The 72,089-nt window shown below is 41.1% G+C and overlaps 3 protein-coding genes and 2 pseudogenes across 3 annotated transcripts; 3 read left to right on the top strand and 2 right to left on the bottom strand.

Annotated features, from left to right (window-relative positions):
• The first annotated feature begins 19,537 nt into the window (after positions 1–19,537).
• Positions 19,538–20,527, top strand: LOC124225863 (olfactory receptor 52I2-like). The gene has a single exon (XM_046638607.1). It carries the CDS (start codon positions 19,553–19,555, stop codon positions 20,525–20,527), a length of 975 nt encoding a protein of 324 aa, XP_046494563.1. The 5' UTR covers positions 19,538–19,552.
• A 5,446-nt stretch (positions 20,528–25,973) lies between these two features.
• Positions 25,974–29,016, bottom strand: LOC124225541 (E3 ubiquitin-protein ligase TRIM68-like; annotated as a pseudogene).
• Positions 29,017–36,916: 7,900 nt separating this feature from the next.
• LOC124225540 (olfactory receptor 52I2-like) lies at positions 36,917–37,981 on the top strand. Its single transcript, XM_046638219.1, has one exon. The coding sequence runs from the start codon at positions 37,010–37,012 to the stop codon at positions 37,979–37,981; it is 972 nt and encodes a 323-aa protein (XP_046494175.1). The 5' UTR covers positions 36,917–37,009.
• A 5,017-nt stretch (positions 37,982–42,998) lies between these two features.
• On the bottom strand, positions 42,999–65,823 carry LOC124225539 (E3 ubiquitin-protein ligase TRIM68-like; annotated as a pseudogene).
• Positions 65,824–67,917: 2,094 nt separating this feature from the next.
• LOC124252465 (olfactory receptor 51D1) lies at positions 67,918–68,892 on the top strand. The gene has a single exon (XM_046686001.1). The coding sequence runs from the start codon at positions 67,918–67,920 to the stop codon at positions 68,890–68,892; it is 975 nt and encodes a 324-aa protein (XP_046541957.1).
• Positions 68,893–72,089: the final 3,197 nt, after the last annotated feature.

The following is a 72,089-nucleotide window of genomic DNA, read 5'->3' as shown; positions in this document are numbered from 1 at the left end:
AGTTTAAATTCCAAAATTGGAACACTGACAGTGATTGTGAGAGAAGCCATACCTATCCCCATTCCTTGGCTCCTGAAACATGGGTTCTAGTTATTGTGGACACAGTTCCATACATTGGCTGTTGGTTTAGAACATATACTTCATTCTGGAGGACAGCTCCTAAACTCAGCAAGGCCTCCCCAAACTGGCATCTTGGCTGGATCATTGATAGGCCATTCAAGCATTCAATTAGACCAACTCCTTCTGAGGAAGTACATGTAAGTTTAGTAAATTTTGTGGCTGTTAAATTACCATTGCACCTCCCTTGCAGCCACTTAGTCTAAAGGTGATGTTATGTGGTATGCCATATTGCTAGATTAAGAACAATGAAATACCTCGATGGCAGGCAGTATTGGAGAAGGTAATGTGAGCAAAGAAGGCAAATCCATATAGACAGAAAGTAATATAACCAGCAATGATGAATCATTGCCCACTCAAGGCTGGAAGGTGTGTGAAGTAGTTGCTCTACCACCAAGTGTCTGGGTGGTCACTTTGATGGATGGTGCCATTTGAAAGTGTGATATCAGCCTCTGCAGATGATGGGTTGGACATTCAATAGTGGCAATAACTGTATCAGCCTTGATTAGTAGTAGCCTATGTTGTCAGGCCCATGAATATCTCCATCTTTGCAAACATGGCCAACCTGTTCATGGACACATTGAGCTAACATTAGGTGGCCAAGGAGAGAGCAGCTGGCTGACATTCACTGGATGATTCATCCTGCCCAACTTATTTTGAGAGCCTACATAAGACTGGATGCTCTCTAGTGGACATTAGGTGAGAAAAGAAGAAAGACCTGCATGCTTTGTGCCCACTCCCATAGCTCCATTAACATACCTATTCCCTGACATACTTGTCTTTGATCCTCCAATATTATTCCTTTCAGGCCTCTGACAAACTATCCAACTTAGGCCACTGCTTAGGAGTTAGTGTAAATTTCAACCTTAGGCTACTTCTCCCTCCATAAAATATTGGTAACTGAATGTGCTGCCATATTTACTTCCACCACTTAGGAGTGGCACTTAGGGACACCGTGACTGAAGCTGTAGTACAGCTTGAATCACACCTGCAACCTATCTTTTATCCTTTAGCTACAGTTCTTATCTTAATTCTCCCTTGGGCTTCTTCTTCCACTAGTCCACACTCTGAGATTCTCTTCTCTGCTGTAGGACAATTTAATTTCCCTCTTAAGAAAGGTGATATATTATCAGGGAGACAAATTACTCAGACCTGAGCCATGATAACTGGTATGCACTTTCCATATAGCAAATTTATTCCTTGTATTTATCTAAGAGAATGAAAAGCCATGCTCACCAAAAGATTTGCTCAAGAATGGCCATATAACTTTATCCATAGTAGCCCCAAGCTAGAAGTAGCCCAAATTTTTATCTTTAGGTGAAAGGACACGCAAATTGTAATGATGCTATTCAGAAATAAAAGGTAATAAATTATTGATACAAGAAACAACATGTTTGAATCTCATAGACATTATATTGAGGAAAAGCCGGATACAAAACTTACATACTGTTTGATTCCATTTAGATTTCAAGAACAGGCAAAAATTATTTATGAGGATAGAAATCAGAACAGTGGTTGCCTTTGTGGAGGGTTGACCATAAGGCAGCATGAAAAAGTTTGCTTTGGTGATGGAAACATTTCATATCTTGATTGTGATGGTAGTACTTGACTATAACATTTATTAAAACTCATAAAACCATATAATTAACATCTGTGCATTTAATTACATGTAAATTATATCTCATTAAAAATATGTAATGACTAGAATATAAATGCCAAAAAGCATAAAAATAAATGTAGGAGAAGAGCAATGGGATATAAATGGGATTGTGAGTGAACAAGAATAATCATGAGTTGACAATTTTTGAAGCTGGGAGATGAGTGTATGGGGTCCCTCCACTATTTTATATTTTTATATGCACTGAATTTTTTTATAATAAAAAAGGTAAACAAAATAGTTACAAAATTTGCAAAAACTTAGGAATGTGAAAAAGGTGAGAGGATTATTTTAGATTAAAAGAAATGAAAGTCACATAACTAAATGCCATATGTGAACCTTGAATAATTCTTAGTTCTCAAAAGCAAAACAACTATAATAGAAGTCCTTAGAGCACTTGGAGAAATTTGAATATGAAGTTAATACTATGGTTGTGTAGGAGAATGTCCTTATGCTCAGGAGAGGCATGTTGGCATATTTAGAGATAAATTGTCATCATAGGTGTATCATGTGTATATGTAAATATGGTTTACATATATAAGTATATATACATACATGAATACAGTAATATTTATATATATATCTATGTGTGAATTAAAATAAATATGCCAAAATGTTAGTAATTATTTAATCTAGGAGGTAGATTTACAGTTATTTATTGTACTATTTTAATATTTATGAATATTTGAAATTTTTCATAGAGTTGAAAAATTGTCCTACTATTCAGGAAACTTTGTTTTCATACTTGTTTGAGAATGAATAACACTATTTTTAGAGACAGATGTGATTGACGTCAACTTGTGAGGCAATCCAGTAATATGCCACTGTTATCCTATCCCTGAAGCCATGAACTTTATATATGGTTCCAAGCATACAATTCATCACTAGATTTTGGGGCTCTATATTTAGCACTTGATTTGGAAAGACTCATATTAAAAGGTCAGGGGATATACTGTAAGAACTATCAACCCTCTGTATTAGTTATCTATTGCTGTGTAGCAAATTATACCATTTAAATGTAAGTTTTATTCTGAATTGAAATAAGATCTTAAGAGATATCTGCACCTCCCTGTTCACTGCAGCAATTTTACAATAGTCAAGTTGTGAAAACAACTCAAATGTCCATCAACAGACCAATGGATAAAGAAAATGTGGTATATGCATACAACGGAATATTATTCAGCCTTAATAAAGAAGGAAATACTACCGTTTATGACAACTTGGATGAACCTAGAGGACATTATGCTAAGTGAAATAAGATAGTCACAGAAGGACAAATACTGCATAATTCCACTTATATGATGTATCTAAAATAGTCACTCATAAAAACAGAGAATAGAATGGTGATTGCCAAGCACTGGGGGAAGGGAAAATGGAGAATTGGTGCTGAATAGAGATAAAGTTTCAGTTATGCAAGATGAAAAAGTTCTAAAGATCTACTGTACAATACAGAACTTATAGTTAACAAGACGGGATTGTGCACTTTAAAATATGAGGATAGTTCTCATGTTGTGTTCTTACTACACACGCACACATATCCCCCTCCCCCAACACACACAAAAGAATACAAGGAAATTTTTGGAGGTGATGTGCATGTTTAATATCTTAATTGTGATGATGGTATCACAGGTCTATGCATGTGTCCAAACTCACCAAAGTGTATACGTTAAATATGTGCAAAGTTTTGCATATCAATTATACCTCAATAAAAAAAAATTTAGGTTTAGTGGCTTAAAACAAAGATTTATTACGTTACAATCTCTGTAGTCAGAAATCTGGGCATGGCTGAGCTGGATGCCTCCGACTCAGGGTCCTTCACAAGGCTGCAGTCAAGGTGTCATTCAGGACTACAGTCATCTCAAGGCTCAACTGAAGGATAATCTGCTTCCATGCTCGCTCACTTGGCTGGTGGAAGCCTCAGGTCCTCTCTGGCTATTCACTGGAGACATCAGTTTCTTGCCACATGGGCATCTCCATTGGGCTTCTCACAACATGGAAGTTTGGCTTGATTCCCCAAGAGTGAGGGATCTGAGAGGGAGAAAGTGAGACAGGGTGAGGAAGATGGAAATCACAGTCTTTTTGTAACCTTATCTTAGAAGTAACATCTGAATACTTTTGTCACATTCCATTTGTTAGAAATAAGTCATTACATCCTTCCCACCCTCAAGGGGAATTAATTACAAAAAGGCATGAATACCAGAAGGTAGGTATCATTGGGGGCCATTTTAGAGGCTGCCTACTACACCCTCCTGCTTAAATCCTAAATTCTAAGATCAGATTTAGAACCAACTCAGAATAAAGATGCACAACCAATATTATTTAACTTTTAACTAACTTTTCCTACTCCTAAATAAAGGACCTTTTAATATAGTAAAAGAAGAAGAAAAGGGAAACATATGACCCAGCACGATAAGTCTCTCCTACTCAAATTGTGCCCAGGGTAGGTTAGAGAGTCTTCTGGATCCTCATTTCCATCCTGCAAGCTGTAATCACAGTTGAGTCTATTTTCTAGGGCTATTCTTGCTATCATCAGTCTTAGGTCCTAGAAACAGACTCTAAGAGCTTTTCATGCAGAAAGTTTACCATGGAATATGCTCAGGAACAACGTCCAAACAGGTGTGAAGGAAGAACAGGTGTGAAAAATTGTTCAGATGGAGAAGGTAAATTACAATGAAGTTTCATCAGACTTCTCAGCTGATTCCATGAGAACTCTGGAGCTGAGATGGCCCTATACACTTGTCCTGATTTGGGAAAGGGAACAAGAATTTATACCCAGGATCAACCAGGCATTGGATGCAGTCATTGCATTAGGAGGTTGCATAATTAGGGTGATACAGCATTCTTTGGCTGAAGGCAATTCCTGGAAATTCCTGGAGGATGTGAGCCCTTAGCAGCCAACACTCCCAGCCGCTGAGTGAATGAGGGCTTCAATCCTGAAGGGGGAATCTGTGTGGTGCTACAAAGTCTGCTACACTACTGTGGAACATTCACAACTGATTAATCTTCTGAGGTGGCTTGGTGGTGGGTAAAGGAAATAAGCTCTTCAGTTTGTCTGATTGGAGAATGGACTCTTCCATTGTTGCTGCCATGGTTATTATCATGCTTATTCTTGGTTAACAAATCATGAAACACACATAATAAAAGTGAACATAATTTTAAAAGACAATATTAAGACCAAAGAAATAAACAAAAATCCCTGAGATACAATGTAAATAGACATTATAACAAATACATTCATCTTCTCCATTTTGATTGTTACTAGTCATTCAGATATGAAATAAATACATAAATAAAACTATTAGAACTGAAATATGAGAAGCAGATAAATTTGGAAAATAAAATTAAATGCTCAATTAAATTTTGTTTGCACTTATTGGGTAACTTTCTAGCAATGGAAACAGTAAGAATGTATGCAGGGAGTTGGAAGTAATAAATTCTCATGGCAGAAAGCCAAAGACCTTAAGCAATTGATGTGTCTCTATCTGAAACCTGGCCTCAAGAGATTTATTAAACTGATTCAACTCTAAGAAGTATTCTGCTGTTTGGGAAATTCTGCCTCATTTTCTGTAATAAAGAGATAATTTTGTGAAGAAGCAACTGGAACCTAGTAGACTGTTTTCATTAGGTGGTATTGTGGCTGGGTCCTCATGACACACAAAAAAATTCTCCCCTTGGAAGATATGATAGGATCTGAATGAAAAGTAGCCCAAGCAAAAAGGGCTGGTGTGATTGAAATGTGATTGCGTGTCAATACTTGCTTACCTGCATAGATGTATGCACACACAAACACACCTACACACATAAGCCTGACACTTGCTATTATGCCTAAGTGGAATGTCCAAATAAAGCTTTGGTCTAGTGAATTGTGGACACAGTTCCCTAGTTTCCACCAACATAACTTCTGACATGTCAATGCCTGCAGGCAGCCGAAGATTTCTGCTGCTGCCTGAAATCCATGTACTTGTTGACTAAATCATCTTTTCCTTTTATGCTCTACTTTCTTGAGATGTCCAATCCATGTCCTAGGCCAGTTTAAGTGTCAGATTTCCATTTCTAAGAAGACTGTAGAACTGATCCAGACAGGTTGGAGTCATTAGTTATTGAATAGAGACCTATGTGTCACCTTGTCAGCTAGAACACCAGACTCTAAATTCCCCTTCCTCTCTGCACTCTGGGGCTTAATGTCATACCCCTGATGCCCACAGCAGGGATTTAAAAAAGGAGTAGTCTAGCATCTTTTTGAATACCGTGTCTACTCAGGCAAGGGAAGCAAAAGAAAAAGTTAACAAATGGAACTCCATCAGACTAAAAACCTTCTGCAAAGCAAAGGAAACCATGAACAAAATGGAAAGACAACCCACCAACTTGGAGAAAATATTTGCAAATCACTTAATAGACAAGCAGTTGATCTCCAAAATATATAAAGAACTCATACAATGCAACAAAAAAACCCAGGAAACCCAATCAAAAATGGGCAGAGGAAATGAGCACACATCTTTCCAAGGAAGATATACAGATGGCCAATGGACACATGAAAAGATGCTCAACATCACTAATTATTAGGGAAATGCAAATCAAAACTACAATGAGATATCACCTTACACTGGTCAGAGTGGCTACAGTTACCAAGACAAGAAACAACAAATATTGGGGCTGGCCCCATGGCTGAGTGGTTAAATTTGTGCACTCCCACACTCCGCTTCGGTGGCCCAGGGCCTCATGGGTTTGGACCCTGGGCGTGGACATGGCACCTTTCATCAGGCCATGCTGAGGCAGCATCTCAAGTAGCAGAGCCAGGAGGACCTACAACTAGAATATACATCTATGTACTGGGGGCTTTGGGGAGAAAAAGAAGAAAAATAATGAATTTAAAAAAAACACAACAAATGTTGGAGAGTGTGTGGAGAAAAGGGAACGCTGCTACACTGCTGGTGGGAATGCAAACTGATGCAGCCACTATGGAGAACAGTATGGAGAGTTCTCAAAAAATTAAAAATAGAAATACCATATGGTCCAGCTATCTCACTACTGGGTATTTATCCAAAGAACTTGAAATCAATGATCCAAAGAGATTTATGCACCCCTATGTTCATTGTAGCACAATTCACAGTAGCCAGGATGTGGAAACAACACAAGTGCCCTTCTACAAATGAATGGATAAAGAAGATGTGGTATATATACACAATGGAATACTACTCAGCCATAAAAAATACAAAATTGTCCCATTTCTAACAACACAGATGGACCTGGAGGGTGTGATATTAAGCAAAATAAGCCATATAGAGAAAGACACATGCTGCATGATTTCACTCATATGTGGAAGATAACAAATACATGGATAAAGAGAACAGATTAGTTGTTATCAGAGGGGAAGGGGGTGGGGGGTAAAGGGGACAAAGGGGTATGGTGATGGGTAAAAATTAGACTGCTAGGGGTGAGCACAATGAAGTGTATTCAGGAACTGATAAACAATAATGTACGCCTGAAATTACACAATGTTATAAACCATTATAATCCCAATAAAATTACTTAAGAAAAAAGGAGTGGTCTATACTAGTGCTTCTCAAATGTTAATATGCATGCAAATAACCTGGGAAGTCTTGTTAAAATGCACACTCTGATGACAGAGACAATATTTTGCCTTTCGACAAGCTCCCAGATGATACTTATACTACTCATCTGAGGATGATACTTTGAGTAGCAAGAGCTTAATAGGTCCTGATAATTTCCTATGTACAGCTGAAATTTTATCTCCAACAACTACATGGAATGCTCCACTTGTAATAAGTTATTATTTTGATTAATGATCAAAATGATAAATATTTGTTAAGCACGTACTTTGTGCCAGGCAATTTGATAAACTGTTCACACGTAGTATTATTTCATTCATTTCTTAAAATAATACAGTAAATGATATATTATGAATGATCTCCAATTTACAAATGAGAATACTGAGACATAAAGAAATTAGATGATCCGGTTAAAAGTAATAAATACTCTTGTTTAAATGACACGTAGGCTTTACTTTCCAAAAACTCACAGAGAAGTTATGTCAACTGACTATCAAGTGGGGAGGAATTGGTCAAATAGTCTGGAAATCAATTCTTTAGGAGCTTGGCTATCATTAGAAGTGGAAGCCCTTTCAAGGACACCAAACAGATAGACATGTAGATAGACAGATAGATAGATATTTGACAATTTAAGTGGACTTAGTGGGTATTGGTTTTATAGAATACTTTTATTGATGTTTTAAATCCTAGTCTTTGTATCTGGACAAAATATCAGCAATATTTTGTTTTATGTTTTCTGTGGTTTCATTAAGATCTTCATAAAAATGAAGAAAATTATATGATACTCCACTTTTTCAAATCAAAGTACCTAAGAGCTAAGGGGAATATTTTGTTTTGGGTTGTTGCCATGACTCAGTTCATCACCTGGCATGCTGTAGAAAGCCTGATCATTGGTAAGATCTGACAGAATCAGCTCCATACAGTAAGGGGTCAAAACTTCTGTTGTCAAAATTCCTCCTGTTGTTGGTCCATGGGACATTTTTACACCTGACCTTTGAATCAGTAAGTATAACTCTACTGGGTTCATATAGCTTTCAAGGGAATGCTATGATAATATATGTTCATTTGTGTGATATACTCAAGTCAATTCAGTGGTCAATTCAATTCAATTTTCAACTGAACATTAGTGACTTCTGGTTGATTTAGAAATACTTGCCTGCTTCAGCCTGGACTTGTGAGACTCAGTCAGTGCTTTCATATTCCAGTCTCCACCAAGCTCAACCTCAAATTCTATTCTGTAAATTGTACAGTAAGTTCTGCTTGGTTATTTACCTCCCTAATTCAGTTCTTATGTATTCTTCCATCTGTCATTAAAATAACTCATTTTTCCTTCTTTGTTTGTAATGTCTGAGTCATGCTGTTATTGGTAATGTGATGATTCTCATTTTCATTATCTAAACTCTTAGAAAACCTGGTCACAATGAAATAAAAATGATAAGTGAAGAGAGAGAGAAAAGAGACAGTAAAAATTAGTTCATTGATTATCATACAGGTAATAGGCAGGAACAAAAGGATATTTAAAGCTGACAGGCAAAATAGCAAAAGCCTAATAAGGAAAATGGGGAATGAAGGTTTATTATAAAATTTATTAATATGAAGATATCAAATAGAATAAAACACAAACCACCTTAACACTAAAGGAAATAAAAAAAGTGGAGGAAAGAAAACAGAAAACATGCATAGAGAAACATAGTAAATATAACATAAAGTAACATGATAGATTTGAAATAAAATAAATCAGTCATATAAATAAATATAAATTACTCTGACTCATCAATTAAAAGAATTTTCAGATTAGCTCAGAATGCAACATCCAACCCTAAAACAAAGTGATTCAGATAGGCTAAAATAAAGAGATATAAAAGGCTTATTGTAAAAATATAATGTAGGAGCTGTGCTCCTAATATCAGACCAGATAGATTTAAGGCTAAAATACCTTTAAGTAGGACAAAGAAAGTTCCTTTATAATGCTAAAGGCCTTAATTCATAATGAAGGTACACTAAGAATATCTATACACCAAATAACACAGCAACCCCCTCCATAGAGCAGAAACTATAGGAGATATATAAACAAATAGAAACGGATTAATAGTAAAGACATTAACATAGCATTTTCAGTCCAAGAAAAATCAAGTAGACAAGTTAGTAAAGCTGTACAAAACTTAAACAACATGACTAATAACTTACACTCTGACAACAGAGAATATGCATTCTCAACTGTACCCAGAATATGCATAAAAAGTGACCACATATTACATAATAAAGAAAATCTCAATAAGTTACATAAAGCAGAAATAATAAAAATGCCTTAGAGTACAATACGAGGGGACTGGAAATTAGTAATATGACTTCATAAAGACTTTTCTACCTGGAAATTTTAAAACTATTTATTAAACAACTCTGAGTGAAAAAGAACAAATAAAAATTGCAAAATTTCAATAAAAAGGATATACCGAAAATACTTCACATCAGAACATATGTAATAAAATAAAAGCAGTGGTCAGAGAAAAATGACAGTTTAAATACTTGTTTAAATAAAAAATATAAATAAATGAAATTCCTAAATTTAAGAGGTTAGAACAAAAAATTAAGCTAGAATAAGGCAAAAAAAGTTAAGAATAGAGATTAGTAAATAAGTAAATAATATGTATAATTTAAAAACACAACTAATAAATAAATATTCTGGTTATTTGATATAGTAAACACAGAATAATAAACTAGCTAATCTAATCATGGATAAAAGGGATACCACAAATACATAAAATAAGAAATGATGAGAAGAAATAACCACTGAAACTGATTACATAAAATAAAAATGATTAGAGATTACTTTACACAATTCTATGCAAATAACTTGGAAGACCTGGATGAAATCAATGCCATACAATGCAATACATTTTACCAAAATTGACCTCAGTAGAGGTAGAGAGCACAAATAAATTTGCACTAAAGAAATAAAGCTGCCTAAGAATTAGTACCATAAGAACTACTATGTTCAGATGATTTTATAGGAGACTCAGAAAAAAAGGGAAAATTGTAGAGAAAGAAGAAAAACATCAATTTTCTTCCCCTACAAAGTGAGCATTATGTTGACGGCTGAACCTGAAAAGATTGTGCAGAAAAGAATAACTGAAGACTAACTTCCTTATAAGTATTGATATGATGCACCCAATGCAGGAGCACCTAAATATAAAAAGCAAATATTAATGGACCTAAAGGGAGAAATAGACAGCAATACAATAATAGTAGGGGGATTTAATACACCAATTACATATATGTATAGATCATCCAGAGAGAAGATCAATAAAGAAACAATGGCCTTAAATGACACATTAGACCAGATGGACTTAACAGATATTTACAGCACATTCCATCCAAAAGCAACAAAATAACATTCTTCTCAAGTGCACATTGAACATTTTCAGGATACAATATCAATACACAGAAGTCTGTTGTATTTCTATACACTAATAATGAAGGATCAGAAAGAGAAATTAAGAAAATAATCCTATTTAAAATTGCATCAAAAAGAAGAAAATAACTAGGAATAAACTTAACCAAAGGGGTAAAAGACCAAATATTGAAAACTATAAGACATTAATGAAGTAAAATGAAGAAGACATAAATAAATGGAAAGATATTCCATGATCATGGATTGGGAGAATTTATATTGTTAAAACATCCATACTACCCAATGCAATATACAGATTCAATGCAATCCCTATAAAAATTCCAATGGCATTTTTCACAGAAATAGAGCAAACAATCCTAAAATTTGTATGAAACCATAAAAAACCCTGAATAGCCAAAACAATCTTGATAAAGAAAAACAAAGCTGGAGGCATCATGCTGCATAATATCAAACTATACTACAAAGCTACACTAATCAAAACACTATGGTATTGACATAAAAACAGACACTCGATAATTGGAACAGAATAGAGAGACTGGAAATAAACCCTCGCATATATGGCCAATTAATTTATGACAAAGGAGCTAAGAATATACAATGGGGAAAAGACAGTCTCTACCATAAATGGTGTTGGGAAAATTAGACAGCCACAAGCAAAAGAATGAAACTGGACCACAATCTTACACTATACACAACAATTAACTCAAATTGATTAAAGGCTTAAATGTATGACTTGAAACTATAAAAATCCCAGAAGAAAACATAGGCAGTAAACTCCTTGATATGGGTCTTGGTGATGATTCTTTGAATCTGACACCAAAAGCAGAAGCAACAAAAGCAAAAATAAACAAGTGGTACTACATCAAACTAAAAAGCTTCTGCACAGCAAAGGAAATCATTGACAAAATGAAAAGGCAACCTACTGAATGGGATAAAATATTTGCAAATCATGTATCTGATATGGGGCTAATATCCAAAATGCATAAAGAACTCAAACAACTTAATAGCCAAAAATAAATAATATGATTAAAAAAGGACAGAAGATCTGAATAGATATTTTTCCAAAGAAGACGCACAGATGAACAACAAGTACATGGAAAGATGCTCTACATCATTAATCATCAAGGAAATGCAAATTGAAATCACAATGAAATATCACATTACCCCTGTTAGAAAGGCTATTATCAAAAAGACTAGCAATAACAAGTGTTGGCAAGGATGTGGAGAAGAGGGAACGCTTGTGCACTGTTGGTGGGGATATAGATTGGTGCAGCCACCATGGAAAGCAGTATAGAGGTTCCTCAAAAGATTTAAGTAGAGCTACCATATGACCTAGCAATTTCACTTCTGGGTATTTAGTCAAAGAAAATGAAAACACTAACTCAAAAAGATATATGCATGCTCATATTTATTGCAGCATTATTTACAATACCCGAGATATGGAAACAACCTAAGTGTCCACAGATGGATGAATGGATAAAGAAATTGTGGTGTATATATACAATGGAATATTATTCAGCCAAAAAAGCAAATGAAATCTTGCTATTTGTGACAACATGGATGGACCTTGAGGGCATTATGCTAAGTGAAATAAGTCAGAAAAATACCGTATGATCTCTCTTATTTGTGGAATCTAAAAACTACATATATATATATATAAATAAAACCAAGCTCATAGATACAGAGAGCAGATTGGTGGTTGCCAGAGGTGGGGGTTGGGGGCTGGGAGAAATGAGTGAACTGTTTTTTTTTTAGTTTAAATAAATTGAATAAAATAATCACAGAGAAAATGACACTATATGTAGCATTAGTCAGATCTCTTTACATGGAAGAAAACATTTAAATAAGTTTTGTTAGTATAATTATTTTGAAGTTGTGGTGGAAAATCCAGATAAAACCATGAGAATAAAATTTATCTGGATATTATTTTTTTAAAAAAGACTAACTTCCTTATAAGTATTGATATAAATACTAGTTAAAGTATCTGCAAATAGAACCCAACCACACTAATTTTTCTGCTTTCTCTATTCCTTTTCAGGCGATGACAGCTTTGTTCAATAATTAGTTTCATGTAATCCAAGGTCTGGTGGTCTAGTGGTTAAGATTCAGCGCTCTCACCACTGAGTTCATTTCCCAGTCAGGGAACCAGACCACCTGTCTGTTGGTTGTCATACTGTGGTGGCTGTGATGCTGAAAGCTATGCCAACAGTATTTCACATACCAGCAGGGGCATCCATGGTGGAAGGTTTCAGTGGAGCTCCCAGACTAAGAGAGACTGAAAGAAGGGCCTGGATACACACTTTCAAAAAATTGGCCATGAAAACCCTATGACTAGCAGCAGGGCATTGTCTGACACAGCACTGGAAGGTGAGAGGATGGTGCCGGAAGACCAGGCAGGGTTCTGATATACTATACACAGAGTTGCTAGGAATCAGAATCAACTTGAGGCACTAACAATGACAGAAACCCCAGGTATTCTTCCATGTTATGTGGGCTGTGACCTTCTAAGTGTGGGAGAATCATAAATGTTGAAAACTCTTGCTTCCACATAGAATACCTTTTTTTCTGTATCATTATTCTGTTATCTTGGGTCTTTGCCCATTTGTGAGTACTTCTTGTTCCTCTTGGAACTCTTCTGCTGCTGGCCTGTGTGTGATGAGTTTAGGGCCACTCACTTTGTGAGGATCTGCTATTGCTCTTAATACCTCAGCAAGAGCTAGGTTAAGTATCAGGGGAAAGTGGTCCATCTGTCCCCATTGGCACTGTCATAGTTTAGCTGCCTCATTTCATGCTAGGGCTAAGTAGCATCCATATTGTCTTATGCATTTGATTGCCCACTTTTCCTATCAATATTCCACATTGTTGTTTAGGTTTATGTTCTGGCTTGTTCTCTGAATTACCCCATAGGCAAGAGACCCACAGGTTTTATAGTTTGAAATTTTAAGTACAGCAGTTTGGGGACTAGTCGTCCTGTAGGCTTGAAGACTGAACCTTCTAAAAGATGCTAAAGCTAGTAACTTGAACCTGAACCATCCCTGGTCATTAGGAATGTGCTGGCTGAGGAAGGCATGAAGAACTCCCACAATCCTCCAAAAGACAACAGAAGGCCTCTTACCATTCATGTCGCTAATAACTGTGTCTCTGCTGAGGACTTGGGGAGCTTGGAGCAAGTAGTATCATATCTTGATTTTCCATATTTCCATATATCCCTATAGTCTTTGCCATTAAAAAAAGAAGAAACTTTATATCTTGTGCCTATTGGCTTCTTTCTCTCAGCTTTATTCCAGTCCTATGATGATGCCCAAGTAGAAGTCAAGATTTTTAAAATGTGGCCCATTCACCCCATCACCTTCATTCATTTTCATTCTCTTTTAAGTACCCTGTACTCTACCTTCTCTGGAGAATATTTTGTCATTTCATATCTTTGTGCTGAGGTCCATTCCCTTCCCCCAATTTGAAAAGCTTATCTTCCCTGGTCTCCCTTACATTCTATTTCTCTTCTCTGTTCAAATAGGACCTTATAACATGGCTTTATGAGAAATACTTAACCAGCGAAGCCCACCATGAGTCCCCAGGCAGAGCTGAGGAACTGAATAGTGAAGTGGACTTTGAGAAATCAAGTATATATCAGTGTGAATAGTCTACAACAAAGTGAAATGAATTATGATTGCTAGAATTTGAATCCTGACTCTCTGGCTTACTAGCTTTGTGACCTTCTATGCACCTCACTTTCATCTATAAATGTGGATGTAATAAATGCAACTACTTCAGAGAGTAGCTGAGGTTGCCTCCTCCTGCAATCTGGAAAGCCCCAGGAGCTAAAGCACAGAGAAAAATCAGTCTCTGGGGGAGTTACAATGTTTGGCTGCCAGGTAGAAGTCAAGGGAAGCTGGGATGTTCAGGGAAAAGGCAGGATGATAGAAAATCTAAAGGGGAAAGAGGGCTCCCAATGGGAGGTCTTTGAAAGTGACAATATTCCTCACTATGATTCTATGTTTTTCATCTTTGATCTTATGTTGCTTTTCCTCCTCCTCCTGAAGGGTCCAGTATAAATCCTGTTTCTTTGCAGTGAAGGAAACAGACACATCAGAAGAAGGTGAATAGAGAAATCTCCAGGGATGTGGGTAACTGACCTGGGGACTGGGTGTTGGGCTGATGGGGTCTCAAGGCCAGAGTCACCCTAGAAAGGAGGGTATAAGCCCTCAACTGGACTGAAAATGGCCGTCCAGGTCTGGTGGGTACAGCTGATACCAGGATCACCTTCTAGAAATGAAGAAAGGATGGAAACAAGAGAGGGAACAGGGAACACATGACTACTTTGGTTCAAATCTGGAAGAGGAAGGGGTAAGTCCAATCTTGGGATGATGGAGAGACATTTTACAGGGACCAAAGGGAGTTGTGAGCAGAGATCAAGCAGTAGGGATGATTGGGAGCATGTTTATTTGTTTGTAGGGGGAGGCATAGGGTTATCATTAACACAAAGGCTCCATCAAATGGGTCATGGATACTGCTTTTACCTTTAAGATAATTTTGTTTTGAATTGTGTATTTCCCATCCTTTAAAGAAGAATGAGAAATCCTCACATCTTCTTTGATTAGTTATTGCAATTAAGTGACTTGTCTAAACTTTTCTTTAGTGATTTCCATCCATGACATTATATGAATGTCTCCATAGGGTTGAAGGCAGAGGCAGGTTCTGGGCTGGAAATGTCTTAGGAGAGCTTGGTAAAAGCTGTCTGAAGAACAGTGCACCTCAACAACTGGGAAGCAATTGTGCCTGTACTTGATCTGGATAGTGGCATTGTGGGCATGTTCACTTGTAAAATTTATCATGCTGTACATCTGAAATTCGTGCATTTTTACAGCACGTACGTTATACTTCAATCCAGAAGTTAACCAAAACATGAGGGAGCAGGCAGTAAAGTTAAATGCTTTGGATAGGTCAAGTAAAGTAAAGAATGAGAAGAAATCACTGGCTTGGCAACAGGTCATTGATGGATATCATTATTGATCTTAGCAAGAAAATTTTCAGTAGCAATAGATTGAAAATGAAAAAAAAAAAAAGACAACCAACCAACCAAAGGTCCTGCCATTTGGAAAGATGAATACAATATGTAAACCTCCAGCAGTGCTAATCAAGAAAAAAAAGAAATGAGTAAAATAAAAGCTTCAAGGGAATGAAAGGTATGATCACCTAAAAGTTGCCAGGGATGGAGAGGGGGAGGGATGGGCAGGGCACCAGCTGACACTGCCCTCAGAGGGAAGGTGGGTTTATACAGGGCAGCAAGACAAGAGAGGGAGGTCCTGGATCGGAGGGAAATTGGAGGAGTTGGCATTCTGATTCCTCAGTCTATTCAGCTCTTCAAGCAGTGATTCTCAATACTGAGTTTGTGGCATCCAGAAAAGACACAGCAATCTGAAGGATATCCTGAATTGTTTTTTCCACTCTTTACTACTATTGTACTTCAGAAAGCTTGCCCTTGTCTTCTCATGATCTATCACTGAAGGTGTCTCACCCAGTGACTATACACTACAAGGTTCTTTTATCCTGACCATGAAGCAGAGCTCACTACTTTATTCAGTCTGTACTATTATAAGGCATCTCTAATGTTGACGGGTTTTTTTTTGGTGTTGATGCTGCTTTTTCTGTTTCAATAAGACCCACAGTTTGTAAACATATCCCAGAAATTTGTCTTTTTAGAAAACTTCTGAGGACTCTTACCAAGGTTTTTGTTGGTACCCAGTGTGGAGTCAATCAATGCTTGGTTCTCCAGGGGATAAATGGAAGGGGAAAATGTATGTCATATGGTTAGGATTGAGAATCAGGTGAATAGTTGATTAGTGCTTGGTTGGCAGAGAAAATGTTAGTGCAGCTGAGAGGATCCTGGGGCCGGTACTCCATCAGTGTGATATACTCAATTATTTAGGGAGGGGCCAGGCCGCTGATGAGAGATTAAAATGGGTAAGTAGAGACAGTGTCCGAGGGTAGAGATACGGGAACTTCTTAGCCTAGAAGCCCTTTATTGAGGGGAGGGACAAGAAGTGATAGTTAAGGGCAGGCTATTCTTGAGTCTTGGTGCTTAAGCACCCTTCATTTCAGATTGCCTGGACACCTGGGAGATAGTTCTTGGGCTCTATATGACTATTGTAAAGACAATGCAAGCCACATAATTGGTGTGGTGATCCACTAGGCTGAAGCCTTGAGAGATACAATATTAGGGTAATGAGAGATTGAGGAAGGAGCAGGTCAATGGTACATAGTATAGTCTGGTCCACACCTGGGACCTTGAGTCTACATCTGAGATCAAGTCAAATGTCGATGTCCCTAGGAAAAGAAATTATCTGATTATCATAGGAAAAACAGTTAAAGCAGCAATTTAGCCTGGATACAGGATATTTGTCATACCCACTTTCACGCCATTCTTAATTCTATTTAAATTTGGCAAGAGTTGTTGTATGGCAGCAGAGGTGTTCACCACTCTTTGGCTTTCTTATTAGAGATAGGTTTTTGGCAAATATAAGGGAACCCTTTATACACAAGTGATGAAGAAAAAACAAGCAAAGAAACAAAAAACTTCAAATAAACAAAGAAAACCCTAAAGTTGAGAACTGACCTATAATGGAACAGATAGACTGCTCCTCATCATGGTCAGATTAGAAGAACCCTGCTATTTATAGTCACTGGGTGACACATCTTCAGTGAAAGATCATGGGAAGAAAAGCTTTAGGCTATGCAGGGTTGAGCTTCCTTTTTTAATGTAACTTGGTCTCCACATCACATTTATCCATTTAAGCATGCTTTTTAGAGCAATCTAGAACTACTGGATTAAATAATAGTCTCATTTTTTATTAGTTATATTTTATCGAGCAACTATGTACCATGCATCATGCTAAACACTTTTAAATAGCCTCTCATTTAGATCTCAAAACATCTCTATGAATTAAGAACTATTATCCCCATCTTAGCAAGGAGCAAAGTAAGGGTTAGAGAGTTTAAATAACTTGATCAAGGCAAAACACCAAGTAAATGACAGTAGGTTTTTCAGCCTTGGGAGTACGTGTCTAGAACCAATGCTTTCAGCCACTTTGCTCTCTTGCATGTTGATGATGTATGACCAGCAACACATTTTGGATGGAGTACATAGAAGTATGCAGGATTTCCATGCTGTATTCTAAGGAAAGAGAAAGTATGGATTCTTTGAAGAAGTTCAGCCTACATCTCCCACGGCTGAGTGATGCCACCAGAGAAAGAACGGCCCCTTGTAAGGATGTTCTCAGATGGTTGGGGGAATGTGCAAATGCACAAACACCATATGAAGTCATGAAAATCAACACTCTGAAGCTGGAAAGTAGCTAAAGGGATGGAATGGTAGTTAATGCTGACCCCTTATCTTCAGGTTTGTGCAACCAGAGTATCACACGTTATATGACATGGTAACTCCTGACTGAGGCAGATGGAGACTGAATGCAGCAATAAACAGAAATCGACAAGCTCGTGGTTGTTATGCAGAGCAGTGCACATCTGTCCCATCAAAACTGGCTGAGTGAGACCCCTAACTTTTTATTTTCTATCACCCATAGTTGTTTTATTGACTATGAATCTCAGGTTGGATGGACACCTGGGAGTCACAGGTGTTTACAGGAGCTGGAAAGACCTGTATTTGAATCTTAAATTTACCACCTACTTGCCAGGGGATCTTGTACAAAATGTTTAGTCTCATTTTAATTATATCAAGTGTTTTGTACAGAATGGATGTTTGTCCTATTTTACAAATGGAGAAATACACTCAGATTATGAATACTACACTTTCCAACATAGTACTGGTACATACTACATATGTTCATTAAAGAGTGCTTTCCTTTCTAAAGGATAAATCTTCATTGTTGTTTGGAATGTCTTGGTGGTTTATCTTGAAGAGTGAATTATCCATAGTGAAGAATCACAAAAACTTATTGGAGGGTTCATCTATAAGGGAGCCTAAAGATGTACTTGTATCTATTTAATCTATTAATTGAACGTAGCGCAAAAGGAAATCTGGCTGAAATTAAGAGAAGGGAGAGACTATAAATATCTCCATAAGTTTATTATCTCCTATGGAAAATGGTAATTTTGTTCTCTAATGACCTTATTTTCCTGAATCCATTAATCTGTTTCTTCAACTAGAAGGATGCTTCATTCATCTTTTGCCTAGGCACTATACTAAAGATACAAAATGTGGCATGACAAATCTCAAGAAGTTCATTGTTTCATTCAACAATTTTTAAGTATCAGGAACTCAACATACAAAGATAAAAGAAAAATTCTTTCTTCTGATTTTTTATTCATTCTGTGGAAAATACTTGCTATGATGAGTACCTGTATCTTCTTTTAATGGACTTGTGTATTACAGTTATGAGTATAACTAATGCCATGACCAAGACACACATGAATGAATACAATAAAGTCATAGGCAAGTGTGGGAATTTCAATTTAGGTCCCTCAGATGTCAGCAGAGGAGATTCCATGAAAGCTCAAAAGGCTTCTAATTTAGCCTTGTTCTGGGATGAGGGAGAAAAGTGAACAGAGAAGGAGGTAATCCATGAAAATCATGATTCTTGAATGATGAATAGAAATTAGTAAGGCAAAGAATACTGAGGAAAAGGAAGGTGGAGTAAGACAACTTTGTCAGATGCCAGTTTTCTGATCCTGAGAATACCATCAGGCTCTCTTAATACCATAGCTGGGAACAAGTCTTACAGAATTGCATTCTTTTCTTATATCATTTTATGTGTTAACAGGAAAGCAGTCTCATCTGTGATGCTGGGGCCACCCTACAACCACACAATGGAAACCCCTGCCACCTTCTTCCTTGTGGGTGTCCCAGGTTTGCAGTCTTCACATCTTTGGCTGGCTATCTCACTGAGTGTCATGTATACCATAGCCCTGTTAGGAAACACCCTCGTAATGACCATAATCTGGTTGGATTCCACTTTACAAGAGCCCATGTACTGCTTCCTGTGTGTTCTGGCTGCTGTGGACATTGTTATGGCCTCCTCTGTGGTGCCCAAGATGGTGAGCATCTTCTCCTCAGGAGACAACTCCATCAGCTTTTGTGCTTGTTTCACTCAGATGTATTTTATCCATGCAGCCACAGCTGTGGAGACAGGGCTGCTGCTGGCCATGGCTTTTGACCGCTATGTAGCCATGTGTAAGCCCCTACACTACAAGAGAATTCTCACACCTCAAGTGATGGTGGGAATGAGTGTGGCCATCACCATCAGAGCTGTCATATTCATGACTCCATTGAGTTGGATGGTGAGTCATCTACCTTTCTGTGGTTCCAATGTGGTTCTCCATTCCTACTGTGAGCACATAGCCGTGGCCAAGCTGACATGTGCTGACCCCATGCCCAGTTGTCTCTATGGTCTGATTGATTCCTCAATTATTGTGGGCTCTGATGTGGTCTTCATTGCTGCCTCCTATAACCTTATTCTTCGGGTAGTATTTGGTCTCTCCTCAAAGAATGCTCAGTTGAAAGCCTTAAGCACATGTGGCTCCCACATGGGGGTTATGGCTCTGTACTATTTACCTGGGATGGCGTCTGTCTATGTGGCCTGGCTAGGGAAGGACACAGTGCCTTTGCACATCCAGGTGCTGTTAGCTGACTTGTACCTGGTCATCCCATCCACCTTAAACCCCATCATCTATGCCCTGAGGATCAAACAAATACGAGAGCGTGCATGGAGCACACTGATGCACTGCCTCTTTTACCTCTCCAACGTGGGTTCATGAACACAAAGTCTATTGAGGCCTCAAGCATTCCAGCTAACTTCAAAAATGCCTTAGAGATCTGTGGAGCTGTTATGGATTTCCTGGCACCACAGGAGTTCTATGATGAAACTGTCAAGAGTGTCTTTCCATAACTTTTCAATTTCTAGCAAGGATGTGAATGAAGTGATCAATTTCCTGAAGACACTTTGAATGGTTTCAATCAACTAGTGTTCGAATCATAGATAAATTTGGGTGGGAATACAGATTAGGGGTTTTTCTTTCTTTAGCTTGTGACTCGTATTTCCAACCAGTCCCTCAGCAGAAGAAATGAACTATTTGGTCCCCTCACACTTGGCTGATTTTCTCAGAATTCTTCATCTCCTCATAGGACTATATGGAAGCAGCTATTAATATGTGACCCTGCCTTCTGGCTCATTGATGAATCTGTTCAATTTGGGTCATGTGCTCACACCTGGTCCAGAGTCCTTCTCTAGTCAAAACTGATTCCAATTTATCTGAGGAGATATAAAATTGGATCACTGATTTTGGCCATTTTCCAACGTATGAACATAGAAACAGAAATCTGTTCCGCAGTGAGAGAAGCCGATTAGCCTGATGGAATGAAGAAACTGAGTCTCTGAGTCTCTGGTTCCAATGCGTTTTGGACACCCAAGTGTATTCCTGTTATTATGTTCTACAAGATGTATGTATATCATTTTAATACATCCCCTGTTGCTAAGCTAGTTGGAGTTAGTGTACTCATCACTAGCTTTTAGTTTTTTTTTTTTTAAAGATTTTATTTTTTCCTTTTTCTCCCCAAAGCCCCCCGGTACATAGTTGTGTATTCTTCGTTGTGGGTTCCTCTAGTTGTGTCATGTGGGACGCTGCCTCAGCGTGGTCTGACGAGCAGTGCCATGTCCGCGCCCAGGATTCGAACCGACGAAACACTGGTCCGCCTGCAGCGGAGCGCACGAACTTAACCACTCGGCCACAGGGCCAGCCCCACCAGCTTTTAGTTTTTAAGCAACAGAAACTAAGGCGTGTGAGTTGGTTTGGGACATCTTTATCTTTGCTTCCTACTCCTGCTTGTGTAACTGAACTGTAAGATGCAAAAGAGAGAGATCAAATATAACACAGATCTTTCATCTTCTGGACACCTCTAAGGAGGTGTGCCCTGGGATGAAAAGTTTAATGGAGAACAATATCAGTAATGAAGCTGAAATGTCACTACTCTTCTGCAAGTCACAAGATACTTGGTTGGTTTTTGTTTTTATTTTCTCCTTTCAGAGTCTTAAACTGAATAATCAGTATATGTAAAAAGAAAAAGATTTTGTATGCAAGAGATACATATGTTTGACTCTGGTACATTTGAAAATCTTAATAAAAGATAATTTCTTAACAGTGTTGATACCAAGTTATTGCATCTGAGTGTTAATATCTCCTTTTTACTAATGCAGGAAACAATGTTAATTCATAGAGGGTATTTAAAATTAAATAAGATAATGAGTGGAACATAAAACATAAGACAACATAAACATACTGTGTGTAGTTAAAAACTATACTCAATAAACTTCTAATTCTGTAATTTTAAAGGGCAGTTTTGGGCACTATTGAAACTGCAGTGCTGCGTAGATCAGTACACAAGTGATAATTCTTCCAAACAGATCTGCCGCTTAATAACTCAGCGTCTACACCTTTTGATAACATTTGACTTGTTTACCTGCTAGAATGTATTCTATTTCTGATCACCAGTGGAGTAAGAATCAGCCTCAAAAACTCAGATAAGGATGCACTGAGTTCCCAAAGCGTAATGAAAAGAAACTCACTTCCCCTGGCAACCCCCTAACATAAACACTAGTCAAGATCATGAGGTTTTTAAGCATATTTGGTAAGATTTTGATTTTGAAAAGTCACACTGTTCTTTCTCCATAAGCAACCCAAAGAATTGGCTATGCCCATTAAATCAAAGAACATTAGCTGCATTAAAGAATCTGCTGTGAAGCAACAAAGGTATAGTCCAGCCTGTACTCAAAACAGAAATTTCTTCCCAGCATTTCCACCAGAAGAAGTCTGCCCTGCCAGCGTTGTGTTTCATTCACACTATTATTCTCTGAACCTAGCTGGGACCCACTGTTGGTACTCAAATATTGAGCTATGTATTTCCCCAAGTGGACTGGCTCCCTGCCCTGGCTGCCTCCAAACAGAAAGTCCTGTGCTTCTCCTGATATATTCATATCTGACCTCTGCCCTATCACCAGAAGCAAAGTGTGCCCATTTAACTAGTGCTTGGGACCCACAGTGGACTTGCAGTGTTTGGATCTTGAGAGGTTACAATCAATCATCTTTGAAAACAAGGGAGACTGGATTTCCTATGGGGAGTTGTGAATCTAAGAATTGCCCTCTGTCTCCACCTTTTGCAGGACCCAAGCATCTCACCCTTTTAGTAGCCTTTCCCCACAAGGCTCAGGGATTGCACCCCTTGGTTTCTCTGCCAGTAAAACAAAGATGGACAAAACTCATCCGTGCCTTGTAGTGAGTGATCACACCAAGTCAGAGGTGCCATGTCTACCCCCCACATAGCTACCTGCTCATTCCCCTTCTGGACCACTTTTGAAAATACCCATCAGATTAGTTTATTTATTCATTTATTTTTGGTGAGGAAGATTTTCCCTTAGCTAACATCTGTGCCAATCTTCCTCTATTTTGTATGTGGTATGCCTCCACAGCATGGCTAATGAGTAGAGTAGGTCCTTGCCTGGGATCTAAATCTGCAAACCCAGACCACCAAAGTGAAGCATGCAGAACTTTAACCACTCAGTCACAGGGCCGGCCCCCAAATTAGTTTTTGAACAGGATTATAAGTAAGTACCATCCAATGTTTCGTGCCCCTATGAGCCAAGAAGAATTTATTTTTGTTTTGATTCTAGGTATAGAAGGAAATTTCCCTCACTTAAATATTTGTTAACACACACACACACACACACACACACAGTGCTAGACTGGGGCTACAATGGTTAACCAGAAAAATAAGATCCTTGTCTTTATGGGGTTCTTGGAAGGGAAGTGTAAGCAGCTACCCTTGAGAAAACGGTTTTCTTACACTTAAGGAACTTCAGTCTTCCTACCTGGTCTTAACAATCAGACAATATGAAATAACATGTTTAACCTTGTAATTCTTCTAATAAGTAATCATAGCACCCAAATCAGTTTCTAAATGTCAAAAAAACCCCTTTAAAACAGCACATTGCAAATGAAGCCATTTCACTCCTTAGTTCATTCCAGGTTGAATAAATTCGTCACCAAATAGTCTTTTTCTAGGAACCTTCCAAAATTTGTCCCACTAAAACCATAGTAAAAGAACAACATTGATTTGGCCCTTTGCCGCATCAGCTAAGTGTCCAGGGATATAACTAGAAGCAATTCCTCAAGATCTATTTCTCAAGTCTGTAAACAATTCCCCAGGGAGGCCCCCCACAGAAAGATACACGGAGCCTGTAAGGTAGGTCACCTCAACACTTAGCAAGACCAGGTGTGTGACTTACTAGTTCATTCCACTCCAAACAAGTGACGGAAACATCTCCCCTGCTAGTACTCAAGGAGCAACTTGGAAGCATGGTGGGCCGAATGAGTTTATTGCTCCATTTTGGTCTACTCTACCTTCCTCATATATGAGTACCCAATACAATGAATGTAGAAAGACAATTTTTCCTAATTACTTTGCCTCTGACTATACCTAACCCAGGATCTACTTTGCTGCCCAATCTTAACCCAACAGTCACTACCTTAAAGTGTAAACTACTTCAGAGGTTGTGTTACACATCCTCATGGTGACAATATGTAATGTACATATTGTAGCCTTTGCAATAGGCAAAACCATTAGTTCTCATATGCTTGCCTTGAAGTTTGTTTCCAGCCACAATCTTTCACACATCATATTCTTAGGACCTGTAATAAATTATTTTTGCCACATACAACAATCACTTTAGGTCAAAACCCTGGATATATGGTCATATTTCTCTTTCATTATAATACATGGCTCCCATACTGGCCTTCTGTTCCTAGTCCAATTCTTTCTCCTTGTCCTTCCTTCCTGCTTTCCTCCTTCTGTCATAGATTTAGAGAAGAGAAAGGCAGAGTATTATTTAGTTACTAGAACCATGAAGATTCCCTGGTGGCATAAAAAGATCTGAACATCAGCCCAATCAGCTCATGTGTGAGCCTTCCTTGCAGTGCATTTCTTCTACATTCTTCTTTTTATTATTTCTATTCTCTGCCCAGATGTCACTGTCTCCATTCCAATTCAAAGACAAGCACACATAATAGATGCAGAATATATTACTGTGGTCAGAGTTTGTCACTGGCATGGGCACCTTTCTATCTAAAGGGCTCTAGACCATCAGGAGAGGCTCTAAGAAACAAGGGCCCTGCTGACAAGATGCTGGTTGTAAGAAGATGAGATAGGAAGGCGACACAGGCAAAATCCATGGCTTGTCTTCCTCTGTCCCTGAGAAAGGAACAAAAGCATTGGATGGATCTGAGATCTTCACGACAATCTTCTGAGGTAGGGGAGTATGCAGCTACTATACCCACTTTTCCACTGAGGACATTTGAAAATCTTTTAAACAGGTGGGATATTTCAGGCCCAAATGTCAAGAATGGCGGGCAGACATGTGACCTGGGAATTGAATTTGTCAATCTTTTTCATTTGAATGTGAGAAACACTTTATAATCTTTCCTATCTTCTTTCAGCAGCTTTTTGAGAAATAACTTGCTTCATTAAGTCCATTTCAGTTGTTTCATCCATCAAGTGAAAATAAGAACAAGGCTCACAGGGTTTCTGATTCTGATACTTAGGGAAAAGGGCAGGACCAGGACACAGGTCTCCTTCAAGTCTGAGATAGAGCGATTTGCCTAGCTCGTGCTCAGAGAGAGAACGGCCACTAGGATGGTTTAGGCAATGCTGCAATGCATTTTCAGGATGGTAGGTAAGAGAGCTGGGGTCAGTTATGGTTGCTCAGAAGCAGCAAACCTCAGGCGAAGAATCCAGCCACTGGTGTCAGCACAGCAACCGGCTCTAGACATGGCCGGTATTCTTTTGGCTTGTTGGTCAACCCTCTCCAAAGGGTTTCCCAAATACTGGATCTACTTCATTGTCCTCACTGACTTAATTGTGGCACCAACAAGGATGGAGAAGGGGGCTATGAGCTACAGGAAGGAGAGAGTCCTGATCCTCAGAACTCCTCTGATCTTCACCATCAGCACTGCTACACTTCCTTCATAGGCATGCACTGCCCATTTGACTGAAGCTCAGCTTTTTCACATGAGTAGTTTAGTGTGGGACTTTGGCTCAGTTGCAATAGGGCATGGGGTCAGGCAGAGGAATCCCTGTATTCCAGGTTCTGCTCAGTTAAAGGGAATCCTTGTCTGTGGCAGGGCCCTCAAAGACCACTGCAATTCAGGTGAAATTTCAAGGCCTCTGGCTAGGATGGGGCCTCTCATAGTCCTCCCTGTCCAGGGAGCAGATGGCTAGAGGAGCAGTGTCCTTGGTGCCAATGCTGTAGCAAGGACTAAAATAGGGCAGGAGGTGCAAAGGAAAGAGACAGTGGGGGAATGTGGGAGCCACTGTCAGTCACATTATAAAAGGAGATATCATGGGCCTCATAATCCAGGAAGACTCCCTCTTGACAGGCAGGGACAGGCAAGGGTGGAGGGTGTATTCATCAGTGCCTGCCTGGTATTCATTTCCTTCCTCAGCCTTATCACCCAGAATCCACAGTGTGGGGATAAATAGACCACCTCCTTCCGGTCTACATTTTCCTTACATATTCGCAGGCCCCATTCAGACCTGTCTCCCACCTCCACCTCCCAGTAGTGGCTGCCTAAGGAGATGCACTGGCTGCCAAGGACGATGTTGTAGCGGTAAAATCTCTCAGGATTGTCCGGCAGTTTCTGCTCGGTGTCTCCATAGTGCACACATTTTCTGTCCTTGGACACGATGTGGTGGGAATAAACGGTGTTTTGAACTAGGTGCATGTCAGCTAGGGAAAAGTAATCCTGTATGGTAACAGGGGTACAGAGCCAGGGGGCATGGGTAAAGTCTCTGTGATAAATACAGCCACAGATTTCTCAATGATATGGTGTGGGGCTAGATGGGGCATCCAGGGGGCACCAAACCATTTTATTTTGGGGGAAGGGTCCCTGTCACTGCCCATCACAATCTTCCCCAGCATTCATTATCTGCATACGTCTCCAGGACCTCTCTTAGCCCCAGCACATGGCAATTTGTCTTCATCTCCAAGGAGACTGGTTCTGGCTGCTGCAGGCTCCAAGACTTGCTCCTGGTAGAGGAGAGGTAAACCTTAGGGCCACAAATCTTGCCTCTGCTACATGGGCCTTTCTTTATTACAGGGAAGAATGGCTTGGCCGTGGACATAGTCAGTGGGGTGCCCCTGCCCAGCAATACCAGGGAAAGTAGAGATGTGATTATTTGACCGAGCCCAAGCAGTTTGTGGCACAGAGAGGAGAGCATTCACATTCCTGTGCTGCGGAAAGGGTCATGTGTGCATTTGCCATCAGGAGAGGAAGAGGTGTGCCACAGAGGGGAAGGGCTGATACTCAGACCTCAGAGCACTAATGGAGACATCTGCAGTCTTTTTCCCTCTTTGGGGGATCTACTTGAAACTACATTTTATAATTTACCTGAAATTCTTATCAGTAATTGTTGAACCGAATTTGACCAAGTACAAAGAAGATAAAAGAAAGAGGAACAAAGCTTCTTTAGCCAATACAGTGAAAGTGGGAGAAGATTATGGATCTACACCCTCTTTTCTGCAGGTCCTTCCCCACTTCTGGCTCTGGCCAGGACCCACTATCCTTTACAGGGCTATCTAGGGTCTCCAAGGATTGGGACATACCTGTTCAAGACTTCCTGAATACCCAAGAAGGAGAACAAATGCAGCACATGAATATGTACTGTTCTTTGGAAAGACCAGACAGACCAGGAGCTCTGGGAGGGAGTTTCTCTAAGGGAAAGGGAAGCAGAGGGCCAGGCTGGAGAGAAGACATGCAGATGTAGAGGGGAGAAGCCTACAGGAGGGGAGCAGGGCAGGCCAAGCACTGGCTGGACTGGCTGATTTCAGGCTTCATCTCATAGGCCAGAATGTAGGTGTTACCCAACCTACAAGGCTATAATTTCAAGGGGCCAGGTCATCCACACACCTCGGGACAGAACAGAAAGCATTAGCAAGGAAATGTAAGGGATCCATGTCTGGTTCAGCGGCTCCACCGAAGACTAGGGAATCCTCTCTCCTGGAGTCCCAGACTGTCTTCAGCTCTCACTCCAGGTTCTCAGGAAAACCTGCTGCTCACCTGCAGCATCCCGTGGACAGGCCACTGAGACCTCTCTTCCAGCTCTGTGGTCATCCTCCACAGGACTGAGCTCTGATAGAGGAGTTCATTGTGATTCATCTCCAGTTTCTGCATGGTCTCTCCATCCTCCTTCTTAAGGCTGGCCAGAGCTGCTGCTGCCCTTACCTCCAGCCACTACCCTTGGGTCTGTTTTTTCTGTAGTCATCGCCAATACTTCTCAAACTCCCATGTGATGCTCTGCTTTCAGGTTTCCACCTGTATCTGCAGAGCCAAGATCCTTAATCAGCACTGATATCATTTGTGTAAGGGCCATGCAGGATTGAGGACACTGGCCCATGTATACACATAGGCTATGGAATATTCAGGTTCTGATAGGTGCAGCCTTCATTACCTCATACCCAAACACATCCAGGGCACCAAGAACCCCAGCTAAACCAAACTGGTCCGCTTTAAATTCTCAGTATGGAAAGCATCTTTGAGTTAGGCCATAAGCTATGGTGGAACTGGGGATGGGATGTGGAAGGGGGAGGGAAGGAAGTTAAAGGAGATCATAAATGCAAGGAGAGTGTGACATTAGGTCACAGGGATCTGTGGGTGTGAAGAGCCAAAAGAGTGAGCTCTCATTTTGTCTTTGGGGCCCCTGGTCAAGTCCTCGATCTAGAGATATCCAAGTGAGGGGCAGAGGAGAGACTGAGCTGGCTGGCCTCCATCTTCTACCTTGTACTCCCTGGTGAACTCCTCCAAGGGCATGACACTGTGGGTCTCATTCTTGGGGGACCAGCTGCAGGCCTCACATATGGTCAGGCCATCCTCTTTGCAGAACATCTTTAGCTATTTCCTGTGGAGCTCACAAACATCCTCCTTTAGCCCATTCCTGCATGCAGCTCTAGCAGATGGACTTTTTCTACAACATTGGCCAGCTTCCAATCAGGTCGCAGATTCCTTGGCTGGACAGAAGCCCGGCAGAGCAGACATGTGTAACCCGAGTGCTCAGATTCTCCTGGAACCTCCTAGAATCTACATGGAGAGCTGTGGCAGAAGCTGTGGCCACATTCCATGCTCACGGGCTCCCTCAGGAAGGTGATGCAGATGGGACAGGCTACTTCTTGCACAATGGCTTCCACCAATGCTGCAGGATACATGGTCCTTCTCACACCCTCCTCAAAACATGAATGAAACTAGGTAGAGGCAGTGAAGGCTGAGAAGAAGAAAAGAAAAACAAGTAAGATAGAAAAGCAACAGAAAAGCAGAGGGATCAGTAAAAGGGATAATTAGTGACAGAAAAAAACAGCCTCCTTATTTGGATCCTTTATTGACCTTGTTTAATGAGCACTGGCCTTCCCAACAAGTACTGACTATGTCATTGCTCACACCACAGAAAGGACATCTGGGGACGCCTAAGCAAACAGATGTGGGAATTCTCAGTTTTCATTCATTCGGTCATCTCTGACCCTCCTCTGGGCTCACTCGTCAGACCATTCCCACCCCACCTCAATCCCGCTCTCCAAATCATCATTGTTTCTCTTGAACTTGGGTAAGGTCACATAAAATGTGGTGTTGCAGTATCCAAAATAAGGCCAGAAATATCTCTAGCCTCACTCTCTGGTTTGTTTATATGTATATTCATATACTTGAAGGTATAGAAAAGGTAATATGCCAGAAGCCCATTGCCTACGTGTTCAATTTGTTTTCTCCTATTGTGCACTGAAGTGTAAAGTGTAAGGGAACCAGCAATACTTTCCCTAAAGCCTGTAAATCCCTGCCCACTCCTCCAGCACTACATTCACAAGATGCCAAGACATTCTCTTCAGGGATATGGTAGAAGCAGATATGAACAAATACCCCTTGGAAGATATAAACAAAAGTCATCTGATGATCATGAAACCCATATTGATGAATTTACTAACCCAGCAAGGAATTGTGATTTCTGCAAGGGCCACATATGGGTACAGATCTTGAATGGTCAACAGCAGGCCCTTGGCATGGTTGGCCTTATTTATTTGTTCACTTTGCGGGTCTGTGTTACCAACTAGAGTGTGTAAAGGGAAGACCACATTGGTCTCAGTCACTGCTGTATCCTGATCATCTCAACAGGGCCTATCATACAGTTATTGCCGAATAAATATTTGTTGAATGAATAAGTCAGCTAGGCAGAAAATAGTTCCAAAACCCAAAATGTTTTTATAATTTCTTAGGTAATTGAGAACACATTATACATTAATAATGATAACAAGCATTCCTTAAGCACTTACACTATGGGCCAGGCACTATTCTGAGCATTCTACATGGATTAACTCAGTTTATTTCACAACCCTAAGTAGTAACCGTTATTCTACTGTTCTGATTTTACAGATTTGTGAGGATCCACTACAGCTCTTACTGCCTCAGCAGGAACGAGGTTCACTCCCAGGGGAAAGTGGTCTACCCTGCCCCACTGGCACTATCACAGTTTAGCTGCCTGGCCTCATGCTGGGGTGATTTAAGTAGCATTGCTTTTGCCTTATGCATTTGATTGTCCACTTTGCATATCCCTATTTCATGCTACTATTTAGGTTTACATCCTGGCCTGTTCTCTGAATTATCCTATAGGCAACAGGACCCATAGGTTTTAAAGTTTAAAGTCTTAAGTACAGCAGTTTTGGGGACTAGTTCTCTTGTAGGCTGAAGGCTGAAGATTCTACCAGATGTTAAGCCTAGTAAATTGAAGCTAAACCACCCCCTGGTCATTAGGAATGTGCTGGCTGAGGAAGGCAGGAAGAGCCCCCACCCTCCTACAAAAGGCAACAGAAGGCCTCTCCCCATTCATGTCACTAACAACTGCGTGTCTGTTGTGGAACTGGGGTGCTGGGAGCATGTAGCATTGTCTGCTGATTTTTTACATTTCCTTATATCTCTATACCTTTGTCATTAAAAACAAAAAAAGAAAAGAAACTTTATATTTTGTGCATATTGGCTTCTTTCTCTCGGCTTTACTCCAGCCCCACAATGATGCCCAGACAGAAGTCAAGACCTTTAAAATATGGTCCATTCGCCCCACTAGCCTCATTCATTTTCATTCTCTTGTCAGTACCCTGCACTCTACCTTCTCTGGCTTCTTCTCTGCAGAATATTTTGTCATTTCATTTCTTTGTGCTGAGATCCATGTCCTTCGCCCAGTTTGAAAAGCTTGTCTTCCTTGGTCTCCCTTATATTCTATTTCCCTTCTCTGTTCAAATAGGACTCTATACCACGGTGCCATGAGAAATATTTAAGCAGTGAAGCCCACCACAAATCCCCACACGACTGAGGAACCAAACAGTGAAGTGGACTTTGAGAGATTAAGTATACTATTAGTGTGAATAGTTCTGCAACAAAGTGAAATGAATTACGATTGCTAGAATTTGAATCTTGACTCTGTGGCTTACTAACTTTGTGACCCTCTATGCAGCTCAGTTTCATCTGTAAATGTGGATGTAATAATGACAGCTACTCCAGAGGGTTGTGGAAATGGAATGAAATCATCTTTGAAAAGCATTTAGCAGAAAGCTTGGCACATAGCAGGCTTTCGCACATCTAACTAATCTTGGGTCTTTGTTTTCTTTGCAGGATGCCCTCCATACTCTTCTAACTCTTAGGTATCCTCTGCAGATTGAAGAAACAAAGACTCTTTAGCTGCTAATCATCTGCCTCCTCCTGCAATCTGGAAAGCCCCAGGGCCGAGAGCACAGAGAAAAACCAGTCTCTGGAGAAGTTACAGCATTTGGTTGCTGGGCAGAGAACAAGTGTAGCCAGGGTGTCCAGGGACAAAGCAGGATGACAGAGAATCTAAAGGGGAAAGAGGACTCCCAATGGGAAGACTTTGAAAGTGACAATACTCCATACCGTGACTCTATGTTGTTCATCTTTCATCTTTTGTCTCTTTTCCTGGTCTTTCTGAAGGATCCTGTATAAATCCCTCTCCTTTTGAGTGAAAGAAACATGGACCCCTCAAAGGAAGCTGAATAGAGGAAACTCCAAAGATGTGGGTAACTGTTCTGGGGACCGGGTGTTGGACTGATGAAGTCCCAAGGCCAGGGACACCCAGAAGGGAGGCTATAAGCTCTTGACTCCACTAAAAAGGGTTAACCAGTTCTGGTAGGTACTGCTGATACCAGGATCACTTCTGGAAATGATGAGAGGATGGGACAGAGAGAGAGGGGACAGGGAACATATGACTAATTTGGTTCAAAGCTGGGAGAGAAAGGGTTAAGTCTAACCTTGGGATGATGGAGAGACAGTTTTCAGGGACCAAAGGGAGTTATGAGCAAAGAGACGAAGCAGTAGGGCTGAGGGGAGCATGTTTATTTGTTCATAGAGGGAAGCATAGGGTTATAAACACAAAGGCTCCACCAAATAAGTTATGGGTTACTGCGTTTACCTTTAGGACAATTTTAATTTGAATTGTGTATCTCCCATTCTTTAAATAACAATGAAAAATCCTCACATATCCTACCATTTAGTTGTTGTAATTAAGTGATTTGTTTAAGTTTTTCTTTAGTGATTGGCCCTCCAGGTCTTCATGTGAATATCTCTGCAGGGTTGAAGGCAGAGGCAGGTTCTTGGCTGGAAATGTCTTAGGAGAGCTTGGTCAGAGCTTTCTGAAGAACACCTCTACAACCAGGAAACAATTGTGTCTGTATCTTTTTTTAAAGTTGCACCCTAAGCTAACATCTGTTGCCAATATGTATGTTTCTTCTTCTCTCAAAAGCCCCCAGTATATAGTTCTATATTCTAGTTGTAGATCCTTCTAGTTCTTCTATGTGGGATGCTGCCTCAGCATGGCTTGATGAACGGTGCTAAGTCCACGCCCAGGATCCAGACCTGTGAAACCTGGGCTGCCATAGCGGAGCATGAAAACTTAATGACCTGGTCATGGGGCTGGCCCCTGTGTGTGTATCTTGATTGGGGTAGTGGCTATGTGGGAATGTTCATGTGTTTACTTTATAAAATCTATCAAGCTGTACACCTGAGATTTGTGCATTTTTAAAGTATGTATGTCATACTTCAATCAAAAAGTTAATCAAAAATGAAGGAGCAGGCAGTAACGTTAAATGTTTTGGACAGGTCGAATAAAACAAAAAATGAAAAGAAATCACTGGCTTGGCAACAGGTCATTGATGGAGATCATTGTTGATCTTTGCAAGAATATTTTCAGTAGCAATAGATCGAAGAGTGAAAAAAAAAGAAAGATGACCCACCAAATCAAATGTCCTGTCATTTGGAAAGACTAATGAAATGTGTAAACCTTTAGTCATGCTAATCAAGAAGAAAAAGAAATGAGGAAAATAAAAACTTCAAGGGAATGAAAGTTATGATCATCTAGAAGTTGCCAGGGCTGGAAAGTGGAGGGATGGGTACCCTCAGAGAAAAGGTGGATTTATACAGGGCAGCAAGACAGGAGAGGAAGGCCTTGGATCAGAGGTGAATGGGAGGAGAAAGCATTCTGATTCCTCAGTCTATTCTTCAGCTCTTTAAGCAGTGATTCTCAACTCTGAATTTATCGCATCCAGAAAACACAGCAGTCTTAAGGAGAGAAACCTTGAATTATTTTCTCTACTCTTCACTACGATTCTACTTCAAAAAGCTTGCTCTTGTCTTCTCATGATTTATCACTGAAGATGTTTCACCCCATAACTATACACAGCAAGGTTCTTTTATCCTGGCCATGAAGCAGAGCTCACTACTTTATTCAGTCTGTTTCATTGTAAGGTATTTCTGTTGCTTAGGGGTTTTTTTGTGTGTTATTAATAGTGGTTTATCTGTTTCAATAAAGACCATAGTTTGCAACTATGTCCCTCAAATATGGCTTTTTAGAAAACTTCTGAGGACTTTCACCAACGCTGCTGTTGGTACCTGGGTGTACAGTCAATTACTGCTAGGCTCTCCAGGGGATAAATGGAAGGGGCAAATGTAGTCACATGGTTTGGGTTGAGAACCAGGCGAATGTTTGTCTAGTGCTTGGTTAACAAAGAAATTTCTACTGCAGCTGATGGGATCCTGAAGCCAGTATTCCATCAATGTGATATACCCAATTATTTAGAGAGGGGCCAGGCCTCTAATAAGAAATTAAAATGGGTAAATAAGACAGTATCCAAGGGTAGGGATATGGGAACTTCTTAGTCTGGAAGCCCCTTATTGAGGGGAGGGACAGGAAATGATAGTTAAGGGCAAGCTAGTCTTGAAGCTTGGCAAACAAGCACCCTTCATTTAAGATTGCCTGGACACTTGGAAACAGTTCATGGGTTATGTATGACTATTGTAAAGTCAGCACAAGTGACACAATAGTGTGGTGACCCACTAGGCTGAGGCTTTGAGAGAGGCAATATTATGGCAGTGAGGGTGTGAGGAAGGAGATCAATCGTACTTAATATGGTCTGATCCACACCTGGGACTTTGAGTCCAGATCTGAGACCAAGCCAAATGTTCACGTCCCTAGGAACTGAAATGATCTGATGGTCATAGGAAAAACAGTTGAAGTAACAATTTAGTTTAGATAAAGGATACTTGTCATACTCACTTTCATGCAATTCTTTAATTTTTTAAATTTGTTTGAGGTCATATTGGCTTTTAACATTGGGCAAATTCCAAGTTTACATGACTGTATTTCAGTTTCTCCATAGATTGCATTGTGTTTACCACCAACAGTCTAGTTTTTACCCATCACTATACACATGTTCTCCTTTACCCCTCTTGCTCTCCCCCCAACCTCCTTTCCTTTAGTAACTACTAGTTTAGTCTCCTTAACTATGTGTTTGTTTGTTTATCTTCCACATATGCTTTCCCTCCATTCTTAATCCCATTTCAATTTGACAAGAGTTGTATGGCAGCCAAGGAGTTAACCACTCTTTGGCTTTCTTATTAGAGGTGGGTTGTCAGCAAATATAAGGGAACCTTTTATGTGGAAATGATGAAAAGCAAACAAACAAACTAACAAAAAACTCCAAAACAAAACAACCCTAAACTTGAGAAAAGAACTATAATGGAACAGATAGTGAGCTCTTCATCAAGGTCAGATTAGAAGAATTTAACTGTGTATAGTCACTGGGTGGCACATCTTCAGTGATAGATCATGGGAGGAAAAGGTTTAGGCAATGCAGAGTTGAGCTGCCTTCTTTTTTTAAACTGGTCTCCAAATCACAGTTTTCCGAGTATTCTACTTAGAGACATCTAGAACTAAAGGATAAGAAAAGTCTCTTTCTATTAGTTCTATTTTATTGAGCAACTGGGTACCATGAATCTTGCTAAGCATTTTTAAATAGCCTCTCATTTAGATCTCAAAACATCTCTATGAATTAAGAACTAGTATTCCCATCTCCCAAGGAGCAAAGTAAGACTTGAAGAGTTTAAATAGCTTGAGTGAGGCAAAATAGCTAGTAAGTGACAGAGCAGTGTTTTCAGTCTTGGGTATGTATCTAGAATGAATGCTTTTAGCCACTTTGTTACCCTGTCTCTTGATGATGTAGGACCAACACCACATTTTGAGTGGAGTACATAGAAGTATGCAGGATTTCCACACTGTATTCTAAGAAAAGAGAAAGTAGGAGTTCTTTGAAGGAGTTCAGCCTATGTCTCCCATGGCTGAGAGATACCACCAGAGGAAGAAGGGCCCCTTGTAAGGATGTTCTCAGATGGTTGGGGGAATGTGCACATGCCAAAACACCATATGAAATCATGGAAACCATCCATCTGAAGCTGGAAATTAACTACAGGGATATCACACAGGAACGGAATGGCATTTAACACCAACTCCTTATCTTCATGTTTACCCAACCAGGTTATTACACATTATATTATATAGTACTCTCTGTCTCATCAAAACTGGCCTAGTGAGACCCTTAACATTTTATTTTTTGCCTCTTCCCGTAGTTGTTTTCTTGACTGTTAATTTTGAGATGGATGGACACCTGGGAGTTTCAGGTGTTAACAGGAGCTGGGAAAACCTGGACTTGAATCTCAAATTTACCACCTATTTGCTATGTGATCTTGGACAAAGTATTTAATCTCATTTAATTATATCCACTGTCTTGTACTGAATGGATGTTTGTCCTATTATACAAATGAAGCAATATACTTAGATTATGAATACTACCCTTTCTAACACAGTACTGGTACACATTATGTTCATTAAAGAGTGCTTTACTTTCTAAAGGATAAAGCTTCATTGTTGATTGGAATGTCTTGTTAGTTTATCTTAAAGAGAGAGTTTTCCATATTGAAGAATCATAAAAACCTACTAAGTGGTTTGTCTATAAAGGAACCCTAAAGTTTTATTTGTAGCTACAGAATCTACTAATTGAACCTAACTCAACAGAAAATCCAGGATGAAATTTAGAGAAAGTAAGGATTAAAAATAATTCCAGACAGTTTATTATTTCCTATGGAAAGATATAATGTGGTTACATAATCACCTTATTTTCCTGAATCCATTAATCTATTTCTTCAACCAGAAGCATGCTTCATTCATCTTTTGTCTAGACACTATACAAAGGATAAAAAATGTTACATGTTCAATCTCAAGTTCATTGTTTCATTCAACAATTTTTAAGTATTAGGAACTGAATGCACAAAGATAAAAGAAGAGGTCTTTCTTCTGATTTCTCATTCAATCTGTGAAAACTGTTTGCTATAAGGAGTACACAATATCTTTTTTAATGGATTTGTGTACTAGAGTTATGGGTCACACACCTGGTATAAATAATGTAATGAACAAGATGCACATGATTGAATACAATAAAGTCATAGGTAGGGTACTGGAATTGTCAATTTAGGTCTCTTAGAGGTCAGCATGGGAGATTCCATAAAGCTCAGAAGGCTCCTAATTTAGCCTTGGTATGGGATGGGGAGGAGATAGAACAGACATGGAGGTAATCCATGAACATCATGATACTTGAATGATGAATAGAAATTAGTAAGGCAAAGAATACTGAGGAAGATGGAAGATGGAGCAGGATAACAGTGTCAGATGTCAGTTTTCTGATCATAAGATCAGAGACCAGTCTCTCCTAATGCCATAGACGGGAACAAGTCTTGAAAGACTGCATCTTTTCTTACATAATTTTATGTGTTAACAGGAAAGCAGTCTCATCTGTGACACTGAGGCCACCCTACAACCACACAATGGAAATCCCTGCCACCTTCTTCCTTGTGGGTATCCCAGGTTTACAGTCTTTACATTTTTGGTTGGCTATCTCACTGAGTGTCATGTATACCATAGCCCTGTTAGGAAACACCCTCGTAATGACCATAATCTGGGTGGATTCCACTTTACAAGAGCCCATGTACCACTTCCTGTGTATTCTGGCTGCTGTGGACATCGTTATGGCCTCCTCTGTGGTGCCCAAGATGGTGAGCATCTTCTCCTCAGGAGACAACTCCATCAGCTTTAGTGCTTGTTTCACTCAGATGTACTTTGTCCACGCAGCCACAGCGGTGGAGACAGGGCTGCTGCTGGCCATGGCTTTTGACCGCTATGTAGCCATCTGTAAGCCCCTACACTATAAGAGAATTCTCACACCTCAAGTGATGCTGGAAATGAGTGTGGTCATCATAATCAGAGCTGTCATATTTGTGACTCCATTGAGTTGGATGGTGAGTCATCTACCTTTCTGTGGCTCTAAAGTGGTTCTCCATTCCTACTGTGAGCACATAGCTGTGGCCAAGCTGACATGTGCTGACCCCAAGCCCAGTTGTCTCTATGGTCTGATTGCTTCCTCGATTATTGTGGGCTCTGATGTGGCCTTCATTGCTGTCTCCTATAACCTGACTCTCCAGGCAGTATTTGTTCTTTCCTCAAAGAATGCTCAGTTGAAAGCCTTAAGCACATGTGGCTCCCACATGGGGGTTATGGCTCTGTACTATTTACCTGGGATGGCATCTGTCTATGTGGTCTGGCTAGGGGAGGACACAGTGCCTTTGTACACCCAGGTGCTGTTAGCTGACTTATACCTGGTCATCCCACCCACCTTAAACCCCATCATTTATGGTCTGAGGATCAAACAAATACGGGAGCGAATGTGGAGCATGCTGATGCACTGCCTCTTTGACCACTCCAACTTGGGTTCAAGAACACAAAGTCTATTTAGACCTTGAGCATTCCAGCCAACTTCAAAGAAGCATTAGAGATCTGTGGAGCTGGTTTGCTTTACCTGCACCATAGAAGTTCTAAGATGAAGCTGTAAAGTGTATCTTTGCATAACTTTTCAATTTCTTGGAAGAATGTAAATGAAATGATTAATTTTCTGACAATACATGAATGGTTTCAATCAACTAGTATCTGAGTCAGAGGTATGCTTTGGCAGAGAATATAGATTTAGGGTTTTTCTTTCCTTAGCTTCTGACCCGTATTTCCAACTTAGTATCCTACCAGTCCTTAAGCAGAAGAAATGAACTGTTTGGTCCCCCTTCACCTGCCTGATTTTCTCAGAATTGTTCATATCCTTATGTGATTATATGGAAGTAACATTTAATATATGACACTGCCTTCTGGCCTGTTGATGAATCCACCCCACTCGGGTCATGTGCTCTCACCTGGACCTTCTCCTGTCGAAATAGATTCCAGTTTATCTGAGGAGATATAAACCTGGGATCATGATGCTGTCCACTTTCCAACACATGAACTTGTAAGGAGAAATCTGTTCCACAGCAAAAGAAGCAAAGTAACAAGATGGAATGAAGAAACAGAGTTTCTGGTTCTCTGGTTCCAATTCATTTCAACACCCAGATACATCTCTGTTATTATGCTCTGTAAGATATTTCTTATCCGTTTAATATATTCTCTCCTGTTGAACTTGTTGGAGTCAGTGTACTAATCACTAGCTTTTTGTTTCTAAGTAACAGAAGCTAAGGCATATGAGTTAGGTTTGAACATCTTTTTCTTTGCTTCCTACTCCTACTTGTATAACTGAACTGTAAGACACAAAAGAGAGGGATCAAATATAACACAGGTCTTTCTTCTTTTGGACACCTGTAAGGAGGTGTGCTCTGAGATGAAAATGTTAATAAAGATTAACAACAATATTAAGTTGTAATGCCACTACTCTTTGCCAGGTCATCAGATACTTAAGTGGTTTTTGTTTTTATTTTCCCCTTTCAGAAAGTCTTAAATGGAATAATCTATGTTAAAAGAAAAAGATTTCATGTGTAAGAGATACATATATTTGACTCTGGGACATTTGAAAATCTTAAATATAATTTTCCTGTAGTATTGATACCAAGTTGTTGTATCTTAGTCTTAATGTCTCCTTTCTACTGGTGGGGGAAACAATATTAACATATAGAGTGTATTGAAGATTAAATAAAAGGATAAATAGAAAGCACATAACACAAAATCTGACATATTGTATATACTTAAAAATATACCCAATAAGTTTCTAATTCCATACTTTTAAGGAATAGTTCTAGGCACTGCAGTCCTGTGTAGATCAGTACTCATGTGGTAATTCTTCTAAACAGATCTGCTGCTTAACTCAGCATCTACACGTTTTGCTCACATTGGACTAGATAACCTACTACAATGCATTCTATTTCTGAACAGCAGTGGAGTAGGAATCAACCTCTAAAACTCTGACAATGATACACTGAGTTCCCAAAGAGTAGTAAAAATCCCTCTCTTCCCCTTGCCAGCCCCTAACAGGATCTACTGCTCAGGATCATGAGGTGGTTAAGCATATTTGATAAGATTTTCAATTTGAAAAGTCACATTATTCTTTCTCCATACACATCCCAAAGAATTGGCTGTACCCGTTAAATCAAAGAATATTAGATGCATTAAAGAATCTGATGTAAAGCAACAAAGGTATAGTTCAGCCTGCACTCAAAACAGAAATTTCTTCCCAGCATTTCCATCAGAAGAAGCCTGCCCTGCCAGCTCTGTGTTTTGTTCGTGTTATATTCCCTGAAACTAGCTGGGACTCACTGCTGGTACTCAAATATTGAACTACACATTTCCCAGAGTGGACTGGTTCCCTGCCATGGCTATGGCAAATCAGAGAGTCTTGTGCTTCTCCTTATACATTCAGATCCATCTCCTACCCTATCATCAGAAGAAATATGTGCCCATTTAACTAGTGCCCGGGACCCATAATAGACTCCCAGTGTTTGGATTTTAAGAGATTACAACAAATCCTGTTGAAAAAAAGGGAGACTGGATTTCTTGTGGGGAGTTGTGAACCCAAGGATGTGCCCTCTGTCTCTACATTGTAGAGAACCCAAGGATCTCACCCTTTTAGCAACCTCTCCCCTTGAGGCTCAGGCATTGCACCCCTTGGTTTCTCTGCTAGTAAAACAAGGATGGGCAAAGCTCATCCCTGCTTTGTAGTGAACCATCACACCAAGTCGGAGGTGCCACCCCAGACATTCCAGGGAGTGGTGCAGGCACTCTACCTTCCACATGGCTACCTAGCTCTTCCCAGTTGGGACCACTTTTGAAATTATCCATCAGATTAGTTGTTGAACAGGATTATAATCTAGTGCCATCCAGTCTTTCATGCCCCAGTGAGGCAAGAAAGAGCTTATTTTTGATTCTAGGCATAGGAATGAAAGTTTCTTCACTTAAATATTTACCAATACTCAGAAACATAGACACACACACAGTGCTAAACTGGGGTTACAATGGTGAACTAGAAAAATAAGATCCTTGTCTTCATGGGGTTCTTAGAAGGGAAGGGTCAGCAACTACCCTAAAGAAAAGGGTTTTCATACACCGAAGAACTTCAGTCTTCTTGTTTGGTCTTAAGAATCAGACATGTGAAATAAACAAAGTGTCTAACATAATAGTGTTTCTAACAGTAATCATAGCACCCAAATAAGCTTATAAATGTAAAAAAGAAAACTCAGCACATTACACATGAAGCCATTCCACTCCTTAATTCATTCTTGGTTCGAATGAATTTAGCACCTAATAATCTTTTTCTAGAAGACTTTCAAGACTGGTCCTAATAAAACAATAGTAAAAGACAACATTGATTTGGCCTCTAGCCTCTTCTGCTAAGTGTCCAGGGACATAACTGGAAGCAGTTCCTCAAGATCCATTTCTCAAGTCTATAAACAATTCCCCAGGGAGGCCCCCCACAGAAAGACACAAGGTCCCTCTAATGTAGGTCAGCTTAACCCTTTGCAAGACCAGGTCTGTGACTTACCCATTCATTCCACTCCAAGCAGTTGATGGAATCTTCTCCTGTTTACTACTAATAGTCAAGGAGCAACTTGGAAGCATGGTGGGAAGAATGAGTTTATTTCTCTATTTTGGTGTGTTTTACCTCCTTCATATGTGAAGACCCAACACAAAGAAAGCAGAAAGACAATTTTTACTATTCTTTATTATAGGAACTACTTTGTTTCTGCTCTTATGCAGTGTAGTATCTACTTTGTTGCTCAATCCTAACTCCCAACAGTCGCGACTTTCAAGTATAAACTACCTCAGAGGTTGTGTTCACACAGCATCAGTATGTAATGTACATATTGTAGCCCTTGAAGTAGGCAAAGCCATTAGTTCTCATGTGGTTGCCTTACAGTTTGTTTCCAGCTACAATAATTTCCACATTACACTCTTAAGAGCTGTAATGAATTATTTTTGCCACATACAACAATCACTTTAAGGTCAAAAGCCCAGATATATGGTCTTAATCCCTTTTCGTTATAATATGTGGTTTCCAAACCAGCTTAGTGTGCCTTATCCAATTGTCTCTCCCCACGCTGCCCTCTTGCTTTCCTCCTTTTGTCACAGATTTAGAGAAGAGAAAGGCAGAGTATTATGTAGTTACCAGAACCATGAAGATTCTCTTGGTGAAATGAAAAGATTTGAACTTCAGCCCAACCAGCTTGTGGGTGAGCCTTCCTTGCAGTGCATTTATTCTACCTTTTTATTTTTATTATTTCTATTCTCTGCCCTGATGTCACTATCCTCATTCTAATCCAAAGACAAGCACATATATTAGATGCACAATATGTTACTGTGGCCTGGATTTTGCCACTGGTGTTGGCACCTTTCTGTCTACATGGCTCTAGACCATCCAGCGAGGCCATAAGAAAAAAAGGCCCTGTTGACAAGATCCTGTCTGTAAGAAGGTGAGATAGGAAGGTGGCACAGACAAAATCCATGGCTGGTCTTCCTCTGTCCCTGAGAAAGGAACAATAGTATCAGATGGATCTGTGATCTTCACAACAATTCTGTGAGGTAGGAGAGTATGCAGCTACTATACCCACTTTTCCACTGAGCACACTTGAAAATCTTTTAAACAGGTGGGATATTTCAGACCCAAATGTAATAAATAACATGCAGACATGTGACTTGAGAAGCAAGTTTGTCGATCTTGTTTCATTTGAATGTGAGAAATACTTTATAATCTTTCCTCTCTTCTTTCAGAAGCTTTTTAAGAAATAACTTCCTTCATTGAGGCCATTTGAGTTGCTTCATCTATCAGGTAAAAATAAGAACAAGGCTCACAGGGTTTCTGATTCTGATACTTAGGGAAAAGGGCAGGACTAAGATACAGGTCTCCTTACAGTCTCAGATGGAGTGATTTGCCCAGCTCGTGCTCAGAGAGAGAATGACCATTCTGGTAGTCTAGGCAATGAGGGAATGCATTTTTCTCTTTAGGAGGTCAGAGAGTGGAGGTCAGTTTTGAGTTGCTCAGAAGCAGCAAACCTCAGCTGAAGCATCCTCCCTCAGGTGTCAGCACAGCAACGAGCTCTGGACACAGCCGGTATTCTTTTGGCTTGTTGGTCAACCTTATCCAAAGGGTTTCCCAAAGGATGCTTCGTCATCCTCATTGACTTAATTATGGCACCAACAAGGATGGGGAAGAGGGGCATGAGCTACAGAAAGGACAGAGCCCTGATGCTCAGAACTGCTCTGATCTTCACCATCAGCCTGGCCACACGTCCCTCATAGGGGTGCACTGCTCATATGATAGAGCCTCAGCTTTTTCCCCTGAGTGGTTTAGAGAGAGACTTTGGCTCAGTAGCAACAGGGCACTGGGTCAGGCAGAGGAATCCCTGGATTGTAGGATCAACTCAGTTCAAGGGAACCCTTGTCAGCGGCAGGGCCCACCAAGACCCTGGCAGCCCAGATAAAATTCCAAGGCTTCTGGCTAGGATGGGGGCTCTCTTAGTCCTCGCTGCTCAGGGAGTGGATAGCTGGAGGAGCAGTGTTGTTGGCATCAATGCTGTAGCAAGGACTAAAACAAGGCAGGAGATGTCCAGGGAAGGGATAGTGGGGGAAAGTGAAAATATGGGAGCTGTTGTCAGTGACACTGTAGAAGGAGATATCATGGGCTTCATGATAGAGAAAGACCCCCACTTGGCAGGGAGGGACAGGCAAGGGCCAGAAGGTGTGTTCATCAGTGCTGCCGGTTACTCATTTTCCTTCCTTAGCCTTATCACCCAGAATCCATAGTGGGGGGATAAATAGACCACTTCCTTCCAGTCTACCTTTTCTTATACACTCTCAGGCCCCATTCAGACCTGTCTCCCACCTCCACCTCCCAGTAGTGGCGGCCTGAGGAGATGCACTGACTGCCCAGGATGATATTGTAGCAGTAAAATCTCTCAGGATTGTCAGGCAGTTCCGCTTGGTGTCTCCATAGTGCATACATTTTCTGTCCTCAAACATGATGAAAAGGGAATAACCAGTGTCTGGATCCAGGTACATGTCAGTTATGGAAAAAGATCCTAGATAGTAATCACAGTGCAGAGCTGGATCTGATAGAGTGGTACACTGTATACAGATACACAGACACGGAGGGCATGGGTGAGGTCTCCCTGATAAATACAGACTCAGATTACTCAATGATGGAATAGGGGTTAGATGGGGCATCCAGAGGGCACTGAACTATTTCATTTCTCCAGGAAGCATTCATCCCACTGCCCATCACAAACTCCCCTAGCATTCATTACCTGCATATTTCTCCAGGACTTCTATTAGCACCACCACATGGCAACTCATCTTCAGCTCCAAAGAGACTGGTTCTGGATGCGGCAGGCTCCAAGACTTGCTCCCGGTAGAGGAGGGGTAAGCCTGGTGGCCAGAAATCCTGGCTCTGCCACATAGGCCTTCCGTTAGTGCAGGGAAGAAGGGCTTGACTGTGGACATAGTCAGTGGGTGCCCCGGCCCAGCAACACCAGGCAAAGCAGTGATGTGATGATTATTTGACTGAGCCCAATGGATTTCTGGCACAGAAAGGAGAGCATTCACATTCCAGTGCTGTGGGTGGGGTTAGATGTGCATCTGACATTGGGAGAGGAAGAAGTGTGCCACAGAGTGCAAAGGCTGATACTCAGAGTTCAGAGCATAAAGGAGGCATCTGCAGTATTTTTCCCCTCCTTGAGCGATCTACTTGAAACTGCATTTTAAAACTTTACTTTAAATTCTTATTGGTAATACTTGAAAAGAATATGACCAAGTACAAAGAAGAAAAATGGAAGATGAGCAAAACTTCTTTAGTCAACAATGAAAGAGCAAGAAGATTGCGGACCAGTACCTGCTTTTCTGTAGGTCCTGGATCTCTGTTCCTCCCCCACTTTTGGTTCTGTCCAGTACCCACTTTGCCTTACAGGGCTGCCTAGGGGCTCCAAGGATGAGAACATTCCTGTTTAAGACTTCCTGAATACCCTGTAAGGAGGAAAAAAACCAGTACTTGAGTATGTGCTGTTCCTTGGAGGGACCAGACAGACACTAAACTGTAGGAGGAGGTTTCCCCAAGAGAAAGGGAGGCAGAAAGCAAGGCTGCAGAGAAGGTATGCAGATGTAGAGGGAAGAAGGCTACTGGAGGAGAGCAGGTCTGGCCAAGCTCTGGGTGGCCTGGCTGATTTCAGGCTTCATCTCAAGACTCAGGCCAGGGAGTAGGTGTTGCCCAACCTACAAGGCTACAATTTCAAGGGGCCAGGTCATCTGCCCACCTGGGGATAGAACTCAAACAGTGCTATATGGATCCATATCTGGCTCACAGGCCCAACCGGAGACTAGGGAATCCTCTCTCCTGGAGTCCCAGGCTATCATCAGCTGTCATTCAATGTTCCCAGGAAAACCTGCTACTCACCTGCAGCATCCAGCGGACAGGCCTCTGAGACCTCTCTTCCAGCTCTGCAATCATCTTCCACAGGACCTGGTTCCCCTGGAGGAGCTCATTGTGATTCATCTCCAGCTTCTGCCTGGTCTCCCCCTCCTCCCATGCTAGGCTGGCCAGAGCCGCTGCTGCCTCTACTTCCAGCCGCTGCCCTAGTGGCTGTTGTTTCTGTGGTAATCTAGATACTTCTCAAACTCCCACATGATATTCTGCTTTCGGGTTTCCACCTGTATCTGAAGAGCCAAGATCAGAAATCAGCACTGATATTGTTCGTGTAACGGCCATGCAGGATTGAGGACACTGTCACATGTATACACACATGCTCTGGAATGTTCTGTTACCAACCGTGTGCCTGGCACTGTAGAGGCCAAGATAAAGGATACTATTTTTCCTAGCTTTCTGTCCCCACAGCTATAGTACATGCTTCTGGGTCCCTATTCCTAATCTCATTGACCCCAGTAGGGCCCAGGATATATCTTGGTGCTATATGTTCTAGATTATTTTCTGTTTTCAGAATAATATGTTGTGTTCTCATTCTAAAGACCAGAAGCATTACACATAGGCCTCTCAGGCAGTGTAATGTAACTACACTTTTAGATGCTTTTGCTTCTCACTGGTATTATACCAACTCAATATGCTGTTTCAGGCTGGTTCCATGTTACCTTCTATTGATCAAAAGTTCTGATAGTTTGGTAGTTATGGGCCTCAAATTTATTTCAGAGGTGATTTTCAAATATTTTAATAACTTAACTTTTAGTAAATATGCTCTAGCTGGGTAAAGAGAAACAAAAACTATGCTTTGCTCAGCATTACACAAATGATACTACTGTGAGCTAACGCATTAGTGAGGCGTGTACTTTTCCTTGCTCACATATGAGGACACATGCCAGAGGCTATCCTATACCATAATCAAGCAAATGGAATTGAGAGGTTCCATGACATGCTAAGGCCTCACACGTGGGAGACAAAGCTGGTAAGAGGACCCCTGGGTATCTGACTTCAAACCCCACATTCTGCCTCCCAAAGATGAGGAAGCTACCATGGGTCAGCTCCAGGACAACACAGTGACCACAGGGACTGCTTTCTCCAGGTGGCAACCTGCCTTCCAGTTGGCAGTTTGTTTCCTCTCACCAACTTCCAGCTTCCAAGCCTCTTCTTGCTCCTCCCTCAGGTGTTCCAGAGCCTCATGGAGTTTCCAGTGAAAGAGAAAAAAACCTCATGAGGCCACCTTGGGCAGCCTGGGTTGATAATGAGGCCTCCTAGCATTGGCAGGTGATGAGAAAACAAGTGTTTCTCAGTAGACGGGCCAGGTTGAATGCTGGGATAAAAGGGAATGCCGTAGAGGGAGCAGATCCTGCCCAGATGGCATCCAAGGTAGCTCTCGATCTGAGAATCATTTCGACTCCTACAGTCTCTAAGTTTCTGTAGGGTAGAAGAAAAGGTCCATTTCCAGCCTTGCCAGAAAATGACCTTGGACTTTCAGGTCCGCGCCTCTTTTTATCCCTATCTACTTTGTTATGTTACAGCCTCCTGAAACCTTGTCATTCAAAGAGTGGTCCAAGTGGGTCAGCAGCAACAGCATCACCTGGAAGCTTGGTAGAAAGGCAGAATCTCGGGCCTCACTCCAGACCTCCTGAATTAAAATCTGAATTTTAACAAGACATTTGGATGGTTTCTCTGTACATTAAAGGTAAGAAGTACTATCCTAGAATACTAATGCAAGACATTATGACTGGAAAACATAAGTATTCTGATTATAGTATTAACCATTTTATTAAAGATATACCAAGTGCCACATATATCTTGAGCACTAAAGACACATTTAATCCTCATAATTCCTTGAGACTAGTATTATCCCCATTTTATAGCTAAGGAAACTGAAGCTTAGAGAGTCAGCTACTCAAAGTCAGTCAGCTAGTCAGTGGTTGGGCTGTCATTTAACCCAGTCTTTTAGTTCCTATGCCTATGTTATACTGCCTCCCTATACAAATACTCTCAAAACAAAATGAGTAAGAACATATTTTAAATTCTTTAGAAATTCTTCTCATGTATGAAAATGGCTCATTCATGGGATTTGACTTGTATTCTTGCCTTCTAATATCAAAATCAAGAAAGAGTTAAAACCAGATTAATCAATTACAGAATCATTGGAATAATTATTCTGATAAAGATGTATCAGCATGTACATCTGAGGAAAGAGCAAGCAGCCAGAAGTTGATGAGGGTAGCTATAAAAAAGGAGAAGCAAGTTTAGCAGAGATGAGTTTTCACCCCTCCGAAAAAAAGGCCTGTAGAGGAGAAAGAACACTGATAGAAGAGCAAGAAGACTTGAGTCCTAGCCTTTCACCTTCCTTTAACTACTACAACCTAAAGTATAAGGAGCCTGACAATGTTCCATTAGATAATCTCACTCAATCCTAAATGACTCGGCTATAGTCCCTTCCAGCTCTAAAACCAAGCAGCATGATCTCAAATTTCTAAGCCTAAGTTTCATCTACAAAAAGAAGGAGTTCAAGTAGCTCACCCAATGTCAAATGACTATGTGTGGCATTGCCAGGAGGAATTCATGTTCTGATAGGCGCAACCTTGACTACCTCATACCCAAACTCATCCAAGGCACCCAGAACCTCAGGTAAAACAAACTGGTCTCCTTCAAATTCTCTGTATGGAAAGCATGTTGGGATTGGGCATGGGGTTCAGAAGTGGGAGGGAAGGAAATCAAAGAAGATCATAAATCCAAGATGAGTGTGGCTCACTCTGTCAGGTCCCAGGGATCTGCAGGTGTGAGAAACCAAAGGAATGAGCTCTCATTTTGTCTCTGGGGTCCCTGGTAAAGGTCATGATCTAGAGATAGCCAAGTCGGGGTCAGGGGAGAGAGTAGAGTAGTTAGCCAAGATTTCACACTTCAGTAAAAGGGATAATTAGTGACTGAAAAAAAATGAGTTCCTCCTTTAGATCCTTTATTGATCTATTTGATAAGCACTGGCCTTCCCAACTGAAGTTCTGACTGGGTCACATGACTCACACCACACAAGGGACACCTGGAGATGTGTAAGTGAGTGGATGTTGGAAGTTCTCAGTTTTCACTCACTTGGTCATCCCTGACCCTCCTCTGAGTTCACTCACCAGATCATTCCCACCCCACCTCAATCATATTCTCCAAATCAGCATTACTCATCTTGAACGTGGGTAAAGCCACTTAAAATGTGGTGTTTCAGTACCCAAAACAAGGCCAGAACTATCCCTAGCCTCATTCTCTAGTTTGTTTATATGTATATTTATATATTTGAAGGTACAGAAAAGGTAATATGCCAGAAGCCCATTGCCTATGTGCTCAATTTCTTTTCTTGTGTTGTGCTCTGAAGTGTAAGATATAAAGGAACCATCAATACTTTCCCCACATCCTACAAACCCCTGCCCACTCCTCCAACACTAACATTCACTAGATGCCAAGACACTCTGTTCAGTGATACGGTAGAAGGAGATATGAAGAAATACCCCTTGGAAGATAAAAACAAAGGTCATTTGATGATAATGAAACCCATATTGATGAATTCACTACTCCAGCAAGAAATCATGATTTCTGTCAGGGCCACATGTGGCTACAGAACTTCAATGGGCAATGGCGGGCTCTTGGCATAGTTGGTCTTATTTATTCATTCACTTTGCAGATTTGTGTTACCAGTTAGTGTGTGTAAAGGGAAGAGCCATGTTGGTCTTAGTCACTGCTGTATTCTGAGCACCTCAACAGGGCCTGTCATGCAGTTATTGCTGAATAAATATTGGTTGAATGAATAAATCAGCTAGGCAGAAGCTAATTCCCAAATCCACAATGTTTTTCTGATGTTAGGTAATTGAAAGCATAGTATACCTTAATATTAATAGCAAGCATTCCTTAAGCACTTATACTACATGCCAGGTACTATTCTGAGCATATTACATGGATTAACTCAGTTTATTTCACAACCCTAAGCAGAAACCATTACTCTACTCTTCTCCTTTTACAGGTGTTTAGTCATGGGCTCCATCATTCTATCTTGGGCAAATTACTTAACGTCCTGAGCTTCAAGGTGTAATAAAAATTCAAGAGTAGAGAGAAAACACTGTGGTTTAAGGGTAGACCAGTAAGGCTTCTTGAAGGAAGTGGGGCAGTAAGTAGATTTTGCAGGACTCTCTGTTATAGGGCATCAGGTCCTGCCTCCTACTGGTCTCCCAATTTCCTCCTCCCACTATCATTACCAAACTGTAGGATCCAGTATCCTAGAACCTAGTTTTACTAAATCATGAACCTACTGAACAGCCTATCCTAGCTGCTCAGGACCTAGTCCAACAGGAAGCTCTCTCTCTTCACCCTGAAACAGCACCTGTGCCCAGTCAAGCAAGGGGAGAAACTTCCACACTTTCCTGCAGACTCCATGTCCATTCATTCTACCCCACTGGGGTTCCTTCCCTTTTCCCAGTTTGAAATGATCTCTTAGTGATCCCGCTCTTAACACCACTTGACATGTATATTTTTATTGTCTTACTTCTCACACTAGAAGTTTCATGAAGGGAGTGACATCATCTGTTTCATTTGCTAGTACATTCCAAGGCCAAGAATAGTGCCTCAGATATTTTTGAATACATGAGAATTAAATGTAAATGCTGATGTCAGGTTGGAAGTGGAAGAAGTGTCAAAATCCTCATCAAACACAGAGGGGCACCAAGAACTACCAGCTAAAGCTGACACAACAACAGGTTGGTATCTATGATTGAAAGCTCCTAGGATCTACGAAAGAATGAAAAAAGCAAGTGAAAATTAAGAAGATGGTGGCAGTAGGGAAGTGAGGTATAGAAGTTTCAAAATGATAAATTAAGAAAGGCGGTGGGAGCCTATTATTTAGATTTAGTGAGGTCGTAAAAAGATCTCAACATGAACAAGTTAAAAGTGGGGCCCCTGCAAAAAGGACTTACGAGCAGGTAGCTATTGCTCTTTGATGTAAAACTTTTATTTTTTCTTATACATAAATTGCTTTGACAAAACTTTAATTATTAAACGTTTAATTGCTTAGACCTTGCATTTGGCAGAGCAGGGAGCCAGTCTGGGAAACACATTTGAGGGGATGGGGCGGAGCCTGGAAAAGACTCAAGAGGCGGGACTACAGTGGGGAGAAGCCAGGCGGTGACTTCTGCGTTCCGGAGCAGAGGGGGATGGTAACCTCCTGGCCACAGGACTCGGGGCAGGGCCCGGGGACCCGGGCAGGGTGGGGCGGAGTAAGGTGAGCCTGCAGGACCTCTGACTTCAGGAGCGGCACAGCTGTCTACCCACCACCCACCTCAGCACAGACTAACGCCCCGCTGTGGAAACCCAAACTGGAGACGCCTGGTTCCCACGACCAAGCATCTGCAGCGTCAGAAGCGACCGACCCCACGGCGCAGCACTTACCGCCGGCGCGGAGACCACCACCCCAGCAGCGCCGCGGGCGGCTCCTCGGCCTCTTCCGCTCAACCCCGAGGCCCCGCCCCCAGGCCCCGAGCACGAAAGCCGAGGGCACGGTCCGGGCGCCCGAATCTGCCCGGCCGGGACGTCATTGTGGAAGCAGCCAATCACAGAGAGGGATTTGGACAAGCCTCGCCAATCGCAGATGGGGACGGGGGCTTCACACCACTCTTGGCGTGCCGGTGTATTTTGTCTGCTTCCTCGGTTTTTCTGCACCTTTTCTTCCCTCAGAGCCCCTGAAGCCAGTCCCAGGACGGGTCAAAGGGTTGAGGCTCCCGAGTGAGGCCGCTCAGGGCCTGGTTTAGTAAAGGCCCAGCTGGCTGTCCGCCAAGGAAGTCTGTCTCCGTTTCCGCTAGGGCTGACTAGTGGCTCTTCAGAAAGAACCTGTTCCTTCAGGGTGATAGCGCTAGACCTGATGCTGTTCATTCGCCAGTTTTCCATGTCAGCCTTAGCAGCGTATGAGTTCAGCCATGTCTAGTTCTGTGACCCAATTTCGCGCAGAGCTGGGCACACGTATGCCGCGGAATGTGCAGTTTCCTGCAAGATGAGCGACCTTTCCTGGATCCAGACTGCAGAGATTGGGTTCTCCTTAAAACCAAAACCAAAACCAAAACCCTCCTGAGTTTTCCTGCCAAACTCTTATCCTTCAGTACTTCAGCAGGCAGCATCTCAACACTGTTGCCACAGCCCACTTTTAGAATTAGAAGCGGATACTGGGAACTGGTGGAGTAGAAGTGGAAACCCTGGCCGGAAACTTTCAGAAACTGAAAGTGTTTGTCAACAACTGGCCCCGTCCCTCACCCAAACACACAGATGCAGATATGGACACTCACAATCTGCTACTTAGGGTAGTGATTTGGGTTTTTCCTTGTACCTTCTCTACCTTGTCCTTTTCCTGATAGTTAGGTGTTTACTGAGTCAGCAAATAAAGGCACATACTGTCCGCAGGGAAAATTAACCAGGAAATCCTTTACTGAAGTTCAGTTCCAAATGATTTCACTGTTGGAGCTGATACTCTTTGGATCCTCGTGTGGATGTCAGGCCCCAGGCCATGGTTGAAATTCTAAAGGGTGAGGTCTAGAAAATTCCTGAATCAAATGGGCCCATGAGCGAAAAAAGAAGAAAAGAGGTAACTGAGGTCTGAGCTGGGCCCTCTGCTTCACCTGGATCTGGAGAAATGTCTGTCCTCACAGAATAGTGAGAGTGAGTGTGTTAATTGAAACAAGCCAGTTTAAACATTATTGCGCGTCAGCTGCTTGTAACACTTGGTGCTGGGTGCTGGGATTACAACTAAGAGCCACATGGTCTCTACTCTTAAAGGAGCTCAAGATCAAGTTGGTTGTACTTCTTTGGGGTTTCTGTGAAGTTAAAACAGTTAATGAGGAGATCTTTTTCATTTGTAACTTGTAATCTGTCTAAACCATGACTGACTTTCCAGGCCACTGGCACAAGGGCACCTTAGAGTTGCTGGGAGAAGGGAAGGCTGGACAAACAGCTTTTGAAGACAGATCAGTCCATTGCCTAAGCAAGAAGCTCTCCTTCCCAACCGCCCTCAGGATGCTTTGTTTGCTGTGAGAGGCAGACAGGTGCGTCCAGGTGAGGCTCTGTCTTGGAAACATTCCATGGCTGTTACTCCAGACCCTACCCTCTGCCTCAACCCAAGACAGACCAGGACAACAAGATGGGTGGGTAACTGTGGGGTGGTGTCTATCTGTGTTCTGGGAGAGGAGTGGCATCAAAGGAGAAGCAAGGACTGAGAATTGGCTTGGGGGCAGGGAAGGAGGTGCAGGCATTGTCGAAGTAGGGCTAAGGAAGGAGTGGGGAGCTGTTGCAAAACCCTGAGGCCTGACCATGTTGCATGTCATACAATCTGCCTTACTGAGAGACCCCCAAATGGTTTCCCTCTCTCTCTGTGAAGAAGTATTAAGTACAGCCTCGCCAAATTTCATTCAGTCTTAGACCTGAACTTTACAGGGGAAGAGATAGCCGCCTATGGTAGTAGCACAGGTCAGAAGAAAAACCTGAAAGAGGTGGAGAGAAGAGGCTAAGAGGAGTGTGGCTCAGACAATGGATAGTCCACTCCACATCAAAAGTCTCTTCCTGGACCTCTTACACTGGAAGTTAATACTTCCTGTTCTTCCAGTATTCTGGATTGTCTTCAGTTTCCAAAAGGCAAGGCTGACACCTCCCAGGGGTCCAAGTAGGGGAAGTTAGGGCCTCCCTCCCTCATCTACTCAATGCTAGCCCAAGCTAAGAGAGAAGAAATCCTAGCTCAGAGCGGCAAAGCCACAGACCTTTGTTAATACTCTCACATAGGAGGGGGAAGGGCGACAGGAATGGAGGCGAGGTGAGTCTAAAAGCTAAGACCTAGAATTCTGTAACTTTTTTAGGTTTGCTGTTATTTTGTGACCACAACACATAAGAATTTATTTTTAAAGTGCCATTACAACCTATGCTTTGGGAAAATATTTTGTGGCCAACTCTGTAATTGCATTATAGACTTATTCAGCAGGTGATGGAAAATAAGACATATTGCTATTGTGGAAAGGATTAAATGATATAGCCCCTTTATCAGAGTATAATAGAATTTAGAGGAATTTGGCCAAACTCATTGCCATGGAGATGGATGAGTCAGGAGCCAGCCATGCTGGCTAACACCCAGAGTTGAAAATACCAGAAACTATTTTTAAGCAGAAAAAGGAATTATTAAAGAATATTAGGTAGCTCATTGGTGATGCAGGCAGGAATGTCATCAGATTACCCTGCATGTTCAGTCTGATAGAGGCAGCACTACTGCCTCCATTGAACATGGGCAACTCAGATCTTACTCCCAAACCTGGCCAGCGGAGGCTGCCACTAGAAGCTCTGCCTCTGCTTTCTTTGGAAGATGGATTCTTCTATCAATATTCTTCACCAAAATGACTCAGTGTGGCATCTGTTCTTTATATTATTATCTTCTGAATCTGCTTCTTGCAGGTATCTATGGTTGACAGCTCTTAGATCACGTCTTCATCCACGGTAGTAGATTGGATTATCGTTCCCATCTATTTTCCCCCATTTTGTAAGGGAATGTCTAATTCCATCCATCACCTTATGACTCACATTGTGTCCCTATAGGTGAAGAATATGTCCGCAGGCCATTATGAGACTTGACAATGTGACTGTCTTGGGTCATTGGAATGAGAGCCGAGGTGAAGCGTTTTAGTTCCCTACGGAAGCTTTATGAGACACTGCATGTTTGTACCACCTCTTGGTGTTTTTCCTCTACCGCAATAAAGACATGTCCCAACGAAGAGCCCCTCCTTCAGCTTGAGTCCTGGATGAGAAAACATGTGGATCAGAGTCCCAGAAGTCCACCTGCAGCCAACGACATGATGTGTAAATGAGAAATGTTTGTTAAGTCTCTGTGATCTTGGAGTTTTTCTAATAGTAGAAAAACTGATTAATTAGCTAGGAAGGTGAGTTTATGGCTTTCATCTTGGGGAGATGTAGAATCATAAGGAGGGAAATCCCTGAAATGTAGGAAGATCAATCCAAGTGCTGAGTGGCCACAATAAATGACAAATGTCCACTATAAACACAGACTCTACATTCACAAAATTTAGAAAACACACAGAAGCCCTCAGAACAAAATGTGGCCACCTCATTGTACAATAGCATTTCTCCTGTCAAAGAGAAGTTCAAATCCACTTTCCATCGCTGGCCACAGTCCTAAAAGAGAAATATAATGTTATCTGGGGAGGGGGCAGAAAGGAAAACCAGGAGGGAACAAAAAGGATTGATGGTTTCAAGTTTTCAAAATTGTTTTGTCAACCTGTGCTCATTGTTTGGTATCTAGAGCCAAATTCAGGAATATGTCTAGTCAAGTAGTTAAGAGTGATACTATGATTCCCATACAATGTGAGAAAAAAATTCGTCTATATAAACAATCTCCCTTTTGAGGGGAACAGTAAATGAAGTATTTTTGTTTTCTCAATTTAGAAAATTTCAATGTACCATTTGTCTTCTAAGTATTATCATGCATATTACCAAACTTCTACATTTTCCTTTCTATCTCCTCTTTGTCCCCTGTGCTCCAAGCATCCTAATTGCAGCATTGAGACTATGCTCTGTCTGGGGATACAAGATCTACTTTCTTTTCAGCAGGATGCATTATGTTCAACAAAAAGAAATTTCAAGCAAAGTTTAGGGCCCAACATTTTCTACAGTCCTTGTTACCTGCTTTTTTCTCTGAATGTATCTACTGTAGGATTTCAAGGACTCTTTAGCTCTTTGCCAAAGTGGCTACCACTGCTACTTCCTGCACTGGAATTCCTTAATTAGGTCTGTGAGTCTGGCCTTAAAGGAGAGGTCCCCCCACTCCTATTATTTTCCACATTCATGGCCTAGAAAATCGTAATCAACTGATTTCTGAACCTGAGCTGCTATTTTCTTCCAGAGTCTACACCTTCAGGGACCCAGAGAGGCCTATCCTTGTGTATATATGTCTTCCTATATTCTTGCTTTTCCTCACTGAGCTTTCATATTTTCTAGAAGGTCTATAAATATTGCCACTCCTTTTCCTGCGTAGTAAGATATGACTCTAATGTCCTTTAATATTTCATTTCCCTCGTTTTATTTCCTGTCAGTTAAGGCAAGTCCGGCAATTTTCTTTTAATCTTGTAACACTGGCTCCATTTTTTCTCTACCACTTGTAGGAGCAACACATTTACTGGACCAGAATGTCTTCCAGTGCTCCCTCACTTTCTCTTTCAACTCAACGCCTAAGGAAGATCCTCTCCTCCTTCAATTCCTGATACATTCAGTTTGCGTATTACCACTTCTAAAACTCCTAGGTATCCCTCTATCTTCTCATTAATACACTCTGTCATTATTTTACCTGCTGACTAAGATGATTATACAACTTCCCTTGTCGCTTCTGTGCTAATCTGATTACCAGAGCAATGATATTTTTGTTATAGACTTCCTTTAATTATTTATCAGCCTTAGGATTTATGATGGTTTTATTTACAACTCCCATTCCCCCGCTCTCCCAGTGGTTCAAGATGAGGCTTCTTCTTTATCTGCTTATTAATGACATTTATTATGTTTGGAACCACATTCCAGGTCTCTGAATAATCTGCAACTTTGATCATGGTTTAACTAATAAATGGACCAGAGGTAATTTTTGATACGTGGTTGGTGCCCAGGGTCAGATTACAGACAAGACATGCAGCTCTCTAGAAGTTAATTCTACCTCCGTCCTGGATACAGCTTAAAGCAGAATAAAACACCTCACAAAATTTAGGGATTACATTACCTATGTAATGCTCTTTACCAAATCATAGCAGTAACAACCCCAAGGCCTAAGATATCCTCACTAGATCTCTACCTACTTCAAGGTTAATCACCCTTTACCTATATAGAATTACTCCACTCTTACTGTTTGGTGTAATGGAGAAGTTTCCTGTCCTCCAAAGTGAATCCCTGGCTCCACAAATCAGGATCTTGCTTATGTATATGACATCATTTGCATTTTGAAGCCTAAATATGAGAGGCTCCTCCTCCATTCAAGACCTTCTAATGCTCTTCACGGTACTTTACTTCCCACGACAGAACCTGGTCCAGTTGCTTCCTCATGCTGCTGACTATACAACATGCTGTTGGTCACCGTAACAAGAATAACCTGATGGAACGATAAGAATGGAAGTATATTCTTTGATTCAGAGTGGTTGTAAAAGGCCACAGAGATCAAGGTAGTAGATAGATGGGCACTCTGAGTATTTGCTAAGGTGAAAGATTCAGCAGAGAACAAGAGGCTGAAGATACATATGAGATATGAATTGAAGGGAGGAGATCCCAGAAGATATGAGTGGGAGCGGGAGGAGAGATGGGGTTCCGAGCATAGGTGGAGAGATTGTCTTAGAAAGGAGAGATACCTCACTCTGTATACAGAAAAGAGACAAGAATAGGTATAGATATTTTTATAGCTGAAGAGACTCAAACCTAAGATCTTCAGTTTCTCCATGAGGAAGATGTGTAGCAGATGTTATGGGACCATGCCCTCAATGTCCTACTACAAGCCTGTGACTCTTACCTGAAGTATTTCCCTTGATGTGCCATGTGTGGCGGGCCAGAAGTGCCAGAGAGTTAATAGCTCCTGGGGTGTCCCTTAATCAATGAAAAATGAAAGTTGGAGGATAACTACCCAAACTTCTTTACTTGGGTAATATAATAATGTGGTATGTTCTTCACTGTCTCCCAGAGATACCTACTAGAATCGAGTCTCAGCTTCCCCTAGTGATAACCTGCTTGATAATGCACACTTTATTGACTTCCTTTCTGTCATTTTCTCACTTCCTAACATTCCTAATATTTCATCCTGGGATCACCTCCCAAATAAACTACTTGAACTCAAATCCACGTTTCAGGACTGTTTCTGGCACATCCAACCTAAGACAAGTCATATTATCTGCCAAGAAAATTCTCAGAATAACTACTCCATGTCATTTTATTCCTTTCTATACTGGTGAGTTTTTGGATACCAGAGGATCTATTCTTCCCTGGTGTCGAGGGCCATTTGTTTCATGGCCTTTGCCAATAATTTCATAAATAGCTTAAGTTGCTAGCATCCTGACACTATAACTCTGGTTTAGGATAAGAGCTGATTATGGAACACAGACTCAGATGACTAAGACTCTTCCTCTGGACATGTACGAGGATCACATCTATCCAAGTACGTGAGTTGATTTTTAAAAAATATATAGAATATCTAACCACAGAAACATATAAACAGTAGATACTTAAAAGGTCACTATTATTAATAGTTATGTGCTAGTCACTTTCTATATATTCTGATTTTCACAATATCCCTGCAAGGATCTATCACATCCATCTTCTCAGGTGAGGATACTGGGACACGGATTTACTTACCCAAGGGGTTAAGCTAAGATCTGAAGCTAGGTGTGTTATGAAAGTTCTCACTTTTTTCCTTCAACTTTATTAATTTAACATCCAATTTACCCAAAATCTTGGGAACATTTCAATTTGAAATATTCTGGCTTAGTGTCCCCCCAAATATTTGTGGACCTTTTGTAGCATGGGCACTGACCTTTTAGTTTAGAAGATATGGATATATACCCACGCATGTATATACACGCAGTATATTGTGTATGTATAAACATATGTATATAAGTGTATATTTAAAAATACACCACGAGATGGTTTACAACAGCTTCATCAAACTCCTTTTAATCAATCCTTTGCATGTTCATAGATTTCAAGTGACTGGGCAACACTGTGTGTGAAAAGATCACCAGCTTTGTTTCAGGCTCAGGCACAATTTGCCTAACCTCTTCCTTTAGGTCTGTTTCCTGTCTTTAAATCTGGAGATAATAAAACCTACCTCATAAAATTGGTGTTTGTACTAAATAATAACGTATCTAATGTTCTTATTAATGTATCCACCATGCCTAACGGTGTCTTGCACATGACATGCACACCAATGATAACTGTAAAGGAAGGAAGAACTATGAGTACAGTGTGGTACAGGATTTGAAACACCTTCCACACAGGAAATTTGACACTGGTTCATGATTCAAAACGACTCTGCCTGGTCAATTTTTTTCTACCTTGTTGAGATATTATTGATATATAATATGTGTAAGTTTAGGGTAAACAATGTGATGATTTGATATATGTATATATTACAAAGTGATTACTACAATAAGGTTAGTTAACACCTCCATCCCCTCACATAATTACCATTTTTTTTGTGTGGTGATAACATTTGAGATTTACTCTCTGAAACCCTTTCAGGTATATAATATAGTACTATTAATTATAGTCATCAGGCTGTACATTAAATCCCCAGAACTTATTCATCTTATAGCTGGGAGTTTGTACCCTTTGACCAACATTTCCCCATTTCCCCCAACCCTCAGCCTCTGGCAACCACCATTCTACTCTCTATTTCTATGAGTTTGGCTTTTTTATTCCACATAAAAGTGAGAACATACAGTATTTGCCTTTCTCTGTCTGACTTATTTCACTTAGCATAAAGCCCTCACAGTCCATCAATGTTGTCACAAAAGGCAGGATTTCCTTCTTTTTCATGGCTGAATAATATTCCATTGTATATGTGTATATATATCGCATCTTCTTTATCCATTCATCCATCAGTGTACTCATATGTTGTTTCCATGTCTCGGCTATTGTGAATAATGCTGCAATGAACATGAGGGTGCAGGTATCTTTTCCAGATAGTGATTTCGTTTCCTTCAGATATATACCCAGAAGTGGGATTTCTAGATCATGTGATAGTTCTGTTCTTTAAAAAAAAATTTGAGGAAACTTCCTACTGTTTTCTATCATGGCTGAACTAATTTACCTTCCCATTAACATTGCATAATGGTTCCTTTTTACCCACATCCTTACCAAAACTTGTTACCTTTTTTCCTTTTGATTATAGCCATCCTAACAGGAATGAGGTGATATCTCATGATTTTGATTTGCATTTCCCTGATGATTAGTGATCTTGAGCATCTTTTCATGTACCTGTTGCCCATCTGCATATCTCTTTTTGAAAAATGTCTATTCAAGTCCTTTACCTATTTTTTAATGAGATTGTTTGTTTGTTTTTGCTATTGAGTTGTATGACTTCCTTATATATTTTGGGTATTACCCCTTATCAGATAGATGGTTTAAAAATATTTTGTCCTGTCCCATTGGTTGCCTTTTCATTTTGCTGATTGTTTCTTTTGCTATTGTACCTACTCAATACATATAATATAATATAATAAAATATATATTCTTCCATATATATTATATTAATACACATATATTAGGTGGTCATTCTATTTCTGCTGAATAACTGGAAGCAGGAATTGCTGTGGAAATTGAGCAGAGTGTCAAAGAGCCCAGCTAGGATAGAGCTCGCTGCCCACGCTGCATCCTACGACTGGACTTGAAAGGAGAAGAAAAGGGAAATGTGGGCAAAGGGAAGGGGAAAGTTCTCCCCTGCTCCACCGTCTCATCGTGGAATCCAGCCCAACCACAAGGGGTATCTGAGGGTCAGTTCCTAGCGACTGAGGCGCCTCGAGAACCTTTGCACCCATCCCTGCGGAAACCGGACTGTGCAGCCTTCCTGATCCCCCAGTCCAAAACGAGGACATGAGCAGTCCCAGCCAATTGGAGATGAGCAGAGAGACGCTTGTAGTCCACGTGTGGACAGATGAGAAGGCGGGGCGGTCTGGCGCTCAGTTTTCTTCTGCAGCTTAGTTTTTCCTGCCGTTTCCTTGGCTTCCTAGAAACCACCTGCTGAGTAGGCGCAGATATTAAATGTCTTTGAAGGCTTCCCTTTGGCTACAAATGGTCTTGCAAAGTGGGCTAGCCCTGCACTCTTTCCTTAATCTGCAAAGATGTGGGGTGAAGGGAACAGACAACAGTGTAAACAGTACAAATGGAGTCCTAATTCTGCCCGGAGATAGTCATAGGTAGACTATAAAAAAGACATTCCTGGTAGAGAGCAGAGCAAAGGCACAGGTGCAGAGGTGAGATAGAACACGCACAAGAAGAGGGATCCTAGAGCAGTCAGTAGTTGCCAGAGAGTCCAAGACTTATTCCCCTTGCTAAGAAATTTGAGTTTTGACTTTATCCAAAGGATAAAAGGAAGCCACAGGGGAATTTTAAGATGGGGAGTGACATGTTTAGATCCAAAAGTATACCAGGAAACAGACACTTGGGATTTTCAACAGATTTATTAGCCACAAAGTTTATTACCAGATGGTCACTCATGAACATGTGTGCTCAGACTGAACTGAAGATATGAAGCAAGAAAATATTTGTACCTGTTCAGTTCTGTTTATAATCCCTTTTCCTCTTCCGCTAAAAAATTCTACTCTAAGGAGGTTAGATCTTCAATGTGCCCGTGGCTCTCTGCAGTGAGACTGAACCTTCTTATGGACATACTGTGATCAGTCATGAACATCTAGTTTCCCTTAAAATCTTTCAGGGTTCGACCCTCTAAATTTTAAGATCGTTGTTCTCAATCATGAGTGTGCATGAAAATAAATGATTTAGAACTTTGAAACACTGCTATAAGTATTTGTTGCTCGACCAGCATTGTGGAACATGCTGGTGTCTTATATCTTATATCTTATAATCTTAGAAATTAGAGCTTGGGACCACGCAAGACTATGCAGTGAAAAGGAAGGCCATTATAAAATAATGATAAGAAAAGATCAATATTCAATACTGTACTCAGAAGGGTTCTGGGAAGATGGCAACATAACTTTGATTTCCTCTTTTTAATTTTGTGTGTGAAAAAATTCAACTAAGAAAATACAGTTCAACAAGAATATACAATCCTGTCACACAAAAGAGAGCAAAAGTTCTTTCTAAATTTGGGATTTGTGTGAGTCTGTTGAGAGTAAGGTGGAAGGCAACTGACCTAACTTGGAGGAAAGCTCTCATGAAACCATGCTGGGAGGCCCTCACTTCAGAGCCTCCAGTAATTGGCCCCTGTTGAAAGAACTCTGCCTCATGTCTCCATGAGTCTTACCTTGCTTGAGAGTGTGGGCTGGCCAGCTCACCTGTGCCATTCCTCTTAACCTTCCTAGGAAGAGGCCTATCTACTGTTCAGTGAGAAGGAGGCAGGACACTATGAGAACCTAATTAGCAAAGAACAGTGATTTGTCAAACCATCATTCATAACCAACGAGCAGACAAAGAGAAGCAAGTAATGTGGGAAAAATATCAGAGCTTGAAAAAAAGGGAACAAATCTGAGAAATCAGACCAAATGGCCTGGTAAGAAACAGGGTAGAAATGAGAGAACTTAAAAAAAAACCTGAATTCATAGCATCAGTGAGAGCTGAGAAAATCCTGTTGTCTTAAAACCAAGAATAGGCTGCTACAGAAGAAAAGCAATGTGCAAATGAAAATGAATTACTGGAAATAGAAATAACAATAAAATAGAGTGTGCACATTTTATGGGAGATAGTTGGTTGGTTATGAACCAATAGAGGGAGGAAGTAGGAGTATTTTCTTGAATCCCTAAACCCCCAAGGTATAAAGAAACAAACAGAGTAGCCATTGTCTTTCTGCACAACAATCTTGAAGAACGTCAAAAATTGATCATGCATAGTTCTTTGTTTTTCAGCAAATATATAGACTTGGATAAGAAAAGATAAGAGACATGGAAGGCAAATACAGACATTCCAGAAGGAAGGAAAGGAAAGGATGGAGCAGATGTAGTAAAAATCAACATTCAGGGAAATAGCTACGAGAAAATTTCCAAAAGCCAAAGACTCAAGTCTTAAGATGCAATATGCTCACTCATTCATAAAAGATCAATACCTAGATAATTTCAGATGAAATTTCTGAGCTCCAAGAAAAAAGAAACCATCTAGCATGCATCTAGAGATCTATGCCTGCAAAGTAATGCTAAATCATACTGGCTAGCAAGTAAGCTCCACAGAAGCATTTGTCTGTTTTGTTCACTGATACATTTTCATCACTTAGAAGAGTGCCTATTCATAGTAAGCACTCAAAAAACATTCATGGATGAATTAGCTGACGTTAAGAAATCAATCTCTACCTGAGGTCATGAAAATATTCTTTTATATTACTTTGGAAGTTTAATTGCTTTGCCTTTTAGAGTTATATCTAGAATCCATGAAGTGTTAATACCTGTGAGAGGTATGAGATTAGGTTTCAAATTTCTTTTTTTTCAATATGGATATTCAGTTGTTCCAGTACCATTTATTAAAAATATCCCCCTCTCCTCATTGCTCCATAGTGCTACCTTTGTCATGTGACAACATATGTCATATATGAGTGGGTGTGCTTCTGGGCTTTTATTTCCATTCATGGGCCCAACTGTCTAGCCTGCACCAATATCACACTTTCATAATTACTGTAGCTTTATACTAAGTCTTGATATTTGATATAACAAGTCATCACACTTTGTCCTAGTCTTTAAGAGTGTTGTGGCTATTTTCAGCAATTTACATTTTCAGATAAATTTTTAGTTAAGCTGATCAAGCTCTACAAAATGACTTGTTAGGATATTATTGGGATTGCATTTAATCTGTAGAAAAATTTTGTGAGGTAATTAAGCTCTTTATATTATTGAGTTTTCCAATAAAAGAACATAATTTTTTCTTCCATTTATTTTGGTCTTCTTCAGTTTCTTTTAAGGATGCCTTCTGTTTTTCTATGTAGAAGGTCCTCTATATCCTTTGTTAGATTTAATCTTAGATATGTGATTTTTCTATGCTATTATAAATGCTGTTTAAAACAAATCGTGTCTATTTTATAAAGAAATGCAGTGGAATTTTGTACATTGACCTTTTACTCAACAAATCCGCATATACTTACTTATTAATTCTAATTATTTATCAATAGATTCTTTTATATTTTTCTACATATACAATCACTAATCCACAAATAATGATTATATATTTATTTTTTCTAACTCTTATACCATATGTTTCTTTTTCTCACCTTATTAAAGGTTATTAACACAAGGAATCATTTCTATGTTCAGGTGAAACTATGCCCTCTTTTCATGCAGGGTATTTGTGGCTTTGTATATATGCATCTGTTAGTACTTCCTGACAAAAACAAGGGCATTACTCATCTGCAAGTGGAATTTGGATACCCTTGGAAATAAGAGAACATTTTCTTACAGGAAAGATTTCCTTGTAGAAGAAGCACCTAAAATGGAATCTAAAAATGGTTAGTATGTAGAGGAGGGAAACAAAGAGATTGACCATTCCAGAGAAAGCCAGAGTTTGAGCAAATGCTTAAAGTGGATGTGAGGAAAGGGAACTTTCATTTGAGGAACTGAAAGAATGCCAGTGTAGGACATACTGAGGTAAAGTTGGGTGTCATGAGACGGAGCTGGGGAATTATTATCAGCGAGTTCATATCATTCAGGGCCGCCTAAGCCAAGAATTTGAGTATATCCTTGGCCAGAGTTCTCCATTATTAGTTGGACCCTATAACACTGTTTACATTGAATTGTTTTCCTTCTTTCTTGTGAAAAATATTAAAACAAAAATATAAGGATATGATATTATTTAAAAGTCATACCATAATCCACCTTATTCAATTCAGTGAGATACTATTCTTGTATCTATTATTGTATTTTGTATCTATTACTGATACTATTACTGTCAGAGGTGAAAAAAATGATTGAAAAGTTCCTGTGAAAAATCTAAGTTCAAAAATTGTACCAGCTTGGTGCTGATGTTGCTACCAAAAGTTTAAGGGGACCTGCGCATTAAACATGCTTCAATTGACGTAGTAGAATTATGAGTTATGAGTGAACATCCACAAGAGGACCAATAATTTCTGCATTAACAGGGAATGAAAAAGGACTCTAAATCTCCCCTTTTAAATATAAATATCAGTGTCCATCCTCCCTACAAAAATAGGAGGATAAGATCTGCTCAGAAGTAGGAAAAATAATTAATTTCATAATGTTAAATTCTTTAAGTGAAACAAAGGGAAAAGAGTAAAGTCATTCCACCAAGATTAGGGGTCAGGAAAGATTTTCCTAAGGAAAGATGTTTAAACAGAGAGCTGATGGCTAAGAATTAATAGGTACAGGGAATAGGATGAGAGTTCTTATCATGGAGAAAAACATATGTGAAACCTGAAGGGGGAGAGAAGCAGTGAGATAATTTAGGAGCCTCGGGGCATGCAAAAAAGGGAGGTAGGATGGTTGTAGATGGGGATGGAGAGGTGCACCGAGATGGCTCATGGAGGCTTATGAGCTGGGTTAGGGAGTGTGAACTTCAACCTTTCATTCTAAAGTTGATGGGAAAATGCTATGGGCTGATTTGTGTTTGTAAGATCACACTGGCCACAGTGTGGAATTGGTAGGAAAGATCTTCATGAGGCTGACCAGTGAACAAGTTATTCTGATGATCTAGTCAAGAGATTATCTTGGTTTGGACTGGAGTAAAGGCAAAGGAGATGCAGAAAAATAATCTGGTTCACGAGATATCCAGGAGTAAAATAAAGGCGACTTGTAACTGATTGGATGTGGTTGGAGAGGGAGGTGAGAGAAAGAGGGAGAAGGCAGAGATGATGGCCTCTAGGTTTCTGGCTTGGGCGACAGAGTCATTTTTGTGACAAGGAACAGAAACATAGATTGGGGGCATGGAATGGGGATCAACAATAATGAGTTTAGTTGGATGCGTTGAGTTTGAGCCTGAGGGACACCTAAATGGTGATGTCCTATAGACATTATCATGTATGGCATTCAGGATTGGTCTGGCCTGTTTGGGTGATGGAAGCTATGGGAGCAGGTAAGATTGCTCATAGTTGCTGTATAGAGGGGAAGGATAGAGGGTCTACCTGGGTCATAGCCTTGAAGAACTCCACCAGAAATGTGAGACGTAAAGGACAGGGAGCCTCTCTACTAACTCCATTCTGTTGACATTTACTTGTGTTCAATCTCTTCTAGCTCCAAAATACAAATTTTTAAAAACTCTCCTTAGAGCTAGCAATTATTCATGTATTGCCTATTTAACTCCTTCTCTTCACATACAAACTTCTTAAACGAGTTTTCTGCATCCACTTTCTCCATTTCTTCCCAACCCACTCACTCCTCACGCTGCTGCATTCAAGATTCTGTTCCCACCAAACCACCTCAACAGGTTACCCAAGGTAACCATTGACCTTTTATTTTCAGTCCTTCTAACTGCTTGATCTCTCAGCAGCCTTCGGCATTACTGTCCACTCTTCCTTCCCAACTTACTCTTTTCCTCTGGCTGTTGTAACATAATCTCAACTGGATTTCCTCCTACTTCGTTGCTTCGTCCAGTTGTTTTGAGTCATAATAATGAACACAAACATTATCTGGAGAATTACTAGTGTCTCATTTTATTTTTCACATTAAACTGAGGCTAAGGACCATTATACCATTAGTGAGTGGTTGAGCTCAGATTTGAACACGTCTTTCCTGACAGAACCCTACATTTAAACAACCACTCTACACGGTTTCATTTCTGGGAGCACATGAGAGCTCTGATTAGCTCCTCGAGGAAGAAAGCATTGGCTTGTGAGGGAGAAAATACTAAGGGGCAGCGTAGTGCAGCGGAAGGAGCTCAGATACTAGGTCAGCTAGGTCCTTGGTTCTTGAGGCATCATCCTCGGAGCCATTGCCCAAGCTGCCACAAGGCTGCAACTCCCCTACGTGACCACAAGGGGGAAGCATCAAAAAGCGAGAGGTGGTTCCGAGCACAGCTCTGGGTCCCCTTGGATACTGCGTTCCGAGCGTAGGAGCGAGTAGTCGTGTCTGTGTGCTTACTAGTGAGTGTCCACGCTTCCATTCCAGTAGCTCCTCTCTGCCAGCGCCGGTCATCGGTCTTCTCTTCGCCACCCCACGGCACCCCCATCCTTCCCCCTCTTCCCTCTAGTCTCCAGAGCTAGTCTTAGAATAGTAACAGAGCGCTGCCCCTCTGGGCAGGAGTCAGTGTTCCTTGGGCGCCTGAGCGGAGCTGAGCTCCCAGGGAGTCCGGAGTGGTTCACTCTTCATCATCCCTCAGACTCCCTAGGGCCCCCAGAGAAGCTATGTATGGGCTGTGGCCTGGGGCGGACGCATTCTTGGTGAGTGTGCCAGGCTCAATTCAGGGAGAGGAGGGACGGGGAGGAGAGCCTTGCCCAGGCCCTGGGAAGTCCGCGCAGACCTGGGCAGGGAGGGCGCTTTGCCGGAGGAAGCCCAGGCAGCTCAGTTGCTTGGAAATGTCGTTGGCCAGCGCGGGCGCTTCGCGATGGCAGCGCCTGGATCCCAGACCTTGTTCAGTGACCTACGCAGAGAGGAATTTCTTCAAACCACTATGAGGCCGGTTCCAAACTATGTCTATCCCTTGTGCCAGGAAGGACTCCCCAGTTCCAGCCTCCCACCCTTCACTGAAAAAACAAGGCAAGGGGAATTAATTTACCCAGGGAAAAACCCTTGTGTGTGGTGGTGGTGGTGATTGGTAAGGGAGAGGGAGACTGAGAAGCTGGGCTGGAAAGTCAAGTTGGAGCCACACTGTGAGGGGCTTTGAACGCAGACTATGGAGTTCCAACTTTATCTTGAACACTACGGGAGTCACCTGTCACTTGCTAAACAGGAGCCTGACATGTCCAGTTTTGCTGTTTAGATGGCAGCAGTGTGGAAGGTGGATTGAAATATCTGGGTTTGGCGGCGAGGAGGTGAGTTAGGAAGCTCTTTTCATAATCAGAGCAGGGTGGATGGTATAATGAGGTTGGGAGGAAGGGAGAGTGTTTTAAATAAGAGGAAAGGCTATGATATATTCATTGGGAAAATAGTCACACGTGGAGGTGAAAGAGCAGAGAAATCAAGGTGGGACTAACTGCCCTGACTTGGATGACGTGGCTGACCGGGTGGTACCATTCAGACGGGTCCTGTTTTGGACAAGATGAGTGTGAGGCCCATAGGCTGTCCAAGTAGAAATACGAAGAGGCGGCAGGTTATATGGGTCTGGATCTCAGGACAGAGGCTTGAACAGGGTGGTCTGTGTGGAGCAAGGAAGTTGAGCCTGGGGTGTTATGTGGTCACCAGGGAGAAGAGTGGAGGAAGAAGGAGGTGCTGTGGACACTGGGTAGCACCGGCAGCAGCACGACTGATTTTCTTTCCATGTCTCAGCTGCATCTGATTTCTATGTCACACCCCAGCCAAGCACAATCTGGGACTGACTCTCATGTGGGCCTTGAGAGATCCTGATGAAAGAGTCTTTTCTTTGGGGGAGGCTGGAAATGATAGTCTTTCTTCACCTCCATCCCTTCACCTCCTGGAGCACCAGAATAGCTTTGCCCAAATTTCTCTTTGATTAAAAAAAACAACTTGGGGAGAAGGGACTTACTGTTCTTTGACTAGATTTCTGGACCCCTCCTCTGGAAATTCTGATTCTCTGAGCTGAAGTGGGACTTTGTGTTTTCAATAACTGCTTCAGATGATTCTATCAGGGAAGTTTGAGAAATGCTACTCAGGCCTAAACATAAACCTGTCCCTTGAAATCCGGTCTCAGACTGAAGCCCTGCTTCCTGCCCTGAATCAGGTTAGAGTGGATCTTAACAGCAACCACAGACTGTGCCTCAGACTCTGGACCCAAACCAACCCTAACCCCGACTTGCAGCAAAACAGCTGGGATCAGTGTGGAAGGTTCTGTGCAAGCCTGTCAGTTCTGTTGTGAAAGTGGCCAAGAGTAGGCTCTGGTCAGCACCATCAGCTCTGGAAATGAAGGGCTGTTGCACATGTTTTTTGAGTGGGCTTTCACACACTGAGATTAATGGGACCTACAGGGAAGTTTGTATATGGAGAGTTAGAGCAAAAAGAGGCTGGAGTTCAGAATTGCTAGAAGTACTTAGTCTTTCTGTTTGCTGCTGTCACTGTTCCAGCATCCTTTCCGTGTAAGTCCTTTCTCTCTCTGAGCCATGACTGAATGATGTTTCTCCTCTTCCCTTTCATAGACTCTGGACTTGGGATGCAGAAGCCTCAGCTCTTGGTTCCTGTCATGGCCACTCCAAATGGAACTCTGATCCACCCAGCATACTTCCTGCTGGTGGGCATCCCTGGCCTGGGGCCTAATATACACTTTTGGCTGGCTTTTCCCCTGTGTTTTATGTATGCCTTGGCCACCCTGGGCAACCTGGCCATTGTCCTCATCATCCGTGTGGAAAGGCGGCTGCATGAGCCCATGTACCTCTTCCTGGCCATGCTTTCCACCATTGACCTAGTCCTCTCCTCAGTCACCATGCCCAAGATGGCCAGCCTCTTCCTGACTGGCATCCAGGAGATTGAGTTCAACGTTTGCCTGGCCCAGATGTTCCTTATCCATGCTCTGTCAGCCATGGAGTCAGCTGTCTTGCTGGCCATGGCTTTTGACCGCTTTGTGGCCATCTGCCACCCATTGCGGCATGCTTCTGTGCTCACAGGGCCTACTGTTGCCAAGATCGGACTAGCTGCCTTGACCAGGGGATTTGTATTCTTTTTCCCACTGCCCTTCATCCTGAAGCGATTGTCATACTGCCAAACACATACTGTCACACACTCCTTCTGTCTGCACCAAGACATTATGAAGCTATCGTGTACTGACACCACAGTCAATGTAGTATATGGACTTTTCGTAATCCTTTCAGTCATGGGTGTCGACTCTCTCTTCATTGGCTTCTCCTACGTCCTCATCCTGAGGGCCGTGTTGGAGCTATCTTCTCGGGGGGCATCACTCAAGGCTTTCAATACTTGCATCTCCCATCTCTGTGCTGTGCTGGTCTTCTATGTACCCCTCATCGGGCTCTCAGTGGTGCACAGGCTGGGTGGCCCTACCTCCTTGCTCCATGTGATTATGGCTAATATCTATCTATTGCTACCACCTGTGGTTAACCCTCTTGTCTACGGAGCCAAGACCAAGGAGATCCGTTCATGGGTCCTCAATATGTTCTTACAAGATGGCAGATGAGGAGGATAACCTCCCCAGTGTCCTCAATCTCTATCAAAGATGGCAGGATTAGAGTCCTATTGAATGTCTTGGTGATTAGAACATCCAACTCACTGGGTTGTCTGCTCCCAGTTATCTAAATAGACCTTGGATTTCTGTCTTCAGGAACGTGTCAGTATGGAAAAATTTATTACCCAGTTTGGATAGGCCATCCTGGAGAATGATCACCCTAATCTTTCTGCTATGGTGGCCTTGCCTTGTTCCTCTCTCCCAACTGAAAAATACATGTAGTTTTGGCATGAGAAGGCTCTAAATGCCACACTTCACGATTCATTCCAGTCTTGATGTATGATTTTAATTATTTTGCTCCCATGTATCCATGTAGGTGAAACTGTGTTGGCTATAAAGCTTCTTTCTTGGGCCCCAAAAGTGGTTACAGAGTCATTTCTAGGGTTTAATGAAGGTATTTGGATGATAGAAATTGGAGGAAGGGGAGGGGTGTGGTAGCCGGAGAGGAGACAGCTCAGATAAAGTGTTTATATTTCTGTCTGCATGAGAGTGTATTTGTGTGGAATCTGCTAATGTGTTTATATAGTTCTACTGGAGACTGTTTTTCCATAAGGTACTATTTATTCTGGTTGTGGCTGTGTGTATATAGGTATGTTCATCTGGCTATATGTAATTTTTAGTGTATGTGTAGGTGCATAGAATATATGCCAGTTGTGTTTTGATGAGTGTGGTAGCTGTGTCCTGGCATGTATGTATTTCATGAATAATGTCTCTGTGTATTTATTGTGTTTATGTGATCTCTGTTACTTGGTATGTGATATGCATCTACTTGAGAATGATGGACAATATCTTTCTGTGTATCTGGTAACAATGTTGCTTCTATTTTTTCTTCATGTTTGTAATATGTAAATGTAGAATGTAATATGTAGAATGTAATATATAATATGTAGAATGCAATGTGTGTAGTGTAAAATATTTCATATTTGTAACAATGTAGAATATGTAATATGCATGAGTGTGTGGAATGTGTAGTGTTGGGATGTCTGTACCTTTTGCCGTGTGTGGTGTTTATGTTTGGGCATATGTCTGTTATGCATAGTATTTGTGATGTGAAATCATTTGGTGTGTTATATATGTCTTTAGTCACGTGTAGGTGGACTGTAATGTCTGAAGGGTGCGTGTGTATGTGTGTGTATGTGTATGCAGGCCTTGTTTGTGATGCAGGCATTTTAGGGCATGTGTCTGGGGCATATATTTTAGGACACATTTCCTTTGTGTAGCAGGTGTGATTATGTGGCATAAGAGTGAGTAGTTTCTGAGCACTGATTGATGAATGGTGTCTGTGTGTATCAGGGGTGGAGGCAGGAGATTGAAGAGGTCCTGATTGTAAGCAGCAGGTGTAGTTTCCAAATTTGAGAGGCATGACTCTAAGAGGCTGAGTTTCTTGGCCTGGCCTCAGCCTGGGATTATGGTTCAGTCTCTGGGAGTGATAGATAAGCACAGGGCTTCTTTGCATCTTCTCAAAGGCCAGACCACACCTTCTTCATCCTGACCACAAGGTTTCAGGTGCTTCTGTCAGTTCTTCCCATCTTTCCTTCCACCCTCCCTGAGGTATTGACTGCCCTAATACCTGCCTTCTGCCTCAATAGCAGGTCACAGTATCTTCCCATCTCCCTTCCCTTTCTTGCTGGTCTACCAAACGTGTTTAAACATTGTCCTTGATTGTAGGGAGTTTCTTTTAAACCCTTTGGGGAATCAGTGAATGAGGATGGGGGATGCGGGGGGAGACCAATATGAGACACTGTACAGGCTCAGGCATCCTTTAGGAGCCTCTCACTCTAGGTACACTCACTCAGGTTCCAGCTCTTGGAATGTGTGGGGTCAAAAGTGTTCACGTTGAAGAATGATAGGTAGAAAACAGTGTTGATTCATTTGAGGCAGAAGAAAGAATACTGCTGTAGGACTTATAAGGTTGAAACCCTGGAAATATAAACTGGCATACCATATAACCTCTCTGGATCTCATTTCCTCTTCTGTATAGTAGAAAGTACAATAGCAGTGATCTTGTAAAGCTTAAGTGCTGTGAATGTCCTTTGTTAACTACAAAGTGTTGCAGACATGCAAGAAACGATCCTATTCATGGGTGTCTTCATGTACAACTTTAGGAAACACCATGCGCATCATGGTCTATCTGAATGGTGCTCCCAGAATTGTGCAGTGTATCACCAATTGGCCATGTATGGTTGTCTTGACTTATTGTTAGTAATTAAAACAACTGTTTCTCTCTTAATAAATTGTTTTTACAAAGCTTCAGAGAAGTTGTAGTTCATTTCCCTGTGCTTGTATCTGATTTACAAATGAAAAGCATTCTTTCCAGGAAGTTTCTTTAGACATGGTTGATAACTATATGAGGAAAAGAGACGTTGTGCGGTTGGAATTAGATGCAATATAGGTTAAGATCACTAGCTTTGATATTTGATCACGTTACTTAGCCTAGTGAACCTCAGTAAATTTGGAAAGTGTAAGCACTGCAAAACAGATATAATGTAGCTCCTGTTGGGTGGTTGTGGGGATTAAATAGCATAATAAATTTGAAAACACATGGAAAATAGAAAGTGACCAATAAATGCTGGTGGCAATAGTTTTAAGTAATGAAACTGATAAAACGAGATGATATGTTTATTCCGTTATAGGGGATAATATACAAAGTACAGCAGTCTTCACCTTTCGTAACCACCTTCTGTGCCAAGGCCAGAAGCTAGTCCGTTGTCCAGATTGCAGTGTCACTGTTTTTAGACCAACTTGTGGCCTTCTTTCTCAGGAGATCTGGGGATATCTCTGAGTCCTCCAGAATCTCTTTATTTGGATAACTGGTAGTGACTGGGGTAATTGTTGTTTGTTCGAAAACTTGGCTAATTGCTAGACTAGATTAAGGGCTTTCTCTGAGCTCCCACAGTCTCTGTGCTTCCTTCCATCATAAAACCTAAAGCTCTACATTGCTACTGGATGTTTATCCCTCTGTCATAGAACTTAAATAGTTTTATAACTCTCTGTTTATCCTCCACTGCAGAACTTAAATATCCGTATGATAGTTGTCTGTCTCCCTGGAGGACAAGGACTAGGTTTTGTTTATCTCCAGGGCCTGGCGTATAAAGTGCTCAATGGCTGTTTGGCTGGGGCCTCTCAGAAGGAGGGAGAGGCTGCGTGGG

Source organism: Equus quagga, chromosome 14 (genome assembly GCF_021613505.1).
Source record: "Equus quagga isolate Etosha38 chromosome 14, UCLA_HA_Equagga_1.0, whole genome shotgun sequence".
In the NCBI taxonomy this organism is placed as follows: domain Eukaryota; kingdom Metazoa; phylum Chordata; class Mammalia; order Perissodactyla; family Equidae; genus Equus; species Equus quagga.
Note: the sequence above shows the minus strand (reverse complement) of the source record. Positions and strands in the feature narration are given on the sequence as shown.

Coding starts and splice junctions, on each gene's coding strand:
- LOC124225863 (XM_046638607.1), top strand. CDS start 19,553: ATGCTGGGGCCACCCTACAACCACACAATGGAAACCCCTGCCACCTTC.
- LOC124225540 (XM_046638219.1), top strand. CDS start 37,010: ATGGAAATCCCTGCCACCTTCTTCCTTGTGGGTATCCCAGGTTTACAG.
- LOC124252465 (XM_046686001.1), top strand. CDS start 67,918: ATGCAGAAGCCTCAGCTCTTGGTTCCTGTCATGGCCACTCCAAATGGA.